The 72,089-nt window shown below is 35.8% G+C and overlaps 1 protein-coding gene across 1 annotated transcript; it reads left to right on the forward strand.

Moving 5' to 3' along the window:
- Nucleotides 1-30,828: 30,828 nt before the first annotated feature.
- Nucleotides 30,829-57,116, forward strand: LOC140164032 (demethylmenaquinone methyltransferase-like). The gene is made up of 5 exons (XM_072187306.1): nucleotides 30,829-31,065; nucleotides 44,243-44,368; nucleotides 53,020-53,158; nucleotides 54,289-54,381; nucleotides 56,759-57,116. Exons 1-5 carry the CDS (start codon nucleotides 30,943-30,945, stop codon nucleotides 56,947-56,949), a joined length of 672 nt encoding a protein of 223 aa, XP_072043407.1. The 5' UTR covers nucleotides 30,829-30,942; the 3' UTR covers nucleotides 56,950-57,116.
- Nucleotides 57,117-72,089: the final 14,973 nt, after the last annotated feature.

Below are 72,089 nucleotides of genomic sequence, written 5' to 3' on the forward strand. Positions count from 1 at the left end.
ACCAGCTATTCGTTTTAACTTAACCTCTTTAGAAACTTTCGCCAATGCCATTTCTGGATCATTTAACACAGATTTGAGGTTAGACGCTTCTCGTGCATTACGTTTCCCTAAATAACCTAATTTAAATCCATTTGTAAAACCCTCCTTCAAAACTTGGGCTGATTTTGAATCGGGGTATGATTCTAACAAAGGAATTAATGCTGCAAGTTTTATAGGCGAGGGATATTTGCAACAAATACAAGTATCAGTGCAAATTCCATTTGAAGCACCCAACCCTGACTTAATTTCCCTTCTTGCAATTTGTTGCTCCATGACCTTGTTCTTTGCACCGCGTGCAATTGTGGCTGTATGCACAATTTTTGCGCATGCACCCGTTGATGTTAAAGTCGTAGCAAATTCGTCTGGCCTGTGGTGTGCTACCCCTATATGCTTGGCCCCTGTTCCCAAATTGCTGGCGCACTCCCCCTGAGTATGATCCCCTTGTATTTGTACGAAAGGAACGAAAATTGTAGTTCCTGTTCCCTGCTGTGACCGGTGCCGCACCCGCATGTACATAAAGGGCCCACAATTCCCCATCTAATACCGCCCACGATCTTTGTGGCTGCCCTTGTTGTCTCATACGAAATTGTTGGTCGTACGACCGCCAACCCCAGCCCCGAACCTTGATGCTGCTGTCCGAATGAGATGCGCATATTTTAGCATTTCTTGGGCCCTATTTGGTTGCGCTTCCAAGTAAATGGAACTGAACATCAGAAACGCATTAGTCCATGAATGAATTGATGTAATAAACCGCTTTGGTTTATTGCTCTTCCAAACAATTTGTCCCCCTTGATTAACAGCAAGCGCCACCCGCTGTTCATCAAATTGCTTCCATTGCTGATCAGGGTCGCTTTTTTTTAACAGAGTAGCGAAATCAACATACTCCCCATTGATAATTTTTAATCTAATTTTTTGCGGTACGGTTGACCCCAAGGGACTACATACAGAAACTAGTGGTTCAAAACCCAACTGCTGTTGTGCAATAGCTTCACTACTCATGGCTGCCGCGTTTGCATCCACATGAAACGGCACAGTGTTAATACCCCCACCCCAATTCACGAATGCTGCATTTGAATTCATTGGTTGTGTACTAGAAGGCAACATATTAACAGGGGGATGACACTCTATTCACGTGGTTTCTTTTCCAACGCTAAAAGATTACGAATTTTGGTGGTTTGTAAATGAAAAGTGTCCGCACTATCGATTGATTACGTAACTGTTATGAATAATTTATTAGTTTTTCAATGCAATCGCCTCGACCCATTAATACATATTATCTGTATTTATCAAAGTACTTGGAATAGCAATCTGGTGAGTTCACTGAACTACGCCCAAATACTGATGGAGTTTTAATGGCGCTAATCCTCTCCATACACAGATGAACAAATACAATAGGAGAAGGTCAACACATATGACCTCCTATATGACATGTTATATGAGATGTACAACAACCTGAATATCATAAAGATCAGTGTTCGTTTGTGCATATGAACTGCATATTTACAATACTAAATATTACTCGTTATATATTATGTCAAATATTGGTATTATGACAACACGGTATATACATTGTATATAAAACGACTAATAGATCCTACTATCATGGCGTCAGGTCATTGGTTCATCATATCCCGTATGTTTCTTAAAATTCATTCATATTTGAGACAAATTTCTGTGCCCATTTTATAGGCGTACAGGTGGATCCGTTTTTTTTGTCATTTTCATTTCTTTTTGATGAAAGAATTAAGGTTTTCCACTGCACGGAGGCCACTAGGTGATACTAATTTAATGCTATTTGTAAATGAATGCGGATTCCCGGTTGTTGTTTTTCCACAGTGTGACAACTGTCCACCCATCCAGACAACATCATCACATAATAAAACGTCTGTATTTTTACGATGAGTAAATATTAAACTGAACTTTGCCTTGGAACATTGTGTAAGACGGTGTAAGATTTTGTGGGCGCCCTCAACATTATTATCCTCTTTGTATCCGTAAATGACATGGCATAGACTGTGTGAATTCTATGAACTTATTCATGGGGTCATATCCATGGACACAAGTAACGATAATTGACAACACGATACGCGACTGTATTTAGGGAGGCTAACCACTATGCCGGGTAGGGCCTACTCCTGGGCGACTCGTGTGGGCAAGGACGCTTAGGACGGTGACCAAATGAGTCTCAAATTTCACCGGGGAGGGGCACTCAAGTATGATAATGTAGGCCTATACGCATGTGTGGCCAACTTTTTAAACACCCCCTAAAACGAGTTTTACCCTACCAGCAAATTTAGGATCAATAGGCCTAAGCTAACTTAATACACTAAAGGAAGTTTTGGATGAGAAAACGGACATTTTGATGAGAAACGGCCAAAATGGTGAGAATTTAAATTTTCTCATTCTTTTGGATGAGAAACTTCCTGGTGTGTGTGTCAATCATTATTGTCTTATTAAAATCCGGGACTTTGGTTGACCTGTGCTAGACTCCAGCACATGTTAATGACGCAAAGACAGTTGTGGTAACACCATGGTCGCAGACCTGCAAAAAAGCTCAAAAACAGATAGTAATTCTAAAAGTAAGCATTAAAATTTGCATAATTTTGGCTAAATTTGGATTGGTAATGATTAGTAATATTAAATCCTACAAGTGTATCACAGATGGCAGATATCAAAAATTGTTTAAATGATTTTAATTAGCATTTTATAGAGAAAAACTGGCATCATTTTCAGTGATGTGCGCCCTTATGTAAATTTCCTCATACGATATCTGGCGATTTGCACGATGGTCGAATTCAGCACCTTTGAAGAGCTAGCGTTTGAACTTGAAAATCAGTGTACTGTGAAAGCCGAATAGATTTCATGATGGAATTTGAATGTCTGTGATACTAGTGATGTGAGTAATTATGATTGTGTGTTTGTGGGGGGGTATAGACCTGTATGTTAAGCTTATAGATTTCATGCACGTGAAAATGCAATGCTGTTGATAATGCACTTGTCAATAGAAACCCTGACCCTGTGATACTAGTGATGTGAGTAATTATGATTGTGTGTGTGTGCTGAGGGGGGGTACATAGGCCTGTATATTCAGTATTTAAGCTTATAGATTTCATGCACGTGAAAATGCAAGGCTGTTGATAATGCACTTGTCAATTGAAAGCCTGACCCTGTGATACTAGTGATGTGAGTAATTATGATTGTGTGTGTGTGCTGAGGGGGGGGGTACATAGGCCTGTATATTCAGTATTTAAGCTTATAGATTTCATGCACGTGAAAATGCAAGGCTGTTGATAATGCACTTGTCAATAGAAACCCTGACCATGTGATACTAGTGATGTGAGTAATTATGATTGTGTGTGTGTGGGGAGGGGGGGGTACATAGGCCTGTATATTCAGTATTTAAGCTTATAGATTTCATGCACGTGAAAATGCAAGGCTGTTGATAATGCACTTGTCAATTGAAAGCCTGACCCTGTGATACTAGTGATGTGAGTAATTATGATTGTGGGGGGGGGTGCATATAGGCCCGTATGTTCAGTAGTTAAGCTTATAGATTTCATGCACGTGAAAATGAAGACTGTTGATAATGCACTTGTCAATTGAAACCCTGAGTCCCTGACCCCCTCCAACCCCTGGCTGCACTGCAGAGTACCCGGAAAAAATAGCCGGGCAGTTTATTATAACAGACGGGCATTGACACAAAATTTGTCCCTGTAGGGCCGGCCATGTGTTGTTTCCCGTCGGTCCGGGACTTGGCCGGGAGTTTTAACATTTTGAAATTTAGCCCTGGTATAAGTCCCAGCCACCCATCCCCGTGGTACCCTGGCCATAAGGGGGGCTGGAAATTCACAGCTGCATATAGCCATATCTTTGATAACATGGACAAGTATAGTGATGATGTACATTATACAAATGATGAGATATCCTCTAAATAGGCACAATTTCACGGCTTTACCAGACGCGTAATGTTGCGAGTAAATTAAACGCCATTTTGTGTGTAGGAAGTTGCAATTAAAAAACTGCGATAATTTAAAATGACTGCAATTTGCAATGAAAAGCAAACCACCAAAAATTTCTCATTTGTAGATGTACACACATTGGTATGCATATAGCCTCTGGCATTGGCCAATTTGTCCTTGTACTATAAAAAGACCATGCACATTCTTCATATGAATCACAGGCCTATATTCACATAGCCATACATGTACCTGTACAGATGTACACACACCCACACAAACAACTGTATTTTATCCAAGGTAATTGCAGACCCCTCCTACATACGGTACCCTATAACCCTAAACCCTAAACATGGGCCATAACACTAACCGTAATTCTAATCCTAACCCTAATCCTAATCCTAATCCTAATCCTAACCCTAACCTAACCCTAATCCCAACCTTAACCCTAACATACCCTTAACAGGCAAACCCTAATCCTATATCAATTCCTAACCTTAGTCCAAATCCTAATCATATAGCCTTGGAAGGGGGTGCTCCTTTTGGAATGGATAATAAATTGGACATTCAAAATCATACTTGTTACACAAAGTGAATTTAATTTCAAGTTTAAAATTAATCTGGACTTAGTAAAGTCCAAAATGAAAATCATCTCTGTTATAATATGAAATATATAATGCAGAAATCGTCTAATATATCTATAAGGCAGCTATTACATATAGCATCTTGTATTAACCCTTCGATATGTTAATTCCGAACAATACTGGTCAAAAGAATTTACTCCTAGTAAAATTAATAGCGCACAAAGCGTTTACTTCTTGAAGTTGTCCATCTTAACTTATTGAAGTAAGAACAATGCATGTTGCATGTCCCCTACAGGTTTCCGTAAAAAAATCCTACGTGGAACAAAAGCCGCACCCAAATTTTATGCCTAAGCGCAGTTTAAATTCTTTCCAGTGAAATACGTTGTTAGTTTGCGAGATATAGAGTTGTATAACACAATATCTCTTACATCCTCGTGCTTTCTGGTAACCAAGTTGGTAAGCAAGAAAAATTTCATTATTATTAAATCGCACTTTCATAATTCTTCTTCTTTTTTTCATCTTTTTTCTTATTTCTTCTTCTTCGACAGTCTATTATCTGTTCCAACTCCAGTGACACCTCGTGCATATTGTCCTGGGTAAGATTAGGCAATGTTCAATGTCAAGAAAACTTTAGCTGTGTTCACACATGCACTTATTATCAGTAATATTTTATCTATAGGCTTATGTTTGATCGAATTAAATATTTTCTGCGAATCCCTCAGCGCGTCCACATTAGTGGGCAATAGCGCTATACGCTGGCGAAGTTACGTAATAATCGGATTAACTACCATAGCAATAGGTGAAACAATTTTTGAATATACCGCGCTGCAGTGATACGTTCACGTGGTACCTCTTCATTGAACCATATCATGCTGATTACTTGCACCTGTAAGATTAGTATCTTTGAAAAGACCAGTATTGTATTCAATCTTTGATTGCAGACATACACAGGTGATGAGTGGAACATGCTTGTAGTGCAGCGCGATATGTTCAAAATTGTTTTCACCTATTGCTATGGTAATTAATCCGATTAATTATGTAACTTCGCCAGCGTATGTCCGACGTGTTATGTCCGATAAGCCTATTACCGGTCATAAATCCCTCCTTTCTACATGAGCATAATCAGAAAATTTAACCCGATTTTAAATTTTTTCACTGAAAATTCACTTTCAATAAACGCCCCTCTTTAGAAAAAAATTACAGACAATGTGGTAGGTATGTCATGTAAGAAAAATGCAAATTCAAAAGTTCCAAAATTCAGACCAATTTTGTATTTATGTAGGTTCTATTATTATTATTATTATTGTTATTATTATTATTATTATTATTATTATTATTATTATTATTATTATTATTATTATTATTATTATTATTATTATTATTATTTTAGTTTGACAAAGTAGTCCCATTTTACAGTAGACATTTTATACATGTAGGCCCTACATGGTGGACATCTTTGATAAAATTACCTAAAAAAATTTTCAATGACTCCCATCATCATGCTATTTTTTTCATGGGGGGGGGGGTCCCAAATTTACAAAAAGTCGGCTTCAATAAAATTGCGACCTCCCCTATTTCGGCAGCAAAGATTTTATGACCCCACCGTTTGCACCCCCCCAAACAGGCATCAGTCTTTTTGAATAAAATAAACACACTATCTGTAGTCATGTTGTGTTGTGACTCCCTAGCTACATTTTGGTCATCAAAACATTTTTATGACACCCCCTATTTTTCTTTCCGTATATTTGGGACCCCCTAATCATCTTATAAAATCAAATTGCATGCCTTTCTGTTGTCATGCTTATGGCTTAATAAATTTCATCTCCATCTACATCCAGGGCCATACTGCCCTCCCACTGAACCCTCTGGAGGGTTTACATTTGCTACCCCCCCCTAGAAACTCGTGTAGGTCATCCCAATAAGGATGGTCAATTGCTCCTGCGCCTGAACTTTTCACCCAATCATGGAGGGTGCGATGGAGAGTTTTCAGTGCCTTTATCTTAGCATGTATCTACTCCCCTGACCGTATGGGGAATCCCCCCTTGTCATGTAATAGCGTGGCTATCTCCTCCCAAAGCTTTTTTTTTTTTATCCCAGAAATACTTTCCGTGTCTCTCCAAATTTTGAGGATAGCCAATGTTTACTTGTCATTCCAATTGACCCCTCTATTGCGTTTATTTATATTAATATTTGCAGCTGCAGCCATAATGATATCACTCTGCTTAAAATTTTGCGCGAGTGATATACTCACAGTTATATCCGACAGCCCAATAGTGCTGTCCACACGTAATTACTATTACCGGACGTAACGTTTCGATCGGTCTTAACAGCTCTTAACCCTGGTCATCTTCGGCTTTAAATTGTCGGATTTAAAGCACATTACGTCGGATATAGTTATATCCGACGCTCATTCACACTGCCACATATATCCGATACTATTGCCGACGTAATTTAAGTCCGGTAATAAGTGATTTAAGTCCGACTGTGTGAACGCGACTTAAGGGTCGTTTTATCTTTTCAGTTTCCGTAAGTCTATTGTTCAGATACGAACACGCAAGGGATTAAGTAAGTTTACTGTAATCTGACTTCATTGTTAACTTTGAAGTACCAATCAGCTTATTTCAATAGAGGCGGATGTCTATGTCAATAAAAGCGGGAGAGACAAGATTATGGAACACTGGTGTTAACACCGGTGTTTTTAATGGTCTAGCGCCCTCTCGTCTTTGACATTGTTAAATTGATCTACATTGATTTGACAAAATGCATGCCAATCCGAATGACAAAGTCCACTTTTTTCTGTAAAAACGTTGAAAAGCCCTTAAATCACAAAAGGTCCGCTTATGAGCCTGTCGCACCCCAATGCACTTGTGCAGGGCCACAGTGTCGCCCTTCCCTCGTATCCATGTCTATCTCCCTACTCCCTTCCCGGTCCCTATTCTCTCCTCTCGAGTTCTTCTCTTTCTAGTCTTTCCGTCTCTCCCTCTCCTTTCTTTCTTCCTCCCCCCTGCCACTCTCACTTGTTCAGTCTAAAGTATCTCCCTCCCTCCCTCCCCCTCCCTTGCGAAATTTATCAGTATGATCCATGACTGAAAATGAGCTCTGCAAAAATAAACATTTAAAATAAAACCGAATCTTGAAATTAGGCCCAACCAATTATCAGATTAGCTTGCCATTGTTACGAATGAATAGAATATAATTATTATCTTTGCTCCAATGCAATTCTTTTGTACTGCATTTCAATATAAAACATGATTACCAAATCGCCACTTGTACGCGCCTCATTGGGAGATATTTGGCTATTTCAGACGCTCGTTTCATCGCCAATATGAAAGACTTCTGCTTATAACTTGGCAACATGGTTAGTATATATTTCAATGCAAGACTATTTTTACGAGCTACTTACGCCTAGGCGTAAGTGCATATACACCAAACACAAGTCAATTGAAGCCGTACAATTTACCGCGAATTTAGAACCGTAAAATTTAGACTCTTCTTTTGTCTACATTAGCACCCAACCTCTCATCTCAAGGTTTTATGTCCAAAATTAACATAACTTACCAAAACGAAAACTGAAATTCACGAGCTTCAAATTATTAGTAACTAACAAAAGGCTAGAATAAAAGATTGGTTACACCTGGGAGGCTACCACTTCAGAATAACAATGACTTACATAAACGGATACGGATACGGAAACAGAAACTGAAAAGATAAAACGACGGTAATATTACAGCCCTGTCATGTTGATTTTTCAAAGTGAAATGCTAATACCTATTTCAATGCATCCAAAGGTCCAGGGAAATTAATGAGGTGTCCCTGGAGATGGAATGTATAATAGCTGCCGGCCACATTTACTTTGTTTTTGATGGATATTGTCTCTCAAGACCACGAAAGAATATTTGTAATTTGTAACGAAACACTTCACACAATACAAACTATATTTTTCTAAATTTTCTACTTTTCAGGTTTTGCACCCTGTGGAAGCTGCGTGTGACCTTTGACATTTCTGCAGAACCCCATAACGGTGCGCATAGGTACCAGCGATATCGGTTGAGGTTTGTAACAACATTTGAGCAAGTTTAAATCTTTGACCTATATATGTGACGTGTCATGTCAAAAGGAGGCACTTTTGGGCAGGATTGTAAATGGAGAAATAGCCCAAAATCTGCCGGGGGAGTTTTTTTTTTCACAATTTGGGTTTGTTGCGAATTTGTGATGTTATTAATGTTTAGAATATTGTCTGATAGTTTCAGAGCGGAATATAACAGGCATCTTGTATTTTTTGAGACATTTTTCGAGGTAATTCTTCTTCTCAACATTGTCAATAATATTTTTAAAGGCCAATATCTCAATTTCCAATTTTATAAGTCCATAACTTACGAACTCAATATCTATGCTTAGGAGAGCAAAATATCTCTATATTTAAGATATGTAAAAACCTCAAAATTGATAACCTGCTCAAAAGTGTCTCCTTTTGACATGACACGTCACATATGAACTTTGACACTCTGTATTTCAAAATGCCCAGTGCTGACTCAGGGCCAGTAAACATAATCCTGAAATTGGTTGTCTTTTGAAGCAAAATGCATCAAAATCAACACTTGTTAAAAAACGCCAACATTTTCTACGTAAGATTTATATTCAACAACTACGAGGTAAAACAAAAACATTTAATATACTGACATCATTATGCCAAACTTCGTATAAATAGTACATAGCTCAATTTCAAGCTACTTCCAATTGATCTATATTTTTGTGGAAGTTGCATGATAAGAGCCAATGAAATGAATTGCACGCTGGAACATTATTTATATCTCAAGTTATTACAAATAGCTTCATTTAGTCATATTCAATCGTGTTTTAAATATGATTAAATGTAGCTAGTTATATCATGGCAAAGTAGTATTAACCTTAAACGAAATTCAAACTCATATTTGTTTTTCTCGTACAAATTTAGGATTTTATCTGTTTGTATCATATACTAGGAAGATGAGTTTAATGTCTCTAATATTGATTTTGAGTCACTGTCAAAAAATTGATCAAATATTCTTTTGTTTCGTTATGTATTCAGTGCTACGTTTGGTAATAAGGCCTTTTTAAATTTCTATGTTGTTTGCATCATAACAGCATTTAAAAGAAGCGTAATTAGTGTAAACATCTTATAATTTTAATATTTTGAACATTAGACTAATTTCTCTTCATGTCACATATAAAGGACGGTTACTGAATTGGTGACTCCATTGAAAATCTACATCCCCTTGTTGGGAGATCATCTCAGTTTCTCTACTAAAGTGCTTTTATTAAGCACTATACCACCGAGTAAAATTTAAAAGTTAAGTTACTCAATGAGGTGTAGGGAAGGTTGGGTAAATGTCGGCCGTAAAAACAATTGCACTCAAAAACAAAATTTCTCAATGTTGCCCCGCAGGGCTAAAAAGAAACAATAGCACTCAAAAACAATAACGATCAAGCTTAAACTGCAAATTATCCCCCGATAGTGGGCTGGGCTTGAAGAATAAGGGATAAGTTGTAAAAAAAGTACATATGTAACGTTTAGCTTGCTTTCTTGATACTGGGTTCCAAAACATCATGGACGAAATCCCGGCAGGAGGCCAGACACTTCCATAGTCAGGGCTTACTGTTAATGGAGTTCAAAAAATACGGTATATTAACTTGATACCCTTAAAGTTAAAACATTGTATAACCGTGATGTAACTTTAACCAACAAATGACGTCAATGTAGTTATACTCAACTATTACTACACAAATGTGCTTAATATCAGCACTCTAGGACTGTTGTACAGTGTTTAATACTAGCACTTTAGTAGTAGAGGACTGGTTTGGGGAGATAAGTCATATCTTTCATAGAGAGGGTATGGATTTTTTAAATAGCATTTTAACTCATTATGTTTTTTTATTGTTTTTTTTATAGTTTGCAGATCTTGTCACCCATCCTTACTGACATTGGTCACTATAATGCCGTGATAAGCCGAAGATAAACCTGCGAAAAACGATGAGTTACTCGCATATTCGAGTTCTTTGTTATTTAGGGTTACTTTTCCTTTCGTTTCCATCCGGCATTGATTCCTCTAATGATGAAGATATTGATTCGTTTTTTCGTTATTCGTTTTGGGAGAAATGCCTATTTTATTCATATGATATAGATCATGGCTTGAATCCAACTGAAAATGCTTGTTCTAAGACATATATGTCGTTGAGTGATGTAATCATGTGGTTTCGTGCTGGTACCGAGTCAGAATGTGCTATTACCATTGAATCGGTCGTTCAATCTTGGTTTATAATCGATATACAGTACATAGAAGCAAATTACAATTACTCTACGTTTTTTGTGGAACAAATTGACGACAAATGTACAAGTTCAACAACATGTACAGAGAATATCTTCTCTTTCCCGCTCGATCCTTGTAGAACCACGCTAGTAGGGACATCCCTAGTGTTTCATTTCACACTAACGTACATCGAATTTAGTATTATTTCTCATATTGCCAACGATACAGTTGCTATTCAACAAAGCAACTGCAACCTTGATGAATTTCAAAGAGTCAAATATCTTTTAGTACATCACTGGTTGCTTAGATATTTAAGCTATAAGGACTTACTAACAGAAACGCCTGGTATTCAAAGAATGCTGACGTTTGAGTATGATATCAAATGCCCGAATAATTGCACTTGTTCGTTAAGTCACAAAATTTGGCATACAAAATGCCCAGAGGAAACGGACAAAACTCTGCTCATTTGCGATCCAAACAGAGCAGGCCTTTCATTTGCCAATCGTAAAATAAGTATGATTAAGCCAGAATCATTTTGGTGTTTTAAGTCCTTACAGAAGTTGAAATTGAACGACAATGAAATTAAAGTTTTGCCTCAACTTATTTTCCATGATCTGACCAAATTGCGGTACTTAGATTTACGAAATAATAGACTTAATACGTTGCCTGAAGATATCTTTAATAATCAGGTTAAGTTAAATTATTTACTTATAAGTGGAAATAACATAACATCACTATCAGAAAGTACCTTCAGGTCAACTTTGAACCTTTGGTTATTGTATATGGATTATAACAAACTCCCTACCTTACCGCCAGGTGTGTACAGTGGCTTACCAATCCTGACAGATCTTTACTTACATAATAATGAGCTTGTTACTTTACCAAGTGATATTTTTAAGAATCTTATACGATTAGAATATTTGGATTTGTCTGCCAATTATTTGACTCAATTACCGAATATAAACATTTCAACACTAATATGGTTAAGCGCAGAACATAATATTTTGATCTCAACGAAAGCCGACATGTTCAATCCTAGTGTATGCTTTACCATATTATATCTATCATTTAATAATCTGATTGATCTACCACCGGGGTTGTTTAGAAACAATAAATTATTGGATAGGATCAATTTAGCGTATAATCAGATAACATTACTACCAGAGGGAATTTTTAATTCTACCATTAATCTTCGAGTTCTACGATTGGAACATAATAAACTTTCGTCATTACCAGCGGGACTTTTTAATTCTACTATTAATCTTCAATTTCTAGAATTGGAACATAATAAACTTTCGTCATTACCATTGGGGATTTTTGATTATACCATTAATCTTGGTGGTCTATTTTTGGGACACAATAACCTTATTATATTAAGATCTGGTTTATTTGGGAGCCTTGCACGATTACAGGATCTCACCACATTGGTCTGGGGCGGACATTTTAAAAATGAATTTAGAAGAGCAGCAACGACATCACTTGCATTATATTCTAGATGTTAAATCTACATCATATGCAAAATTTGAGGAAATTCGCACAAGTCCGTTTTATTTTAGGGCCATTTGTCTATAACTGGTCTTTACATGTAGCCCTATGGAGAGAGTGCCCGTTGAGGGCGCTATAACCCCCATTTTTAAAAAAACGGACTCGTGCGAATTTTCTAAAATTTTCAGACTATGTAGTATGAACATGTAGAAATATAATGAAGTAGTTGCCCTACCTGCTCTTCTCCGAAAAAATAAAAAGTCCTATACCTCAATGATAATGAAACCTAGGTGTCACATTAAACTCCAACAATATACAAGATTTACCAGATCATATTTTCGAGGACCTAGAAAATTTGTATTTCCTGCATCTGTCTGACAATAAAGTAACTACATTACCATTACTTAATTCAGTATATCTGTACGTATTACTTGCAGATAGCAACAACATATTGTCAATCAATGGCCATTTTAACATGACTTTAGATCTTGTTCAATTAAATCTTGGTGGGAACAATCTTTATAATTTATCATCAGACATTTTCAATCAGCTGACACTGCTACGGCAAATTGAATTACGTGAAAATCAACTGACATCTTTGCCGGTCGATATTTTTCAAGATCTCGTTAGTTTAAGCATTTTGGACTTGCGTTACAATTTCATAGTAGAATTGCCAGAATTAATTTTTTCTTCGAATTTGCAACTAAATTATCTACTCATTGACGGAAACAATATGACCAGATTTCCAAATACTTCAGCTTTGCCAAAAATAGGTAATGTGTTGGCTAACTCAAATAGATTCACGTCCATAGAACCCGATTCATTCTTGTTATCAACTGGATTTGTAATGAAGGTGGAAATCAAAAACAATTTGTTATCTCTTGTACCCGCTAATCTGTTTCACCATCAATACAAAATGTGGGCTCTTTTCATGGATCATAATAGTATTTCTATGCTACATAACGAAACATTTCGGGATCTTACATCTTTAGAGATGTTAACCGTTAATCACAATAGGTTAAGTGAATTACCATTGGGAATATTTGATGCTCTAAATGCTCTACTAGAACTTCATCTCGGTTGGAACCACTTACGGGTATTACACAATACAAGTTTGCAAGCTTTGATAGTCTTAGAGGTGTTACTTCTGAACGTCAATGACTTAGAAATATTACCACCAGATATATTTGCATCAAATACGGCACTAGTAATACTAGACCTTGCGTCCAATAAACTATCCATTCTATCTGCTGTCATATTTGACACTCTTGTTGAGTTGGAAGCTTTAACAATTTATAATAATTACTTGACAGAAATAACAGTCGGTATTTTTGACTCGCTCAGCGATTTAGAAATGGTAAAATGTTCTTATAACCATATTGTGACCCTTTCTGAAAACATGTTTAGTTTTACAATGAACCTGCTTATCCTTGAGTTAAGTTACAATAAAATAGGTAGTTTACCTATGAAAATCTTTGCGCCATTAGTTTCGCTAAAAACGTTATCCCTAGAAAATAATGTTTTAACTACACTGCCTCCTCTTTGTCAATGTATTCATTTGCATAAATTGGAACTTCAAAATAATATATTGTCGGAATCAATTTTTGGCAGCTTTGAAAGATTTGAAAAATTTAAAAATGTTGCCTCTACAAAATAATAATCTGAGAATGGTTCCTAAAGGAGCATTTCAGGCGTTTACTCGTCTTAGAATTCTTTATATGAATTCAAACAACATTTCTAGCATTGATACAGGTGCTTTCCTATACTTAAGCAGTCTTTCAACCCTCAGCATTTCCAATAACAGCATTTCCGAACTTGACAATGATACTTTTAATGGACTGAAACGTCTCGATGTGTTGGAACTTCAAGATAACAAACTAACACAGTTGGCAATTATTACATTATTAGAGAATACCGCATATTTGAGTATCTTAAATTTATCAAATAATCTTATTCAAGATGTAATTAATCCAGTTGGGTCGAAGACCAGGCAATATAAGTCACAAGTCAATTGTGATTTAAGAGGTAATTCACTTAAGTCTTTAACTGTAAAGTCATTTTCGGGTTTGAATAACGTGACAATATTTGTAGATGATTACGCTCCATGTTGTTTTATGAACGGAAATCTTACATGCCTTCCGAGGAATGCCAGACCTTCGTATTTGACATGTAAACGACTGCTACCCAATATAATGTTAAGAGTGACGACGTGGATTGTTGGTTTAGTTGCAGTCGGTTCTAATATATGTTCTATTGGTCAAAGGCTTGTTACAAAACTGGACAACAAGGTTCAAAATGTGCTGATATTAAATCTTGCCCTTTCGGATCTTTTAATGGGAATTGATATGATTATCTTAGCTTCTGTAGATTTGTATTACGCTGGTTACTTTCCAAGTTTTTCAACTACATGGATTAACGGATATATGTGCAAGGCAGCTGCTGTTTTGTCTACACTTTCAAGTGAAGCGTCAGTTTTTCTGGTTGTGCTAATAGGTATTGATAGATACCTTGGAATTAAATATCCAGTGGGTATCCATCATGGATTAGGGTATACAAGGATGAAGATTTGTTTATCTATTTGTTGGCTGGTTTCAGTAATGCTCTCTATTGGATCGATTATGTTAGAAATATATGTTCCAAGAGGTTACGATATTTCAGAAGTATGTATTGGTTTACCGATTGTTAAAAGGGTAGTTGTCTCAGAGAAAACAGAGGTGGCTTCATTTTCTAAGCACGTGTACAACACTCGTATATACAACATATTTGCAGCCAATTTAACTGATTATTCTAGTAATGATAATTGGGAAGTAACAAGCAGTTCTTTTACAGAAAACATTATTTACAAAGTTTCCGAAATTTCAGGACATATATTGGCAAGTTACTTATCAATAATAATGTTCATTGGACTTAATCTGTTATGCTTTTTGGCAGTGGCTGTATTCTATATCCGAATATTTCAAATTGCCCGTGATTCTTCAGCTCACATCCAAAGCACAGCAAAAGGTAGGGAATTGCGGATGGCTGCTAAAATGTCTGCTGTGGTCCTAACGGATTTCTTCTGCTGGGTGCCTCTAGCCGTAGTCTGTCTGCTTGTACAGTGTGGTGTGTTTGTAGTTGGGCTAGAAATGTATGCTTGGACGGTAGCTTTAATTCTACCCATCAATTCTGCCTTAAATCCGTTTCTATACACCTTCGCAATTATCTTAGCAGACCGGTTTAGGTGAAAAACCCACCACGATGTAATCCAAAAAAAAAAGAAGAAAAAAAAGAAGGAAATTAAAGTGAATTATAATGCACTACGTATAGGCATAACCCCTAAACCTCAGCACATTAGCATTGAGCTAATAATCTCGCACTCTGCATATTACACAAAATGAACCATCGCAGCCAGATTCAGCTACCCACATTCTTGTACGTGTAATATGTTGTTGAGATCCCACATTTTGTTATCAAAACCACCATTTCGTTTAATTATCACAATTCTATCATGTATGTTCTCTGGCAAAAACCCAACTATTTTGCGGGATGACAGGATCCGTATGGGGAAGATAAAAGAGTTCAAAGATGAAAACAAAGCGAGAAAAGAAGAAACAAAAAGGCAGCCCTAAAAGAAAAGGATCAAAATGTCATTGATCAGCAACGTGTCATTGACAAGAAGGCTAAAGAAATTCAGCAGGTTAAGGCAGCCGTAAAAAGGTTCAAAAGGTCCCCGACCAGCAGCTTATGATAGCCAATAGAGAAAAGTGTATTTCAACAGAAACAAAAAAAAAGTAAGCAAGAGAAGGTAGAGGAGAGTAACAAAATGGAAGATAACATACCAGAGCAGGGTGATAACACAAGGAGAACACAGAAAAGAAGGAAGTTTAAGTCGGTTAAAAACGAGGAAGCTGCAATGAGGAAGATAAGAATATACAATTCAAATCAAGGAACACACGCTATAACGGAGAATACTGATATGCAAAGAGAAAACAAGGAAAATGTTAATATTGAGAAACAATCAGATTTGGTTGATGGAGAACTGTTCCTGTTGTTGGGAATAATGTCTAAGGAATCTCCATTAGTTGAGACTGGATGTTCTTATGGAAACTGAACATGGGCATTGTAAATTACAACTGTTACGGACACTTCAAGCTACGAAGTCCATCTTATCCTATTTCACCTGAGAGCAGAAGGTTGTAATATTATATGACCTTGAACTTGTCAAAATTTCGCAAAACATTTACCATAAGAGTTGTGCCAACCAGACTGATATTATGAAGATGTGGTAGAAAAGCAAACTTGGAATCCTGATTGTGTGAGATTTAGCACCAATGTGAAATATGTGTCTGTATGACACGGCCGTAAAATCCTATTCATCGATTCCAGTTTATAAATCGCGTAAGAGTGAAGGATAAGGCATTAAAGTTGTCATTTTTAAATATTTGGCAAAAACAACAACAACAACAACAAAAACCCTAAAAATACACAAAAAGAACAAAAAACAGCCGTATTGATAAAGTTGAATCCCCATTCTTAGTCAGTAGGAGTGGTCTAGTTCGTAGACACATTTCTGATTGGATAATCGCATGATTTCGGGTGCCGTCTATCAGGCCGTAGACGACCCCACGTCATCATGCGTCTTGATAATGCGTAACACTCTTGTAGAGGTGCGCGTATGTATCGCGCTGTATGCGTAGACTAGTGCGGAATACGCGAAAGTTTCGTTCATTTGATAATGAGGGGAGTTTTATGACGATAACTTAGTTTTGCTTTAAAAATTGTTTACAGTTATTAAAATAGTATTTAACTGACTAAGAATGAGAATAAACGATAGGAATTTTTATTTTGCCTATCCTCTACCTATGATAGACGACAGGCAGGTCCAATATTTTTAGCGTAGTGGATACCGGCTGCGCTGGCATCCACTACTCAAAATATTGGAGCTGCCTGTCGTCTATCACACGGTAGAGGATAGGCAAAATAAAATTTCCTATCGTTTATTCTCTAATTCAAATACATGTAGTTAATTTCTCTACTTAAGGGTGGTTTAAACCCTGGAATTATGGAAACATTTGGGCCTCATAACTTCTAAATTGTCGGTCTAAAGTATAAAAAAAGTATATATATTTAGAATGGTATTTGGCTTGATGAATCCATTTGTGAGGTCAAATTTGGATAAAAATGCTCAGTTTTGGAGAAAATCGCCCAAAACGGTTTTTTGGCCCAAATATTTTCGGTCACCGTAGCAAAAATTTCTTCAGGAAAATATTTTTGATTCATTTTAAAAACGACATATAAATATCTAGGACCCGTTTTTTATTTATTTGTTTTTAATTTTGACCAACTTTGACAATTAAAAAAAAAAAGCATAAAAAAGCCTGATTTTTGCCCAAATTTCAAGATATTTATGTCTAATTTTTTTAAATTTATAAATTGTGACCTGTCACGGCTAATGAGCCGTAAATTCCTCCCCCGGTCAAAATTGTTTTATTTGGTATTTTGAAAATATACATCATAAGCTTTAAAATGGTATATTATTTGACTTCAAACGATATCCAGTAGCGGGGTTATGGTTTGTTGAACATTGCTCCTTCAACAAAATGGTAGCTTTTTTCGTTTCTACGTGTGTCTCTTTTTCCACATTGCTGGCAATAAATATCAAACAGTCGTGATTGGCGGTCATATCAAGTCAACGAGGTTCAAGAAAGTTCTCTCATTGTTAATTGTTGGTTATAAATACCTATACAAAATACAATGCCTGGTAACCCACCACTTGAACAGGATTTAGCCAAAGCAAACAAAGACCAGAGCTAGTAAAAATTCTATTGCCATCTAAGGTAGAAGCTTAATATCCTTTTCAATAATAGGACTATTGATTGGTGTTGTGACTATCAAAATGAGACAGATGTCGCGCCAGCTTAAGTTACCAATGCATACGACCTTCATACACATTTTACACTGTAACTCAAAATACTATTAAGGGAATTTACGGCTCATTCGAGCTGTACGGTCACAATTTCTTGGGATTTTCTTCAAAACTGAGTCATTTCCATTGAAATGTGAGAAATATGAAATGTGAGAAATGTATGGCTGAAAAGCCCAGTTGATTAGAGCACTGGACTTGCTGCCCAGAGATCGATGGTTCGATTCCCGCGTTCAGTCACCTTTTTGTCACTTTACAAATTATGAAATATGTGTTGTTATAGATCCACTAGGGCATATTGATATTTGTATCGAAATTATAGCTAGGGAGTAGGTCAGAGCAATGGACTTCCACTCTAGAGGTCGCCGTAGTTCAAATCCCTCTCCAGCCAAATAATTTGTTTACATGTAAATATTTATGTATATGTGAATGAAGTTATTGTGATGTTGCACCCCTCTGCCCTGTTGAAGGCACACGATGAAGGAATTTGGGGTTTAGTATTAGTATCTAGAGAATATTTTGTCTTGTACTGTACTGTCTTTAAGTAATTTTACTCGTAGCACAAGTTAAGGTTGCATATCTGATATTGCTAGTCTTTTAGCAGCAAGACTTAATATCTTGTCAGTTGACATGTTATTTCTGTTTGATACTTCAGTGCATAAAAATAATAATGTGATGACATAAGTCACTTATTACCGGTAATAAGTCACTATTACCGGTAATAAGTCACTTACGTCCGACCATGTGAACACAAGTAATAGTTGATTAAGGGGTACTATACCCCTGCCAAATTTTGTGCATATTTTTGCATTTTTCTCAAAAAATTATAGCGCATTGGTGACAAGTAAGATATGTACGGTATATTATAGGGGCAAGGACTACAGCTACTGCACTGGAAATTTTATTTCAGCACAGACAACAGTTGTGGAGTTACAGTCAAAAATGAAGGAAAACCAATATTTGATCAATAAATCAATAACTGTTTGCCTTGAAATGCTGAATTTTCAGTGCAGTAGTTGTAGTCCTTGCCCCTATAATATACATATCTTACTTGTCACCAATGCGCTATAATTTTTGAGAAAAATGCAAAAATAGGCACACAATTGGCCAAGGGTGTAGTACCCCCTTAACTTCAACAGATTATGTATGTCAACCTTTGTAACACTATTGACGAAGGAGTCTGCCATTTAAAAAAAAAATTATCAGCTATGTATGGCAGCATTAGTTATCAATTGACCTTTTCGGTAAATCCAATAAGCCTTTGCGAGTACACCTGAGATGTCGTCATTTGATGTCAGTACGCGTCACGCCGATGTGCACATCGATCAGCGAATATAGTTACTGCGCATTGCAAGTTTGCGTGCACTCGCAAAGGCTTATTGGATTTACCGAACAGGTCAATTATTGTAAGCTTATTTGAAGCATGATTAACTTTTATAATGTTGTGTGGTTCAAAAATTGGTACTATGGTCCGCAAAACTTGGGACTAAAGTCGTGTTCAAACGGTCGGATATAAGTCACTTATTACCGGTAATAAGTCACTATTACCGGTAATAAGTCACTTATTACCGGTAATAAGTCACTTATGTCCGACCGTGTGAACACGACTTTATAAAGATGCCACAAAAATTTGCAAAGAGGATTATGTACACACTAAGTGATTATGAACGGTGGCTACCTTGGAACATTTCCTTTTAAATTGTGAACATTGTAAATATCAAAATATCATACTAACATTAATATTTTTAGTAATTAAGGAACACATGTGAACCAGAGTAAGCAAATTGATTACATGTAATTGTTTGAGCACATGACTGATTTTGATTGCACATATACGAATGTTACTTTTTAATAATTGTGTGTTAACTAACAATATAAATAAATTCATGTCATACATATGAAAATGTAAATAAATTTTACAATGTAAGTAATTAAGGTGAAATTGATTTTTGTCAATTTCAATTTCACTGTTTCAGGAATTTTATTGGATTCTTCTATTTCTGATTACTTAAGGTGATTTTAATAGTTATGTTGTTTAATTACCTTAAACTTTTAAACTAATTTTGGTAAACAATTATTATTTTATACATACATACATACATACATAAAGGTATTTATATAGCGCCTTTAAAATTTATCAAGGCGCTGAACAAGGAGAGAAAGGATGGGGAAAAAAGAAACACAGTGGAACAAGAAAGAAGCTAACTGAAAAGGTGAGTTTTCAGTTTCTTCCTGAAAACTGGAATTGATGGAGACTCCTGATGGCTTTAGGGAGTTTGTTCCATTCCCTCGGGCCAGAGACAGAGAAGGTATTTAAACCAGATCCTCTATGTGCCCTAGGCTGACTAAGCAGAGTCTTATCGGAAGAAGATCTCAATTCTCTTCCGGGAGCATAGGCTGAAAGAAGCTCACAAAGATAATTGGGGGCACGTCCCTGAGAGCACTTGAAAACATAAAGCAGAAGTTTAAAAAGAATTCGGTCCTGGATTTTATGCTAGTTAGTAGTTATAAGTAAGCACTACTCTTAATCTACTGAACTATTGCTCCTTTACCAACATCAAAATTCAGTTCTTGATCCTGTGTCATATACTGGGGTACCCAAAAAGGTGGTTTTGTTACATTTTGATGTGCAGCTTGGATTTCAAAACACTGTCTCTTGAGTATTCCTTCATTTAGAAGATTCAATCAGGTCTTAAATTGAGGCTAATTTATTCTGTATTACTCGTGTTTTATCCTGTTTTAAAACATTTTTTAATTATTTTTTTATGACATTTGGCATGAAATGTGCCAAGGGTGCCAAAGTATAGTCTATCATCCACATTGAATGGTGGACTGCACTTATGCCCAAATATGGCACTTGCCAATAAATAATCACCCACTTGAAATCCCCTTACTCGCTGCACTGACCAAAGTTATGGACAGATATGGGAGCTGTTTTTGCTGTTATCTGTCATTTACATATCAGGGAGGTACGAACATTTGCAGATGCTCCACATACTCAGTTTTTAGCCTAAATGTAATGTATACATTATTCTTGATTGACAGCAAGTACAAAAAAGTGGTTTAGCTTTAATGCCCTTCGGAAGAGAGCGGTCTACAAGTGAGTGATAGTCACTTGTAATTTGATGTTGATGATTGATGAAATAAAATATGAAGAAAAAAAATGAATGCCCATGGAGCTATCATATTCGTGGAGTCACAATAGATTACGTAACACATTGTTTCTTTGTGCCGATTTGATTTTCCGACAAGCTATTCATCGAGAGGTACCTTTTGTTCAGACAAAAGAGTTCCGCCATGAAATCGGTAACTAACCTGACAGCGTATTAACGCTTTACCAGGCAAGCTACTGTCAATAAGAGTGTCACGTGAAAGCGCTCACTTGAGTGAGAGGTACCTATTGTTCTCATACAACCCACAGGTGTGACTGAGTCTTCGACGGCACACAAAAGCACACTTTACACGTCTGTTTAAAGAAAATAGGTCTATTCATATAAAACCTTCGACCTTTGTGACCCAGGCTTGGACGTACATACTGCTTCCGTGCGTGTATAGTAGTCCATGAAATACACCGGTTAGTACATGTATCAAGTTTAGGACAGGTTGAATTTAGCCATAACAACCAAAGTCCCGAACATTTTCTAAAACATGGACGTAATGATAATACAATTCTTTGGATAGGCAATAAGAAGATATATTTTACAAGATAGGTACGTTTTTTACTCAAAAAACATTGCTGAGATAATTACTTTTGCCAAATGATTTTTGAGGTGCAAGTCTTGATGAAGCCGTTGATCATGACACCCGTCATGGCGATACATTAGTTTTGAGACAGAATATACCCCCAAAATGTTGCATTTTTTACCTAATGGGACATGAAGTGCATTTTTGAGCCTATCATGAAGTTTAAAGTTGCAGAGCTTGTTATGGGTTATTATTTATTTTATCATTTCATCTGACATATCGGCCGTTTTCTATCTCTGTTTGTCTTTTTGTTCATAGGCCTATAATAATATACCATGCACGTATTAATGTATAGGCTTACAAATAGACAATAGAATGATGAAAGTTTACAACACAATACAACATAACATCGATTTTTAAGCGGCTTTAATCCACCCAATTGGGCAGTCACAACACCAGTTTGGTGCGCCGGGGACCCAATCATGGCCGACTAAATTCTGACCATCACTTGGTTCGTTGGATTCGTCTATAAACGAATCCATCGAGCCAAGTTATGGTCAGAATTCAGTCAGCCATTACTGGGACCCGTCTGCACCAAACTGGTGTCGTTACTGCACAATTGGGTGGATTAAATCCGCTTACAAATCGATGTTGAATTATATTGTGTGGTACACTTTCATCTTTCTTTTGTCTACGTGTAACACGGGTGATGGAATGCAGTTTAATATCCCCGCCAAGGCCACATCATTTCACATTTTTGGGATAGACCTAAGGGGGGTCCCAGCTATGGCTGCCATTGAGGTGTAGGAATGCGTGAAAATGGATTCGTCTATAGAAAGTAAGCATATAGACGAATCCAACGAGCCAAGTCATGGTCAGGATTTGGTTGGCCATCTTTGGGTAGCCGCTAGCACCAACCTGGTGTTTTGAGCGCCCCATTGTGCAAATAAAAGCCGCCTAACACCTAGAGAAGATGCAAGGACGAGAAGGGTTAATAGAATAATATATACAATAGAGATAATTCCGCAGGTAATCCCGTCGTGGCGTCGCATCTATTCATACATAGTCCGTTTTGTTCGCAAATACATCCATTTGTAGCGTTTGATATGGTGTAGTTAATCCGATTATTATGTCACTTCAACAGCGAATAGACCATGTAGAAGCTGTGTGTTTTGCCGAAGGGAACTATAGGGTCTATTGTGTTGTAAACTTTAATCATTCTTTTGTCTACCTGTGTTTTCGCGGAAGGTGTAAAACGGGTGATGGAATGCAGTTTAAAATTTCCGCCAAGGCCGAATCATTTCACATTTTGGGTGCATTGTAGCCGACGGCTACCCAACTAAAGGCTGTAGGAATGCGTGTATTTGGATTCGTCTATAACAGCACTAGGCAGACATTCAATGATGCCAAACCTTTATGCGTTACGTAATTAAAACCCCCAGCAGATGTATTTCACACCTGCCAAACACAAGTCACTCAATTTCGATAACTGGACGTCGAATCATAATTATTCCATGGTTGAATGGACACTCTCATGAATATTGATTGGCAACATTATGTTAGCACTCAAATCGGACACAATAGAACAATAAACCCTGCAGTGCGTTGAGTAGGCCTATAATAATTTTGATTCACCGCCAGAGGCGGATTTAAAGGCCCGGTCACACTATGACGAATAGGGGTGAACGGCAAGCGACGTTAAGCTGCGAATTGCAATTTTGAATTTACCGTCACTCACCGTGTGCTGCCGTTAGTTGTCGCTGACGAATCGTTAGCGACCGCAGACGGCCGCAATTATTCGTCGCGTTCGTCGGCAAATTTTCAACATGTTGAAAATTTTGTGACGGCAAAAGAATCAGTTGTGATTCCGTTCAGATTTCGTTGGAGACCGCAACCCTCATTTCTTTGACGTTTCCATGCCGTGTGAAGCCGTGTCTAGTCGTTTTGAGGTCGTCACAATTTCGTTGGTAGTCGTGGTAAACGTCACTTCGATTTCAATAGACTACCCGGCACGATGGAATTTTAAAGTTCATATAAAAAGAAAATAATATCAATAATAATCAAAAATATTAATATTTCTGATTATTATTGATATTGTTATTGATATTGATGTTAATATTTTTGATTATTATTGATACTGATATTAACATTTATTATTATTATTGATATTGATATTAATATCTTTGATTATAATAGGCCTAATTGATATTGATATTAATATCTTTGATTATAATAATTGATATTGATGTTAATACTTTTGATTATTATTGATATAGATATTAAAAGTTTAGATTATTATTTATATTGATTTTACTATTTTTGATTATTATTGATATTTATATTGTTTTTTTATATTATTATTGATATGTGTAATATTTTTGATTATTTAATATATTGATGGTAATATTTTTGATTATTATTATTGATAAAAATATTAATAGTTTTGATTATTATTGATATGTGTAATATTTTTGAATATTATTGATATGTGTAATATTTTTTATTATTATTGATATCGATATTAATATTTTTGATTATTATTGATATAGATATTAATAGTTTAGATTATTATTGATATTGCTTTTACTATTTTTGATTATTATTGATATTTATATAATTTTTATTATTATTATTGATATGTGTAATATTTTTGATTACTATTGATATTGATGTTGACATTTTTGATTATTATTGAAATAGATATTAATAGTTTGGATTATTATTGATATTGATTTTACTATTTTTGTTTATTATTGATATGTGTAATATTTTTGATTATTATTGATATTGATGTTAATAATCCTGATTAGTATTGATATAGATATTAATAGTTTGGATTATTATTGATATTGATTTTACTATTTTTGATTATTGTTGATATTGATGTTAATATTTTTGATTATTATTGATATTGATATTTGATCAGAACGTTGTGAAGAAGTGTGAACGCCAAAGGGGACTATACGACCCGCACACACACAGGCTTTGATGTCGGCTGCTGAGTCACGTCATCATCACCGCAATCCACCGTCAGCTGCCGTTCCTTGCCGCAAGCAAATCCGCTGCCAGCCGTCTGACCTCGTTGTTTGTTGTCGGGCTCCGTCGAGACTTCGTCACTCATCGCCCAGACAACGTCCGGATTTGGTTGCTAGTCTCCGTTTCCTGCCGCAGCCTTTCGTCCCTTGCCGTCGTGTTGTCGCTAAAGGTCGTTCCCACTCGTCACCGAATCTTGTTTTTCCTCTTTTTGTCGTCGCTTTGCCGTCAACATTTTGTGATTTTCACGTTCGTCACCTTTCGTTGCTTATCGTCCGTCATAGTGTGACCGGGCCTTAAGGAAAAGGGCCCTGTCAGCAAAATATCCTGGGGCCCAATGGTAAAGAGTTGAAATCAGGAACGTACCTGAATTTTTGTCGGGAGGAGAGTAAGAACAAAATTTGATAATGATCATTAGTTCGGCCTAATGTTATGAGATACGTGCGCGTAGTGCGCCAACATGCACGCCTATATTGATGTACGCCTATATTATTTCTGTAAATTTCGCGCGAAGCGCGCGAAAATTTGCAATTTCACACTATTCTATACCCAATTCGAGGGTTTATCAGATTTATGAGTGTTTAAACGGTACTAAAGAACAAGGAATATTTCCTTTTCTGTTTTTGCTTGATAGTCAAGAAGCATGCAAAATCCCAGATTAATGGTCATATAATCTGATCTCAAGAAATACGAAGCCAATATGTTGGTACGCGTGAATTTTGACATTTGGGGGATGGGGTTGGCAAAAAATCTTAAATCTAGGACTTTTTGGCGACAAATTATGTTTATGACACAAATGCGCGCGAAATGTTGCAATTTTGAAACTAAACTGTTAAAATATGGTGCAAAAGGGGGGATTTATCCCCATCCCCACACCCCCGGATCTACGCCTATGCACCTTAGGGCCGGATTTGCCTTTTGGGGCCCTGGGCCCGGCCAAATTTGGAGGGCCCCAAACTCCCTGTAAGGAAGGCATATATGCACTCAAGTGCATGGCTTAATTTAATTTGATTACGTATAAGATTGCGGCAGAAGCATAACAATTTAGAGAGAGTCGGGCATATTTTGTTTTCGATTTTACTATGGCATTTGCGGGTAAAGCAGGGAAAAATAAGGTGAATTTTGCTATAATATAGGGCCAGTGCGCGCTTCGCGCGGGCAAAATTATGTAATTTTACCCTATTTTGGCCCAAAACATGGTGTTTTAGGTCTAAAAAGGAAGGTGTACAGGGCAATTGGGAGGGAGGTACATTTTGGGGGCCCTGGGTCTGGGCCCATTTGGGCTCTGTACCCAATAATAGTTGACATTATGAGGCTCATCTATTTATTATATCCATGTAAAGGTACACTGCCCAAGTGCTGAACCATGAACTGTTATTGCGTTAAATTACTTTTTAAAAACATTTTAGGCCCCGGGGACCTATAATATTTGACCTTTGGAACTCATGAATAGTTATTGAGAAACGACAGGCTATTTGTATTGACATTTGGGCCCCCGGTAACTCTTGATCTCACGGTCCACATACGGGGTCCTTTGTAGTTTTAGAGCCAGCTTTGATGATACGCTTATATCTAACATTTTCAGTACTATTCTACCCACCGGACCTTTGAACATTGCAGAAAACAATTAAAGCAAAAAAAAAAAAAAAAAAAAAAAAAGCAGGGGGGCCCTTTGGCCAAAATAACAAGGGGGCCTTGTCAGCACTTGCTGACTTGCTGACAGCTTAAGGGGTGTTTTGGAATGGCAGGCGAGTCAGGGGTCAAAAACAAAATTGTTACCTTTTTGACCTCAGCACATGTGTATGTATGATGTGCCATACAAAAATTAACAAAACAATACCTTAAAGTATCATTTTTTAATGTTTTTTGCCATAAACAGTATCTTTTACAAGCTGCAACTATTTGTACCGGGTGCGTGTCTGTTGTCATGTCGTTAACAGACGGCCAGACCTTGACTAATATATATTTTGACTTTACATTACGCATTGCTTAAAGCAATTATAGTAGCCTTGGCCCAAGGCTTTGGGTCTATAAGTCACAGGAAAGCACACAATATAGGCCTATTCAACAATTGCTTTATATGTCCCCCCCACGTTGTGTTGTCTCATATCTCTGGCCAAATCCAGCTTGCAATAAATATAGGTCTAAATGTGCTGATAATACCTCATGGTGGTTTCTTTAGTGTTTACATGTAAATGGCTATCATTGCACCTGGCACCACTTTCCATACTGTTAGATTACATACAAGTAGGACCAAAAATAGTGTACTCACAAGTTTTAGGAAACTGACCAAATCATAGATCCAAACTCAATATCCTACAATTGGTCTTAGATTACATGCATGCAGCTGTGGCACCAAAATAGTACCCTCGTAAGTTATAGGCCTACCTTTTATATCTTGTTTGGAAGATTTTGAACTTAATAATTTTGGTATATAGGCCTACATGAATTTTCATTTTGATAATTCATTGACACTACTTTCAAAGTAGGCCTACTATGTTAACTGTAAAGTAGAGCCTATGTTAAATACAAAATAATATGCCTATGATATCTTGATAATGATAATGTCGCACACCCATTATAACTTTAGTAATTTAGGCATAGGCCTATTATAATACAGTCTACATGAATTTTCAATTGAAAATTAAGTTTACTGTTCTAACCATGTCAAAAGACTTGGTCAAGTCTAAAGCAATAGAGGGTATACAATACAATGTCACTCATGGCACAGTCAATCTCATCATATTCATTGAAATAAAATTTTGACAGTCGTATAAGGTACCACGGGCCAATCGTATGATAATACAGATAAAAACAGGTGATAGGTATGAATGGTTTTGGAATCGAACTACACACCTGTTCTCTGTAACCTTAAAACTATTCCATGTCTATCCCTGAATGAACCAACCGTAACGGTATAACAATTGCTGAGTTCAGGCCAAAAGAAATTGATACATTTGGACACACCTCAGTGATCCGAATACATTAATGTCCAATTTTGTGGAATATAGTATTGGTGAGTTGTGATTTACTTTGCAGAGTTTTTAAACTACGTTTTAAAAATAAAATACGGCGGTATTATGTGTGTGGTAGCATGTACATATAGTGTGGCGTAGGGCCTATAAATGATGATGGGTGATGGGCGCGGGGTGCTAGTTTTAGGGCGCCCTTATCTGTATGATGTACCGTAAAATGGGTAACTTCGGTCAGCGGGAAAACTTTGGTCGGTCAAATATATTTTTTTAAATGGTCATATTTTCGTACAGCAATATTGTTTTTAGTCATATTTGGTGTCAATTTGTTAAGAAATATGTTTGGAAGAAATAATAGTCGCTCATGTGTAATTTCCTTGAAATTTACGAAAAAAGCGGGATTTTTGACCAAAAATCAGCATTTTTTACATTTTTTTCAGAAAAAATTAAAATCGATATTTGTGAGCAAGGATGTGTGTTTGATTAATTTTGCAAGGTGTCAAATGTCACAAAAAACAACAACTTGCCCATATTCAGCGAAGATCAATTTTTTTGATTTTTTTTTCCTTCATGGAATGTAATACTGTGACCAAAGTTACCCCGCCTTTGAACCCCTAGGGCACCCTTACAAAATTATTAAAAAATCTTTTTCAACTTCAAGGTGTAGAAGGAACCCTAATGTCACAAAAAGAGTTAATTAGAAATATAATTGGTTTTGTTTGGAAGCAGTGGTTTAAAAACTCTGAAAAGTGCCCAAAGTTACCCCATTTTACGGTACCCTTTGTGAAATAGCACAGGGTCTGGGCGAAGTGGATGCCTTACATTTTGTTTCTTGTTATTTTTAAGTTAAGATTAAGGCCATATTGGTAAAATACAGAGTGTATGTTCCTTCAAAACATCATCAATAAAACAATAACAAATACGTATAGCAGAAGCAGTTTTACCTTCATTTATTTCCACATGATAATTATGCATATTGACATTTAACGTCATAATGTAAAATTACTTTCAAATTTTAATTTGACCATAAATTACCCAAAATGATGAAATAATATACGTAATAACTATCACGAAAGGTTTCTGTCCATTTTAAGTCAAAATAATGAGGTATTAAAAAATGTCATCTGGCTGCTGAGACATGTGTAAGAATAATACAATGTCCAAAAATTAAGTTGGGAAATATTGTACAAGTATCACGTTAAAACGTCGTCTATTATGCATTCCGAATAATGTACATTTTCTTAATTTTTTTCCTTTGCCTTGTGGCATTACTTTCGTGGAGTGATTGAGGTTAACTGTTTGAGTGAATGAAACATTCATGAAGATTCAAGACAGTGGCAGTAAGTTATGGATGAATAATTTGTCTTGAGTCTTTGTAGGTGGCAGGGGGATCACACAAATTTTCGACCCAAGATGGGGGGTCGTAAAAACCTTTTGCCCGCGATAGATAGGGGGGTGTCATAAAATATTGACTCCGCTCACCGGGACCCCCTTCCGAAGAAAATGCCAATCCCACACACACACGTGTACACCCCATACCCCGCAGCACCCACATCAACAAATCCACAGTCCATCGACAAACACACTCCTATCCCCAAATACCCCCACTCTGCTCTAACTCTATTAATAACTCGTCACTAAAAACTCACAAAATAATTATACATGATGAAATACGGAATTTTACTGTCGTTTTAAACTAGCATCTCTGTCCTTCTCACTAACTGATTTAGATCGGGCGGTTTATACTTGAATAGATCTTCAAAGCGATACACGCTTTCCCATTGTTCCTTGGCACATATCACAATAACTGTATAGAAAACGACGGTCCCGCGCGATTAGTCGCTGTGTCAGTCGCAATGCTATAAGCAAATATTTCTAATCTTTTTTTTAGTATCACCACCAGATACTAAGTTCAGTAACATTAAGAGTACATCGACAACCTACAATGAGAACCCTTGAAATGATGAAATTGAGATTGAATAACTTGTTATACTGACAGTTGGTGCCATTTACGAAGTATTACGAGGAACGTTTGCCAGCAAAATATGGAATATATCTAACAGAAGATACCAATCGGAAATATGAATATAACCATAGTGCAAGGCTTGTGTTGGGCTTCTTACGTGTCCAATTTTGTGAGGAGAAGTTGAAAACGTAAGGGTTTAATGAATGAATTCATGCTCAAAATTTCCGTTACGCGAATTCTGTAGATATGACATATATCAGCAGAACTCGCCACTTAATTGAAAGATTTGAGCATGAAGTAGGTTATGAATGCACGCAAATTTGATTTTCCTCGCTGTGACCATTACCAGAGAAGTCTTTTTCGTTTTAAAAGTGGGGAAATTCGCGAATTTTGATTGACAAAATAGCATGTAGACATTGTCGTTTCTGACCCTGCAAAATCACATGACATTGTCTGCCTAGACAAAATATATTAAGGCATATGTTGAGGTCCGAAGACCCAAATAAGTATCATAATTCTTTCTAGGGAGTGTACAACATATTCTAGCCAAATGACACGGAGATCGGCCCGAAGAAAGGTTATGAAATCTCGACTGAGTGAACAAAGTGCGTGAGCCGATGTGGAACATTATATATACAGGCCTATTTACATAATTTCCTAAGACCTTACACAAGTGATCGGGCTCAAATATAAAACTAGAGAGTTTGGTCATTGATATGCACCATCAATTTTGAACCTATGATCAATATTGCTAGGCAAAAATTCACAGCAAACATGGCAAATTTCTCTCGTTTCTGGACAATTTTTAAAAACATTTACACACCCCTTAAATCCGCCACTGTTCACCGCCACGTCTTTCACTACGATGTTCATCCAACCGCATAATATTACATAAATAATTTGTACATATTTTTAACAGAATAGACAAACAGATGCACGTAGCACCTGCCCAAATCGAGTGTCAGTGGTCATTAGTGTTCACAGTGCTATAACAAAAACAGTGATACCAAGCATAGCCCGGACTGAGTAAAGAAATGGAAAGCGTCAAAGGAATTTCGTCAGAAAAAGAATTTGCCATTCGCAAAGGTCTATATTTAGCCGGTCTTGAAGGTGTTGTTTGTGACTACTACAATAATCATGCACAAGATTACGAAGAGGTAGGTTCCCACATTTAGACTATTTACAATATTGCAGAGCAATTTCAACGTATAGAGTCCAAATTCCCCGTTTATTTATTTTCAGCCCGTTTTGGGGGCTTTTTGGCCGGTACTTATTAGTTGCTTTGAGTTTGTTGTTGTTTCTAACTTTCTATTAGACAATTAAATGAACAAAACAGAAAATATTGTCAAAAAATTATCAAGTTCTCATAGCAAATAGAAGTACCAAAATTGGTGTGTGAAGTCAGCAGAGGTTCTGTGTTGATTTTGCATTACTAAGGTAAAATAATGCACATATCAAATGCAACCCCGGCCCCTGGGGACCCGGGGATGGTCCGGGACTTGACATCATGTGACCCGGGATTTGACTCAAAATGTGTCCCGGGGGGAGCCGGGTGTTGACCGGGACTGGTATAAGACATGACGTCGGCCAAACCCCCGGGAAATTGGGCCGGGACTTTACCCGGGCGAGGGCCGGGATTATGTCGTAACTTACCCGGGGTTTTCCAACCAGTAAAATGGGCCGTGAACATGGCCGTGGTTTACTAGTAAGGATGCCCGCATTTATGAGCCGGGGAATCCTATCACTTGGCCGTACTTGAGCCGTGGATGTATATTAATAATCCACTGAGTCGTCACATTAATGTTACTGTTCATATAAATCCATTCCAAAAACAAAATCTTGGCTGTTGTTTCCAAATTTTGCAGTAGGCCTAGGTCATGTATCTGCTATTTAGCGGGGCTCTAAAGTTAGCATGTTTAACCAGACCACACTGGCTTCTTGACATGCACGTGCAAACGAGAGCCTGCTATACGCTTATTTATGCCAAATGTATTGGTTTTTATTTTTTACGTTATATTTTTTAAAGTTTTACCCACGCGCCGAGAGTAAAGTTTCAAAGATCGAACACGCGCCATTCCCGTATCCTGGACAGATGTAAATGCAGTGATCCAGGGGCCGGGGATGCATTTGATATGTGCACAAGTATGCCTATATATTTTAGGAACTTTCTTTCTGAATTGAAAATTTCGCAAATTCGCTGGTCCTCATACCATGCACACCTTGTTAGAGTATAAAGCACAGGGTACAATGTAATACTCTTTACATGCACAGTGGTACATGTGTCATTGCACAGATTCTGTGTTGAGAATCTGTTGTTAGTCATGTTAGTGTGTGGTCATACATGTTGTTATTTTCAAGCAGGGTCAATGCTATGTCGAATAAACTCAAGCGGAACGGTATAACAATTGAAATGGCAGCCACGTTGGTTCTAAGTTTTAAGTGACAGAGGGACATGTGTCTAGTTCGATTCCGAAACCATTCATACCTTTCACATGTTATATTGTATTAACGTGCGAATTGCCCTGTGGTACCTTATGGGGGACAGAATTTTATTTAAATGAGGACGAGTGACGTAGTATTCGATAGGGTCTATACACGATCAATTTGTTTGATCAATATCAAAGACCCTAGCAGCTATGTCACGATTTAGGGGGGAATTTAGTATGAGGTTTTCATTTCTAATATTTTTCCTCATAATACAATGAAAACAAAAGCAATAGCATTACAAACCCTAATAAAACAAAGTCAAACATAAGAATAATTAAAAAAGAATAAAAATATATTTCTTTTGTTTTTAATTGTATTATGAGGCAAATTATTAGAATTGAAAATAAGCATCTAAAAAGTCATTCTTATGTTTGACTTTGTTTTATTAGGATATATAAATATATTTCTTTTGTTTTTCATTGTATTATGAGGAAAATTATGAGAATTGAAAATGAGCATCTAGAAAAAGGTATTCTTATGTTTGACTTTGTTTTATTAGGGTTTGAAAATATATTTCTTTTGTTTTACATAGTATTATGAGGAAAATTATGAGAATTGAAAATAAGCATCTAGAAAATAGTCATTCTTATGTTTGACTTTATTTTATTAGGATCTGTAAATCCATTTCTTTTGTTTTTTATTGTATTATGAGGAAAATTAGGAGAATTCAAAATAAGCATCTAGAAAAAAAGTCATTCTTATGTTTGACTTTGTTTTATTAGGATATGCAAATATATTTCTTTTGTTTTTAATTGTATTATGAGAAAATTTATTAGAATTGAAAATGAGCATCTAGAAAAAGTTATTCTTATGTTTGACTTTGTTTTATTAGGAACTGTAAATCCATTTCTTTTGTTTTTTATTGTATTATGAGGAAAATTATGAGAATTGAAAATAAGCATCTAGAAAAAAGTCATTCTTATGTTTGACTTTGTTTTATTAGGATCTGTAAATCCATTTCTTTTGTTTATTGTATTATGAGGAAAATTATGAGAATTGAAAATAAGTATCTAGAAAAAAGTCATTCTTATGTTTGACTTTGTTTTATTAGGATATGTAAATATTTTTCTTTTGTTTTTCATTGTATTATGAGGAAAATTATGAGAATTGAAAATAAGCATCTAGAAAAAAGTAATTCTTATGTTTGACTTTGTTTTATTAGGATCTGTAAGTATATTTCTTTTGTTTTCATTGTATTATGAGGAAAATTATGAGAATTGAAAATAAGCATCTAGAAAAAGTAATTCTTATGTTTGACTTTGTTTTATTAGGATCTGTAAATCCATTTCTTTTGTTTTTCATTGTATTATGAGGAAAATTATGAGAATTGAAAATAAGTATCTAGAAAAAAGTCATTCTTATGTTTGACTTTGTTTTATTAGGATATGTAAATATTTTTCTTTTGTTTTTCATTGTATTATGAGGAAAATTATGAGATTTGAAAATAAGCATCTAGAAAAAAAGTCATTCTTATGTTTGACTTTGATCCAATCCTGCATCTAGGGTCCCCAATATATTCCAGAAAACTTACACATCAAAATTGGTGGGATAGTATAATTCGCAGGATAATAATGGTTATACATTTAAGAGTTTCACAGGATAATAAATAGCCTGGATGTTAGGATAGAAGAGGGTGTATGTTATGCCCTTACAGATGGGTGACCTGATCGACAGTCTCATCCCCCCACTTTTTCCTATCAAAATAGAGATTTTGGCATCAGAAGAAAGCTCAAAATATAGCCTATTCCGTTTAGATGTTATAAACGAAAAAATGTGGTATACCACACATACCGTTCTATGGGACATTGTGAAACACGTTTTTCATCGCCAGATGACTGAGGCCGTTTGAAAAACATGCCCAGTGCGTAAATAACACTCACTGTTTACCGTCATGTTATACCGGTAGTGATGTTTCATCATCTGTTATAGAGTCTGGTCTTTTCGAGTAATTGTCTCATGCATAGAAATCGTGATTCAGATTAGCAATGACCCATCGTGTAGCTTCGTGTGTGACAGTGTGCTTAGACTTCACGATGAGGCGAATAACAAGTCGCCACTGAATTTTGATGCCGGTAACTATCGACGGCTGTGATTGGTCGATTTGTCATGAGTTAATGACATTATTTCTTCTTGAAACGTAAATTTTCCATCATATGTTATAAAATATTATTTATTTTGAATTACTATGCATAGTTGTCTGTTAATATGTAGAATTATATGTATTTTTCATGTTCGCACGGCCACAATTTCTCATGGGTGGTCAGAGGTCGGCAATATAACTTACCCGGATGTGAACTATTTTTAGTAAATGTCGCTTGAACAAGTTTGTAAGTTGAAATATTATGTTCTGAAATTTGTTATAAACAAGGATATTATCATTGAGTGCTAAAAACGTAAATATTTGTTCATGTTTTTTTAATTTTATTATTTTACATATTTAAAACTTGTGTGATTAAGTTCCTTTGGCGTAGTAACATGTTGTTAATTTCATAAGTAATTTGCCGCATCTTTTACGTGTAGCGCACTATGTGAACAGGCAGTTAGCGTGGCTGGTGGTTTCCCTTTGTTCTTTATTTTACGTGACGGCTTCTGCATCAGCAGTTGGGATTTCGATCAGCTCTCCATCATTGTAAGAAAATCAACATTCGTTCATTTATATATAAGCTAGTATTATTAATAAGCTTACTATCGTAGAAGTAATATTATGATTTCGGCATGGGTAGTTGTAAATTTAGTAACGTATCGAAACGTATGGAAATGGATGGAAAAGGATGGAATTGGATGGGAAAAGGATAGGAACGGATCGAAAAGGATGAAAATGGGTCGGAATGAATCAAAATATGACTCAAATATCTCGAAATGAGTACAATAAGAGCTAAAATTCGTCAAAATGTGTTTCACCCGTCGGTCAAATGCTCAAATCACAGGACAAGTCGCCACAGCAGCATAGTATTATATTCCAATATCTGTGATGAAACATTGGCAGATCTCAATAGGTCAAGGCCATAATGTAATATTACTACATAATACACATTTTCAACACAATTTGTGTAATTAAATGTTCATGTATCATACATACACCAGTTGTAAACTTTTCAAGATAATTATTGAAATATAAATCTTTGACAATCCTTTTTTGAGATAGTTCATCAGCTATAAATAGAAAGTAACAATCCTGGAGAAGAACTGCATCATAAAAAAGTTTGATGAAAATTGTCTTTATAAAAATTGGGTATTTTTCCACAATTCATTCACCAAATTGGTCTATAGACATGATATCTAAATAATATTAAATCAAATTTTAGAATTTTATGCTCAGATTAAATTTAAACACATTTTAAGGTCTATTTGATAGGGGAATTGGAAACTACATGCAGGAATAGGCCTATAAAAATGTACATAAATCAAAAGTTAAAGCCGTAATGTACGATCTTTTAAAATGAGTTTGGTCAATTTTTTTCAAACCTGATTTTTTGGCATATTAATTTTGGTAATGCTTGTCAAGTCATATGTCCCAACTTACACCTATAAATTGGGATCATGAAGTTTTTATTTAATGCTAATAAATAATGTCATTGAGAAAAATAAAGTACTATTTATTTCATTAATTAAGTATTAATCTAAAATTAAAGAAGAATATTGTGCTTTCTTTCTTTCCTTCTTGCGTTAATTGATTGATTAAAAGAAAATCGAGGCCTAATTGTTCTTTCTTCCTTCCATTACCATGATTACTAGTACAGGGTGTCCCAAAAAAAGAGGCCCCTCATTGCGCCCTCTTTTTCTCATATTTCTGAAAAGTTGATCAAATATATTTTGGTATGTAAAGAAACCTTGAGTCGTTAGCTAAAATAAACCAAAACAATTATATCAATCGGCAAACAACTTTTGAAGATATGCTCTTTCACATAAAATTACCCGTTTTTCACTCTGTCCACGGAGAAGGTTTACCTACGTCGTACTTCAAAGATTGAAAAGGAGTACACATACCATGCATGAATATCAAACATTCCTCACTGATAACTTTATTTATGAAATGGGCTTTACCGGTGGGTTCATGGGTAATAGATTTTGTTAATAGTGCCATTAATTTGTGGGTAAAATGGATGCCGCATGGGAATTCCTTTGCTTTACTTGCAATTACTTACTTTTTTCTTGGTTATTTATGCCATTTGGTTTATTATGTTTCTTACTTTCTTACTTTGTTGTTTCTTGCTTTCTTTTTTTATTATTTACAACATTAGTCATTTCTCTTATTAGGATAAAGGGTAGCCCTAAAAGGCTGTTTGGTTTGTCTTTGGTTCTTCTGAAGTGAGTTTACTGTGCTGCTCTGCCCTCTACCTGTTGCCTCCTTGGTAAATACAGGTTTCAGTACTGGTCCTCATTGCATCAATTGCATTGCATACCATCCTTGTGCGCCAGATACGTGCGAGTGCATTCAGTAATACGTTTGCGAAGATCTTGGATTTGCCACAAAGGGAAAAATCAAGTGGTGTGAGGTCTGGCGATCGTGCAGGCCACTTCGCAGCATGAGCCATCCCAACCACTCTGTTTGCTATCCGTGGACAGAGTGAAAAACGGGTACTTTTATTCAAAAGGGCATATCTTCAAAAGTTGTGAGCCGATTGAAATAATTGTTTTGGTTTATTAAAGCTAACGGTTAAAGGTTTATTTACATACCAAAATCAATTTAACCAACTTTTCAGAAATAGGAGAAAAAGAGGGCGCAATGAGGGGCCTCTTTTTTGGGGGGGACACCCTGTATTTGAATTTTATTTGCATGAAAAGAAAATGCAAGAAAGAAAGAAATGCAAAAATAGGGAAGACAGGAAAACAAATGAAGGCACAGGATAAGAAAATACATTTTGATGAATTTTAGCTCTTATTGTACTCATTTCGAGATGTTCGAGTCATATTTTGATTCATTCCGACCCATTTTCATCCTTTTCGATCTGTTCCTATCCTTTTTCCGTCCATTTCCATCCATTTCCACCCATTTCCATCCTTTTCCATCCTTTTCCATCCATTTCCATACGTTTCGATACGTTACTAAATTTACAACTACCCATTTCGGCATAGGCCTAGTATTCCATGGACCTGTAGCAGTGCGTATTTTTAGCGAGAAAGTGTATTTGAAAATCACTCATGACTTTGCATGGTGCCGGTCGCTTGCCTACTGAGTACTGATTGAGTGAAATTTTTCGTTTCTTGGATTTTATTCAACCGTCCCGCAGTAGTGCATATTTTTTAGCGAGAATGTGAATTTGAAAATTCACTCTTGACTTCGAATTTCTGTTGTATTTGAAAATCACTCTACTTTGCATGGTGCAGATCGCTTTCCTACTCATGTAGGCCTACTGATTTAGTGAAGAATTTCGTTCATGCGTTTTTATTTCGGATTTTATTAAACGGTGCCGCAGTGCGTGTTTTTAGCGACAATATCACATGATGCAATGTGTATTTGAAATTCACTCTTGACTTCGAATTAATGTTATCCGAGCAATTCATGATCTAATGATTTTGGTTTGTTTCAACTTGTGCACTATGATATTCGACGATATTTGTTTGTTTCAAGTCGTGCACTACATTAATTTCTACTATCGACTTGTGCACTTGGACTGTGAATTTACGATATTCTTTTGTTTGTTTTTGTTTGCTGAAATCATACTATTAACTTCTACGATAGTAAGCTTATTAATTACTAGCTAAATGAAATGTTGATTTTCTTACCATGATTGAGAGCTGATCGAAATCCCAACTTACGCTGAAGCCGTCAAGAAAGAACAAAGGAATGTAAAGCGAAGCCACGCAAACTGCCTGTTCACATAGTTTCTATTAATGTGCAACACGTAAAAGATGCCGCCAACAAAACCAATATATAAAATAAAAGTACCCCGGGGGCCACTCACATAAATGGTATGTACGCATGCGTGACCAAAAAAAACAAACAAGGAAAAAGGGGTGTTTCTTAACATGTTACAAATATGTCAAATAGTACAAAACATAAACATCTATTTACGTTGTTAGCACTCAATGATAATCCTTGTTTAGCCGTCAAGAAAGAACAAAGGAATGAAAATCGAAGCCACACAAACTACCTGTTCACATAGTTTCTATTAGGCCTAATGTGCTACACGTGATAGATGCCGCCAAGAAAACCAACATAATAAAAGTACCCCAGGGGGCCACTCACATAAATGGTCTGTACGCATGCGTGACCAAAAAAAAAACAAGGAAAAAGGGGTGTTTTTTTAACATGTTACAAATATGTCAAATAATACAAAACATAAACATCTATTTACGTTGTTAGCACTCAATGATAATATCCTTGTTTATAACAAATTTTACAACATAATATTTCAACTTACAAACTTGTTCAAGCGACTTTAACTAACGTATAGTCCACATCCGGGAGCTTCCGGGTAAGTTATATTGCCGACCTCTGACCACCCATTAGAAAATGTGGCCGTGCGAACATGTACTGTGATTCTACATATTAACACAACTGTGCATAATTAACTTCATAATAAGCCTACATAATGTATTTCACAATTTCTACTCATTCCAAATTGCAATTTCCACTCACTTGAACAATGCATTTAAATAACATTCCAATTTAACCCCTTATTATGTTTTGATGAATCCAAGTGTGTGAAAATATTGGATCCAACACATAATAATGATAAAATTGGATGCTTTACGCCCAAATATTGGACTCGACTATGTCTCGTCCAATATTATAAAACTCAGCTCGACCAATAAATATGGGCTCAATCGATCCAATTTTATATCAAAGGTGATTTTATTAAACCATCCCTTTTTAATTCCAACAACCTTTCTTGTATAAACCTATGTGAACTCTTACTCCACTTCACATTACAACTGCCTCAGCGATGTTTGTCTTTTTTAAAGACTATTCTTGTTACTTCTAATATCAAAACGGCTAATGCTATTCACCTCAAAACTTGGGAATTGGATTATTTTGGCACAGGCCTCAGTGTAATAATTTAAAGACCATGAAACATACAAATACAATGTGGAATCCAAATGACGTCAAGAAATCCAATTAAGTTATCAGAATTCAGAATATTTTGCAACTTGAAAGTGACCGATTTTGAGAGAATTGCAACAAATGGAATTTGGCTCAAAATGTTCAAACAACTATAATCTTTACACTTAAAAATTATTTTTACCATATATTTATATTTTTAAAAAGAAATCTGATGTTATTCATTGTAATTCATCCTTTTGCCGGTTTATCCCTTTTAAAGGGATTTTTATTCTCACTAGTTTGAGGTCTTTATCTCTGTATATATTATTAACGTATATGGCAACGTAAACAGACAGGTTGGGCAACAATAAAGCCATGATTTTTCCGTGTTACAAAATTTAAATTCCGCGTTACAAATTGGACGATTCCGTGATTTTCCGTTTTACATTATAAAACACTGAAAAGTGCATACATTCCCATACAAGCATGTTTTTAAAAGTGGAATTTGTCTTATATAATTATGTGTACCTTTTTACTGTAATCTCCCCTCAACATCCCCATTATATTAAGTATCATCAATCTGTCTTGTGTGTACTTCCGATAGCTGTATCGGACAGAATCTTGCATCGTAGGCCTAGAATAAATGCTAGAATGGATTGTTTAATGGTTTCTTACTGCTAAATTATCACTTTTCTTTGTTTTCTTTTGCAAATCAACACAAACGTTAGACATATTACACAGTTTTTCACTATTTTGTGGCATTTTCAAATTTCCGTGAGCAAACCCGAATTCCGTGAATTTGTCCGTTTTCCGTATCACGGAGAAATCATGGCTTTAGGCAACAAGCACTTTGTTATTCACCATGCATGCACAAGCAGTACACTTAAATTATAATTGTCAAATGTTGACCCCAATTTTTTTTTGTTACGCTGCTCGGGCCCCCGATCCTTTGACTTTTTTTGGACTTGGTTTCATGGCTGTGTGGTTGGAGTGGAAAATCCAATCAATCACATGCACTGTAAAAATTACTTTTACGCAAACTTTTACTTAATGAGCACCAGTCTGGTTTTCGTCCTGGGCATTCAACAGAATCAGCCCTTGTTGATATGGTGGACGACTGGCTCTCTAATATCAATTCTGGTAAAATGACGGGCATGGCCCTTCTTGATTTAAGGAAGGCGTTCGATACCGTGAATCATGATATCCTGATTAATAAACTTCACGATATTGGAGCATCAAACAACACCCTCAATTGGTTTAAATCCTATCTGAGTGGCAGAATACAAAGAGTGTCGTTTAACGGAGTTGTTTCAGATACATTACCCATTAATACAGGTGTTCCACAAGGTAGTATCCTTGGCCCACTTTTGTTTATAATTTTTTATCAATGATATGCCTAAAGTAATAAAACATGGTAAGATTTCTATGTATGCTGATGACACTACATTGTATGTCAATGAAAGTGATGTTAACATTATGTCAAAGAAGCTTACGGAGGATCTTGAGGCGATAACTAAATGGCTGCATAAAAACAAGCTTTTCCTCAAAACAAGCTTTTCCTGTGGCACAAGCAAGTAAATTGTGTTATTCAGAAATTGTTCTGTAAAATATCTCTTTTAAGACGTCTGAGCACATTTCTTGATAGTAACACCCTTAATATCTTGTACAAGTCATTGATTCAACCCTGTTTTGACTATTGCTGTGTTGTATGGTTTGGTCGATATGATAATGATGTGCACAAACTCAATGTCTTACAAAAAACGATGTGCTAGAATTATTTTGAGCGTTAATTCCCAAACCTCGTCTAATGTTATGTTTCCAGTATTAGGATGGAATTCACTTTATGATCGTTGCAATTATTTTAAAGCACTGCTGATGTTTAAATCTTTAAATGGCCTGGCGCCATCATATCTTTCTTTCAAATGTAAATATGTATCTGATAATCATGGCATTCATACAAGACAAGCTGCAGCTGGTCTGCTAGCGTTGCCACCTTGCTCTAATGGTAATGATACTGAATATTTTAAATTTTCTTTCTCGTACAGTGGTGTTGAGGTATGGAACAAAATTGATTATGATGTAAGGAACGCCTCAAATTTACAATGTTTTAGGAATATGTATAAGTTTAAGCAAGGAAGCACTAGAAGTACTTCCATGGTTTAAGCTATAATATGATGTTATTAGTGGTTTCGTATGTATATTTAACAGTGTATTTATATATAGAGATGTTCATTTGTTTGGGTTTTTTGGTCAAACAATTGTTCCTCTAGTTGGTGCTATATTATTTTGTCATGCTGGTTTGATTTGATATGTGTTAATAATTTTTGTTGTATTCTAATGTAATTTTAAATTTCTGTTGTGCAATTGTTATATGATGCAGGGCCCCGTGTAAGAACAGCATTTTTGCTGATCGGGTTACCCTGGGTAAATATGATGTAATAAATAAATAAATAAATAAAAAACTGCACTAAATCCGATTCTGACGCTTTTGGCGCACCATACTTTAGCTATAAAATTTCAATCAACATAACAAAATAGCTTCAAATCTCTAATTACACAAAGTTCAACTTTCTCTACACAAAATGTCATGACAATTTGCAATCATCTGTGCTGCTTGTTCTGCAAAAACATTGCATTTAATTTAACCTACTTAACTTTCTTACCAGATTTGTGTTCCAATCCCTGCCACACAATGACCTGAACTTGAACACTGACCCAATTTCAGACTTGTTTGACTCTAAACAATGTCCAAAACAAGGAAGTACAAACTCAAAAAACATCCCAATTTGACAAACATTTATCTTACTCCTCCCCCACAAGAAGCACAAATTGTTTACATTTAGATGCACATTAAAGTCACTAACTCACAGTAAAATTATAGGGCCTACACATATAGTCCAATGTCATATGTCGTTGCCTGTCGATGCTGCCGTCGATCTTGCTTGTCCTGTGGCCGTGGTCATGCGCGTATTTTTTTGGGGGGCTTTGGGGGCGCCAGCCCTCGGGGTAAAAGCAGGGGGCGGCAAAAACGAAGGGGCGGCGGAAGAAGAAGGGGCGGCAAACGAAGGGGCGGCGGAAGAAGAAGGGGTGGCAAAAAGAATTAGTAAAGAAAAAAGGGCGGAAAAATGTGAAAAGTATAAAAATTTTTGAAAAAATGTTACTATACATCAAAATGTGTTGCTTTTAGGGCGCTAGCGCTTATAATCCTTTTGCCCCCCGGGGTAGGAGCGGCTACGGTACGCCACTGGTGGTTGTCACGAAGTGCACTTATCGAAGAAATTTAAACCGATATTTTGGCTGGCCAGCGTTTAATCTAAATTGCAAAATGTCCACTGTTGACCCACATGCGATGCAGAAACATTGGCGTCTTCGCTGATCACTCACCGTCAATACGTTATCATGTCCTTTGCGTTGTATTAAAGCTCCCAAAACTTCATCGGAGGCTGCATACCAATCTGGGGGATAATATCCACTCACATACGGACAGGAATGTGAATCTTTCTACATATCTCGGCATATTATGAAGCAAAATGTAATCACAATCAAAACTTGTCGAACTTGGTTTAAAACTTTAAATTTGCATTGTCCATTTACTGCTGTTCCATCTTCCTCGGTTTTCTACCCACAAAAATATTGTCCAAGTCAAAGTAAATGAATCTTCCATTGCTCCCAACATCCCGTCTGACTCTTCCATGAAAGCATATGAACGGCTCTTTTCAGAACCACCGGATCTTCAAAAAGACTTTTCCGTCTCTAGGTAATCGTTTTAAGCAGCCCGCACCCTATATATATATCTTTAAAAAGATCAAAACATTGCACAAAGAGACGCCACAACGTGAGCAGGTGAGAGTACTAAATTAAGAAAGGACAGTGTGAGCTCGGGACTTCGCGGCCATTCCGAAAGGTGACTCTTGACCATATTTGGAGAATGATGTCATTCACTCTTAAGCTGCCTTTAGTTAGCAGACGACACCGCATAAAAACGCCTTTTCTCATTTTTTCGGAAGTTCTAAGTAATTATCTCGTATTTCTTATTTCGTAGATTATTTAATTACCCTTTAAAACAAAATGTGTGGTAGAGTTACCTATTTAGATTTGTTTTCATAATTTATTTCCAATTTGACCAAGCAATTCTGCTCGTTGTTCTTGATGATTGACAGCTGCATATCGATGGTACAAAAATGTGATTATTAAGGCCTGTTTCCTAGAGGGCGTAGCACAGTTCACTGACCTCCGACCCTGACTGACCTGCACTTTTTGTCACGTAGACAGATTGTGACCTGACCGCTGCGTACAAAGCAGGTGATCGCGACTGTTGGAACGCTCACTGTCCATTTTGTCGCCCCCTCCGACAAAAAGTCCAGGCACGCCACTGATTTGCCATCCTTAATATTGGCCCCTGTGCTATTTTGCTGACAGGGCTCTTGGGGTTGTTGAAATACTCATATTATCTGTGGTTTATTTGAGCGAAAACTGGAGCAAATGTTATCGTCTTTTCGATGTAACTGAACCAGTTTGGTGTGAATATTCATGAATAAGGGTTTCCCCGAAGACCATAGTTCCTAATTTGGGTAAAGGAATGAAACGTCAGCTAAAATTAGAACCAAAATACTACGTCATTCTTATTACATCGTCGATTCCTAGTTGGTGATTGGCCGCTTTAATTTAAGCGATTGTACTCGTAGACAAAATTTGATTTTAATATTAAATGAATATTTCTATAATAGATTATAATTCAATTTAATAATTGTTTTGTTTTTTTAATCTGAGGAAATTAAACAAAATATGCTGTTAAGGATGATTATGATGATCATGACGAAAATGGTAATTGTTGTAATTGTAATTTTTTTCTTTTAAAGTATTCTACCATAACTGGTAGAACCGTTGGTGCTCTTGAGTTGGCTAAGGCCGTGGCTCGAACGAATCCAGATAAAGATGCCACCATATTAGACGTGTGTGCTGGGACAGGACTTGCCGGGGAGCAGGTAAGAGACTGCGTTTTTGTTGAATGAATGCGTTATAAGTTTTTGTGTTGAGATAATAATAAATGATGATAATGATAATAATAATGATGATAAAATACGGTATTCCAGTTAAAATACCGTAAAATTACGTAGGTCGTAGAAAAACCGTTAAGAATGAATTTTGTACAACGTTTATCCACTCTCTTAAATTAAGATTGAGAAATCAGTCTTAAAGATTGAAAATTCAAACTAAATTCCATTGCATTTTCAATCTAATTTTAGACTTTTCCCTCAACACAATCTTTAAGATTGATTTTTCAATTTTTTAATCTTTGGTTTTAAGGGGTTGTTTGGAATGACAGGTGAGTCAGGGGTCAAAAACAAAATTTTTACCTTTTTGACCTCAGCACATGTGTATGTATGATCTGCCATACAAAAATTTAAAAAACAATACCTCAAAGTATCATTTTTAATGTTTTTGTCATAATCACGCTTTTCTACAAATTTCATCTGTTTGTACCGGGGGCGTGTCTGTTGCCAGGTAGGCCTACATGACAGCATAGACACACGTTACAACCTTGAATAATAATACAGAATGACGTTATATTCTTCTTAACCTATCTTAGAACTGCCTATTATTTCAATTGTTATACTGTTCTGGTTGGTTTATTGCATATACTGTATAGAAATTATGCAATATGACGTCGAGCATGACAGAGTCATCTTCATTCAAATAAAATTCAGGTACCCGTAAGGTACCACGGAGCAATTCGCACGATAATACAATAAAACAGATGAAAGGTATGAATGGTTGTGGAATCGAATTGCAGACCTGTCCCTCTGTCACCTTAGAACTGCATCTCGTAGGCAATGGTAGGTAATAAACCAACCGGAACGATATAACAATTGAAATAACAGCATGTCTTGGTCTCAATTCAAGATGTGCAATTTGGACACACCTACTCGTTGGCTGATTTATACTTCAACAGTTCCTCAAAGTGATATCAGAAAAGCCACTATCTCATTGTTCATTGGCCCGCAGTATGCGCTCGCCCTGGGGCACTCAACTTTAGAATTGATGGGTATATGTGCCTACATTTTGTACAAGCGTCGCGAAGTAGGCGCATATCAGTACAAAACGTTGGGGTTTTTTTATAAAAAAGGGTCAATTATGTACAATCAAAATGAAAAAGGGGTCATTGGGTATAATATTTTGAAAACTGAAGGTGCCTGGTCATCAGGTATAGTCGGCTTCCAAAGAGGGGCATATATTGACAGGCACATACCGTCACCTCTAAAGTTGATGCCCCCCGGGTGCTCGCATTATGTAGTAGATAAAGGGTGAGAAACAGACCATTACCATAGATAATCGGTGTCTTGTTGAGGTATGGTGAGCATGTTAGTCGCTCGGAAGGCGAGACCCCGAAGGGGTCGAGCCTTCCGAGCGACTAACATGCGAACCATACCTCAACATGACACCGATTATCTATGGTAATGGTCTGTTTTGAACCGTTTATCTTACATATACGGTGAGCCAAAATAAACGAATTTATTGTTATGGTTAATTCATTTTCCAAAAGACAAACTGGAAATGCTGATATGATTATCTTGTGTAAGTTTAGGGTTTTCCAAAAATAAAAACACACCGGGACAGTGTAATATTCTCCCCGTGTGTCCTGCGTTTGAGTCTACGAGTCTTATCTAGTGTCAATTGAAAGTGATTTAATCAAATCAATACAGCATTGATTTTAACCGGAGATTCTATTCAATTCACTTGTGGTCATGTCCCACTCGATTATACATATTCGTAATATTAATAATGAATATGTAAATAGTTCAAATGTCAAAGTGGGTGTGTTTTACCTAGACATGGCGGTAACTCATTTAACACCATAGAATTTATATTTATCTTTAATATACTTATAGAACAAATGTCCTGAACCAAATCAATGCATATTCCTGGGTACCTTCCTCGACCTTTTTTGGTTGGGGTTAGGCCGCAGATTGTTGTAGCTTTTCTACATCTAGTCTTGTGGCCTGTAATGTACTGCATTTTAGGTGCAAAATATCCTTGGTTGAACTTAATTTGTAAGACTTCATGGCTCTTGTTTTGTTACCTACTTTGTCGGAATCTGCGTTAGTTGGGAGAGGGGGGACAAAGGTAGATTGACATCCTCGTCCTAATTATACAGGCTTTAAGACATAATACAAACTAATTTGCATTATTCAATAAAGGTGTTCTTGGTGTCATTCAATACACACAAGTATTGTTTACCATCTTCATTTAAATCTAATATGCATAAACTTGCATAATAATTTATGCTGATCGTGTAAAATATATTAAACTTTGATGCATTTTAAGTTTGTTGAAATGTCCAAAAAGTCAAATAATGTGGCCAGTGTTTCTAAATATGAACATGTAGTTCTCTTGTTCAAAATTTATTGACCTGACCAAGATTATCTTGACCTGACCAAGATTATCTTGACCTGTCCAGATTATCTTGACCTGTCCACATTACTTGATATAATCGACAGTTGACCAGACTTTGAACAAAAGAAATACAATAGATAATGGAACAAAAGAAGAGGGCTAGACGTATATATTTTGTTCATGGCTCGGCTTTTAAAACTCCCACACATCACAATAAGGCTATTGAAAAGTGTATAGAATAGCTAATGATAGACTGGTCCCTGCGATTAGTCGCGGACCCGAGCGACAATATAGTAAACACATCGAGTTTATAACACAAGTGACAGTAGTCGTGAATTATGGAGGGTTTCATTGAACTTCTACCAGCAAAATATGGAATAATACTAACACAAGACACCAATCGAGATGATGATACCAGCCATAATGGAAGGCTTGTATTTGACCTTCTTATGAATCAATTTCGTGGCGAGAAGTTAAAAAGGTAATGTATATTTCAAGAAATTTGGGTTCAAAAATTCCGTATCAGCTCGTATCATCAATTCCGTAAATGTGACCGTACAGCACGAATGAGCCGTAAATGTCCTCAATTGTATTCTGACTTATAGTGTAAAATGGGCATGAAGGTCATATTCATAGGTATTTCAATTTGGTGCTACGTGTATCTCATTAAATGAGGTACACGTAGCACCAAATTGAGGTACCTATGAATACGACCTTCATGCCCATTTTACACTGTAACTCAGAATACAATTGAGGACATTTACGGCTCATTCGTGCTAATACGGTCACAAATATAACGTATAGAGGCACAACTTGACAATAAACTGAACTATTTAAACGTAAAGGACGCACTGGATACACATAAATTTGTGTTTCCTTGCTGGCGGAATAGTTGTAAAACTCTTTTTGTCAAAAAGTTGGACAATTTATGAATTATGATTGGCAAAATAGCGAAAGGAAATAGACTTTTCCAACCATGTAAAACTACACTGGGTTGTTGACATGGTCGACATACATAAAGACATACGCATGTTCCTAAAGTAGGAGGTAAGTACTATAATTAATTGTTTAAAGTGCTCAACATACCAGCAAAAGGTCATAGGGTCATCAGAGTACAGGGACTTTGTGAAATACTGGGTACAAAAATAAAGTGCGTGAGCCGATATGCAACATCAAATATAAAAGCCGATTTACATAATTTCCCATGACCTTACAGAAGTGATCGTGCTCAAATATAAAACTATAGAGTTTGGTCCTTGATATGCACCATCAATTGTGTACTTGTGATCAATATTGCTAGGCAAACAATCACAGCAAACATGCCAAAATCCTCCCATTTCTCCTCCATTTACACACATATAAACCCATCCCTTAACAGAGCACGGTGAACGGGGAAGAACGGGCATAGACATGACTCCAGTTATAATACCGTAAAATAACCGTTGGGCCAATTATTGTCCAACCATTCGCAAATAAGCCCAAATGAGACAAAAAGCACGAAAAAACAAAAAAAACAAAAAAACAAAAACAAATTAGCTAGTGATGCAATGTATGTAATCATTAACCTTTATATACATATCTACCCAAATACACTCGAACCACAATTGCCTATGTTATTTATACAAGTCATTTACCTTAATCAGAGAAGATGTAAAAGAAGGAGATAGATCCAGCTATCCTCAAACAAAATATGTGTGTTGCCGCTCATTCAAAAGCAATCACGCTATTTAGGTTTAACAATAAAATACAACAAAAGGGTTCGAACCCATGACGGGTGTGATGCACAAGTTGCTGCTTACTGGTTTTAGGGAAAGGTCAGTGTCTGTATACCATCAATACCATGCATACCATGCATGCAGATCCTAACATCCAGTTTATTTCAAATAAAATATGATCGAAGTAAATAATGGCAAATAATAATTTTGCACGCTTGGTTACGCTTTCAACCTCTACGATTTATGATACAGACTATTTTCAATTATCAAAATATCTTTATTAGGTTTGCAGGAAATGACAGGAAAATACATTAAAACAATAAAATATAGATGATCAAAAATCATCCCGTTTCTAACAAAATCCTAAAACACTCTCCTAAATAATTAATATATATTCCAAAATGGGCGGATTTTTTTGGAATTTTTACAAAACTACATTTCTTTCTTATAGTATCCACGTGCGGTATCCCTGCAGAGCAACATCAGGTACTTAACACACACGTGTCATACTTTCAAGGAATTATCTATAGAAACATTGGATATGGTTTCAATTCTGGAGTGAAAATTAATCAACCGTAGTCGGCAAGGCACATCACATCAAAGGCTACTTTCAAGTAGATGTGTAACTACTTGAGAATAAAGGACTATGAATAGGTGCGACAGGATAACCTACGGGATTATCTCAAGGATATAATTCCGTTCTTCCTCCTTCTTTTTCAACTTTCCTGCCTTAATACACTTACCGGGAAGAAGAAGAAGAAGAAGCAGAATAATAAAAATAAAAATAATAATACCAATTTTAAATATGAAATAGGTCCTGGACAGTACCTGCCTCCAATCGGAAATTGTCATAGGCGATGATAGTTAAAATTAAAAATCGAATAAAATAAAATAAAATCCCAAACTATGGGATATTATAATATATTAATTATATAAATATAATTTCCAACTTGGAAATTCCTTGGTAATTACTAACTTGTAATACCTTATTTTATTACAAGTATAACTTGTATACTAATTGACATGTCAATCAATAACCTGTCAATCATCCTTTGTGCTTTGATCTAATTGACGGTACCCGCGGAGCCGTGGATTATATTGATTGATCAACTATGAAAAGATTGTCGGTTCATGTCATGTTGGCTTTTAATATGTAATTGCATTTTTAATTAACGTGGCGAAATATCATGACTTTCTAGGCTGTATCTGAATTCTCTAACTTATATGCTATGCTGATATAATAGATTAAACTAAACTTCTGAGAAAATGTATAACTAAATTCCAAACTCTAATGCAATTTCTTGCCTGCAGAGTCCGATTAAAATTACAAATAAAATGAACTAGAAAACTCTAATGCAATTTCTTGCCTTAAGAGTCAAATATAAAAGATTAGATTAATTAGCTGAAAATCTCCAATGCAATTTCTTGCCGAAGGAGTCATTTCAACATGTTTAACTAGTATAAAACTCTAATGCAATTTCTTGCCTAAAGAGTCTGAAAATTTCATTGAATAAATTTAAGGTAAAAGAACTCTGGTGCAATTTCTTGCCTTTAGAGTAATGAAATTCGAAAGATATACACACGGTTATTTTATTATATTTAATAAATGAAAGCGACACAGGACACATGGGAACAAAGTCATTTCTCTTATTGGAAGGTAGGGTGGCCCTGAAAAGGGCCTTTGGGTTTATTAAACAGAACTACTGTTTTCTGGCCTTGGAAGGCTTCCAGGCCGGGCGGAACGATGGGTCCCGCTGATGATGCCACCACTGCTGTTGTTGCGGTGGAGGACCCCATCCCCACTGGGGCGGGGGAGCGTGATACTGCCGTGGAGAGTAGCGTGCCCTTTTATTAGGCTGTTGACTAAGTTGCTTCTTGTTCTTCTGCTTGTTGCTTGAGGGCTTTCTTCTTTGGTCGAGGATTTCTACCCTCTTCCCTTTCTTGGTCTCAAGGCTCTCCTCGAATCGCCGTCTAGCTTTGTGAAGTTCAAAAGCTGGAACTTTACTGTCTAGCTTTCTCCTAGCCGAGGCTTCTGCCTCTTCTAAATCCGACTCACTTTCTGGGATGACTACATTTTCCACGTCATCTCTCAGTAATTTGATAAATGCCAAGTCCTGTGCCTTGTTCATGGCTTCAATTTCAATTCTCGCTTTGGCCGAAAATTTGCACCCAGGTGCGAGGCCGGGGAGTTTTCTTGCGACACGGTACTCCGCCGGAATTTTTGAGGGGTCCAAAATCCAATTGTCAAATTTTGCCAACTTCTCTTCGTTGATGGCCAGATGTACAATTTTGGTCTCCACCACCTGAATTTGATCGTTAACTAACGTATGGGCGACTTTCGAGATCTCCGTATCAATTAACTTAGGTGGTGGAGGGGGGACATCTTGTCGAGCAATTTGACCTGGGGCAATTAGTTCTGGGTCCTGAGTAGGCCCGATCGGATCATCATCATGTACCTGGTTTTTCAACCCTTGCACTACCAAAACTGTCTCTTTTGGACATGTTGAAGAAATTGCCACCTGCTCTTTCGAGCCTTGCGACATGCTGCTAGACGACGACCCCGATTCTTGACTTGCTGACTTCTTCTGGTGGCTTCTGCTAAGCTTGTTATTCTTGCTGCTTCCTTCCATTGTGGAAAGGGTATCACGAATGATGCTCCTGACTAGAAGACATCCTCTTTTAAGTCCTACCCGGAAATGGCGCATTGCGTTGATTGGTTGGTAAAGGGAGAGATATGATTGGATCGTAAATACTGGCCAATCGGATGTGAGGGAATAAGAGCCAATCAAAAACGTTTCGTTTCAGCGCCTGCTGGCGCTGTTATGAATCATGTTTGGTGAACTTTGATCATGAAAAATCATACATGAAAATAAGGAAATGTATCTTATCTGAAAAGTGACAAAATGGCGGATGAAAATTACACATTAAATACCAAAGACATAAGCGTATACTTGCTTATGTAAAATCGTTTTGTCAGCTAACTTGCTTCCCAGTATTTTATAGTAAAAGCGGCCCAACCTTGTGCCGGGGAATGATAACATTAAAACAGACAAATCCCACTCATATCGGTGTTTAACTACAAATTGTCCCACAAATCAAACTGTTGGAACAAGTTAACACCGTTGCTACTAAACATACAGCTAGCAAGACGTGTTTTGCAAGCTGTATGCATGCTTATATACAAAATCACGTTTCTAGAGTTAAACTCTGTCATCAGTTGCGCTGTGAAGGTCTATAATGGTTATAAACTGACCTATGTTTTAGATTTAAAACATATATATATTATAATATATGTAAAATAAATATCTGGTTTTAGCTTACCAGGAAATATCAAAGCGCTATGACTATGTCATACTGAGCCTTAATATTTATTTAATTCCAGACACTCAATAGGCCTACTACTTTAACCTTTTGGTTCTTTGTAGTAAGGTCTAAAACGAAATGTCCTTAGTAGAATTAAATCGTCGATCTGTTACCAGGTATTTAGTATAAATACATGATAAATGATACATACAATGAAGACTGTAAAGATGCCCCACTTGGATCCTTACAATTACATGCACGAATATTTGTGTATAATATAACGTGCGAAATAAGAAATTATTATACTTAATAATATTCCAATTCTAAAGAAACTTTCTGATCTTAAAACACGAATATATATTTCTGATCTCTCGTGCTTAGATATCACCCTAGTAGGCCTAAATATATTATAGGCCTATGTTGGAGATATTATAATCAGTATGGCTCGAGCTTGAGCTATATAATTAAGGACACAAAAAAAAAAAAAATGGTCAAAGTTTTGTGTCATAAATACTAAAAGGGCAACTTTAACATGACTAATAATAATAATAATAATAATAATAATAATAATAATAATAATAATAATAATAATAATAATAATAATAACACTAATAATAATAATAATAATAATAATAATAATAATAATAATAATAATAATACTAATAATAATAAATCGCAATTATTTTAAACTGTTGCGATTTGGTAGTTCACAGCATCTTACGAATGGTAGTGAGCTTTGAGCTTTGGCAAAAATTGCATTGATCATTAATTCATAGCGAGTGTGTAGAATAATTCAAATACCACTGATATACTTTTGTAGGTCCTGTGGTTCTAGAGTTAGGTTGTAAAGAGGGCTGAAACAACACTTTTGTAAAACGTACATAACTTATTCACAACAATAAATCAAATTTTCAAAGTATATGATTTGTAGAATAAACTTTTTCAAAATATCAAAGTGTTACTTTTCAATAATATATTGATTTAGATAATGAAAATCGATTTTTTGGCTGCTTCGACCAACAATACCAACAATTAATGTCTGATGACAAAATACATAACTTTTAATCAATATTATGGCACATAACACCAAAATTCTGAACATCAATCAGATGGGGTAATCAATGTTAACACTGATCACTCACATAGACATATTTGGGACATCTCCGAAAAAAATGACAGCCCTTGTTAACTATTATATTGTTTACGTAACTTTATCAATCCAGCTCAAGAAACTCGGTTACACCAAGGTTGATGCATTGGATTTCTCTCAGGCAATGCTAGACTTGGCTAAATCCAAGAATATTTATCGCAACTACATATGTGATAGCGTTCAACTGCACAAGAATAATCAAATAGACGACGGTGAGTATTGTTTAGGCACAACATCCTTTTTGGTCCTATAGCGCTATCGGTCCCTGAAGTGTACCGATAGCATTTTTTATCGTACCCTGAACATATGTACAATGCATTCGTTTTTTTATTTAAATGAAAAGTAATAACACTATGCAACTGTTAATTATTATGCTTGATACAATTTATTATATCTCCAGGGAGCGATGTTGAGAGTCATCGGTACATAACCGGGCACCGATAGTTCAATTGGACCAAATTCGATGTGGTGCCTTATTTGTTTGTTTGTCCATTGTGGTCTTTGTGGGGTTTAGGTTTTTTTGCTACCTCAATCCCAAAAGAAAAATTCTCCTCCTTAAGTTAAGTAAGTTGAGCCACCGGATAAGCTGGACGACACGGGCGACATCATTATTTTAAGTAAACAATTACGAGGCGAAGCCGATTTATTTTACGTTAGAAATAATGATGTCGTCCGTGTTATATGAGACGATAGATGCACGACAGCGGCTAAGAACATTACCTTTATTCTCATTCTTAAATACTTCAATTCAAATAAAAAAATATTAATCATACTAAATTGTAATCAAATTAAATCCTACATTTACAAGGAATTAAAACAAGGGGCCTACCTAGGGCTTAGAATTGATCAATCACGTTGTTGCTATGCACATTATTTAGATTGGTTCAAATAGGATAGGAAATGCTCTTTATGAAATCAATTAGGCAAATTGAGGACATATTCTTAGGCCAATTGGTTATCAAGTTATGAATAAAATATTTTTAAAAATACCATGTTTCATTTATATTTGTTTTATTGCTCAAACAAATCGCCATTTTTCTTACGTACACGTTCAGCATTTCTATACCTCTCCCCTCGGACGCTTTGTACGTAAGTGAAAATGGCGAAAATTATGGATGGCCCCTAAAGTTGTGAAAAAAGTATTTGTCATTTTTCCCCAGTAGGTAAACACTATAATGGTGCTATTTTGTGGACATAAAAATTACTTGTGGACATATTATAAATAATGTGTTGTCCATTATAATTATGGGGAATTTTTATGAATGAAATCTTTCATTTTTATGAATGAAATCTTTCATTTTGCAAAACAAGATCATAATTGTTAAATTCTACTTTTGTACAGGTGCTTATAACATCTTGTGCATGAATGGAGGTATGTTACCCGGGCACATTACACCTGATATGTTGCCTGAGTTTACCAGGATAACAAAACATGGTAAGCATTTCGGGAAAAACAGCTAATTTTCAAATGACACGCTAGGTGACGTCAATACCGGTAGATTGAGGGGGTAAATCATGCTGGCCGTATACGCCAATGTCACGTGTCATGAATTTTTTGAGCAAATCGGTTAAATTCTGGTGTCATAAATATAATGTGTTGGTAAGAACATAGATAAAAGAGAGATTGCGATGTCCAACGCGGTACGTCATACGTACGTTTATACGTGCGTTTATACATGCGTTCAAAAATAGCATGAGGCTTGTTTCAGATTTGTTTCGTCAGAAAGAAATGACTTTTATTAATATAACTAAGGAGATAATTTCTAAAATGTGTGGTGCTAGAGGTTGTAACATGCCTAGAAAATATAAAGCAATAAAGCTAATTATATCCATTGTTTTCCTCCATGGCGCCAGCCAATGTGCGTTCCGTATAATGTGTACCTGCTCGTTAAACATGCGCGCATATAAATGATTATAGGTACTTTTCATTAAAGTGGATAATGCCCTAATTATAAAGTACTAGATTTCGCGGTTCTCGGGTTGGGTGGTTCTTGTGACTATCTCTAATTACCCAACACCCGTTACCCATATAGGCCTACTTGCCCTGACCTTTTAAACTACTATGATATACGTCTCTCAATGATTAAGACCCAATTTGACACAATAATCAACTTAGTAGTTTTGTAGCTGTGATGCTTACTTGGCTGTAACCTGGAAACCCATCGTTCGCCTCTTCTCCTGCTACCACATATATGAGGGCCCCCAAATACCCCGAAATTAGTATCTGGATGTAGGTTGTTACAAAAGATGATAAAGTAATAAAATCAATCGGGATAAATGTGAACGCAATTAGGCCTAATATAACGGGTTACAGGTTAGGGTTTAACTACGGAAAAAAATATTGCACCCCGGAAATAGTCATGTTCTGCTACTAATAGGCCTCTGCACGTGTGCCGTTTTGAAATATGTGTTGAAAATAGGCCTATTGATCAGATGAGATCTGAACGATTAACCACACTGTAATGCTTTCCGATGCTCGCACTGCGCCCGTCGGTACTCCGCGCACTACGCGATAGCGCACCGCCCGCACACGATAGCGCGCGGACAGAGGGACGGACGGACGGACGGACACGCCATGATTAGTATTATGATAAAAACATCACAACATGGGTTATTACATTTTTCCAACAGGTCTTTGAGATAATATATTTAACATTAAGGTTAACAGATGATAACTGTGAAAATAATTGCCTAGATGAATGTTCTCATAAATTATGTGATGGATCAAGCATACTCCAGAGTTATATTATTTGTGTGGTACATAAAACAATGGTTTTAAAGTTTAAAAAAATTTCGTTCATGTTGTCACAAATACGTTACCTAAATTCTACTCCCCTCGGAAAAAACGCTGTGATAAATGAAGCCAAATATCATACTAGACTTTAGTACATTTGGTGATGACTGATCAAGTATGGGTATTAGGTCGGTAAGTTTTTAAACTTATCGATTAAGACAATGGTGGGAAAGGGCTTAACAGATACGTTACCACAGATACGTTACCCCTAATACATACATTGTTTCGTGTTCTGAAACTATTAAAGTTTACGATTCTGAATGATTTTCATGAATTCTTCGTGGTTGGCATTTTGTCATTCCTGAGACCAAACTTGAACACTTTATCGGAGAATGTACCAGTAAATACTCAACCAACGAGTTCTGTATACGGCGTTCGGCCCTCTTGTGACTCCAAATGATTGTGACTAAAACCAACATTAACACAAGAGGGCGCCTATACAGGTTCTTAACTTAATTTAAAAATGGAACTAACATGGCGCTTAAACGTACGCTCCAAATCATAATACAGATTCAATTAAAACCATCTTCCAGGATTGATGATACATTAATGTAAGAAAACTGTACGTTTTGGTGTAATGTTTGGTTGCAGTTCGATAAACACGTTCCTATACGTCGCTTTAATAGTTGGGAAGTTTATGACACCTAATTTTGTTTTCATTAAATTCCCCAATGGCCGTAGTGATGAGAATCACGTGGTGGGCGTACCTACCCCGAGGGCGTAGAATCCTCGCTCTCCCCCATACACTGCAAAAAATATTTTACTCAACATTGAGTAAAAAGGTTACAAGTCAGCAGTGGAGTAAAAAATTACTCAACATTGAGCTCATAGGTCACAACTTTACAAATGAGTAAAATATTACTGTCAACATTGAGCTCATGTAAAATATTTTTTGCAGTATACCCTATAAAAGTGCATTACCATATCTTTCCCAAATAAAGTTATCATTGCGTGGGTTCTGACCAGGTTCCTCCATTTCGCTTTTGCTTCTTTGTTTAAATTTGACTTTTCTTTTCAGGTGGATCAATTGTTTTCAATATTACCGAAGCATCTTTGAAATGTTATCCAGGGTTTTCTGAAGAAGTTGTCGAAAACGCATTGAACTCCTTCGTTGCTGATGGAAGTTGGACATCCTGGACCAAAGTGACAGCAAATTACTTCGGCAAAACCGGTGAACAGTGTATTATATACACTGCCATCGTGTCATAAGAAACCTGAACTGTTACGGTGCATGTGTATAGAAATACAAAATCAATTTCTTAAGGGAAGGGGTATGAACGTTTGGACAGTATTTATTGTGGGACATTAGAGCACATCAGACATATCGAATAGCATTCTGAATACGAAGAATGTCATTCTGATATCAAATAATTTTGATTTTTGAAATTCGCAATTTAATACACATTTTATGGCAAATCATTAAAAATTGATATTTTGATATTTAACAGTACTTGAAGTAAACTTTATAAATCTGATGATTTATACTTAAAGTGTATAAAAAAACCGACGATCAATTGAAAAATTTGACCTTTCGTATTGAAGATATGGATTTTTTTTTCCCAAAACACCAAAAAAAAATTAGGGCTTTTGGGGAAAAAATCCATATCTTCAATATGAAAGGTCAAAAAAGGTCAACATACACTTTAAGAATATATCATTAGATTTATAAAATTTACTTCGAGGACTGTTATATATCAAAATTTTGAAAAATATCAATTTTTTATAATTTGTCATAAAATTTGTATTATATCGTGATTTTCAAAAATGAAAATTAGTTGATATCAGATATACATGCTTCGTATTCAGAATGCAATTCGATACGTCTGAGGTGCTCTCATGTCCCCTAAAAAATACTGTCGAAACGCAATAAACGCTCATTCCAGATCCCTTAATGAAAGAGAGAAAAAGAACAAAACAATGATACAAAATCAATTTGTTAATGAAAAAGAGTAAAAGAACAAAATAATGATATTGTTAACAAAAATCATGTAATCATTTGATACCATATTATATTAAGAACTGAATCTAAGGGATTGGTAGCAACGCTTGCACAGTATTTTTGTGGAACATGAGAGCACATCAGACATATCGAATTGCATTATGAATACGATGAATGTCCTTCTGATATCAAATAATTTTTTATTTTCTTGAAATTCGCGAATTTATGGCAAATTATTAAAAATTGATATTTTTAATATTTGATATTTATAGCAGTCCTCGAAGTAAGTTTATAAATCCAATGATATGTACTCAAACTGTATGTAGCTGGGAGGAAAAGCCACCCATCATGTGAAAATTTTGATATTTCGTATTGAAGATATACAATTAATACATTTTGGCTCCCCACCCGCCCCCCCCCCCCAATTTTTTTTTAAATATCAATTTTTAACAATTCGCCATAACATTTGTATTATATCGCGAATTTCAAAACAAAAATCAAAATTATTTGATATCAGACGGACAATTTGATATGTCTGATGTGTCTGATGTACCCACAAAAATACTGTACGTTCCCTAAAAAGAAAACATTAAAAACGCTCGGTAGATAATAAGTATCGAGCTATGAGTACATTGACCTTTGAGGTCAATGTGAGTTCTAATTTTGTTTTGTGATGTGCTCTGAGTAATTTAATTTGATTATTTATCTTTGTATACAATTAAAATCTATTTCATGAGACATTTGGAGAAATCCCTCTCATTCATCAAGTTGATCAAAACAAATTAAATCATTTCTAATTTTGTATATTTGAGCATAGGACTTCCCAAGAATATAAAGTGGATATGACATCATGGGAATACCCACAGGAAGTGTTGTAATGTGACAGAATGGTATTAATAGATTATGGGTTTTTGGGACCAAAAAATGTGAATGCTTTAATTTGCTCGATTGAACAGATTCATCAGGATCGGTATAGTAAACTGGCTAACAAAGTTCTTTGTATCTGATCCAGAATGTTCACCCCTGATGTTCACTTACTTGTGTACGTTTTTAACAACACCTGTTGTCTTTATCAACACTTGATGGGTAGTGACTGCTACTGACAACCGACGCTAGAAGTAGTTCCAGCGTTGATCTTGGAGTTGCCAGTTGATTTTCCTCCCAAGGGATTTTTTAGATCCCTGTTTCAGAGAGTCATCATAAATGTGAGATAGTTGGTACTGTCCTTCATCTATGTCTATGCTAGCGGTCCCCCGTCTTTCGCGGTTCGCAAATAAATGCAATTTTACAAATGCATCATCACCATGTTATAGTAGTGCTCGGTGATCACCACCCTCCGAGTTTTTATTGCGAACAATTTTACCAACTCCCTAATAATTTATTACCGATTGATCAGTCGTTTCATTTAATTCATTTGTGTTGTCCCCTATTCTCCCGTTCTTCCCACATCCCTCTTCTCCCTCTTATCCGCTCTGCCTCTTATCTGTCCCTAGTATCATGGTTTTAGTACTTCTTCCGATTTGTGAATGTGAAACATAAAATGTACACAGTAAGAAATATTTTAAACAACTGTTTAAAAATTTTAAACAACACCCAGTAAACACAAAAACGTTTTTAAAACGTTTTAAATAAGTTATATTTTGGGTTTGGGTTTAGGTAAAAACGTTTTAATAACATTAAAATGTCGGGTTATATAAAGGTCATGAAATCGTTTTAAAACGTTTTGTATGAAACCACACTACAACAATATTTTTAAATGTTTTCGAAATGTAAACTATTTTGCAGACCCATTCCATGTCAACTCCAGGGATGTGCACCGCAGCACCTCTTCAATTTTGTTCTTTTTCTGTGTGGTGGTAGATATTGATGAGAAAGTAAAATCCGAAAATTTGAGCTTCATACTCCATTTGTTTTCCCGTGGCATCAATTTGAAATTTAGGGGGTCAGCATAAAAAATGTGTCGCAACGCGAAAGACGACGTTTCGAGGTCCATAAATGTATAAAGGGAACCCTTGACAACTTAAAAGTATGTATCATGGGGTACTTGTTTGTGTAGAATTCAAATCTGGCATCAGAAAACTTGTAACTCCTTTACTTTCAAAGATATAGGGCCCTCAAAATGCAACTTCGTCCATCCAGGACCAACTTTGGGGGGTCAGAACTCCAAAAGTAAAAATAATTTTATTGTCCATTTTTTTGCCAGTAGAGCCCTTTGGTAGGACATTACTCTTATCAATATTGAGCCTATTAGAATACTTTTAGCTGAGATATTACCCATGCAAAACCCCAATTTTTGACCCCCTGAAAACCAATGTCAGACATTTTGATCCATCATCAACTTCAGGTATGTTGAAAATATGTCCTTGGACAACATTTCTGAGAGATATTGGCTAGGGGTCTCGATGGCTTCAACACATTAGTTAGGTTTGCATTCTCCATAGAGTTGTACACAAGTCATTATACATGCGAAATTACAAATGTACAACTCTGGGGTTTTGTAGGTAATATCTCAGCTAAGTATTCTAATCAAGCCAATATTGATAAGAGTAATGTCCTACCAAAGGGCTTCTACTGGCAAAAAAATGACAATAAAATACAATTTTTGCTTTTGGAGTTCTGACAATGGAACAAAATATTTCAAAGGGCTCTGACTGGCAAAAAATGGACAATAAAGTTATTTTTACTTTTGGGAGTTTTGACCCCCCAAAGTCGGTTCTGGATGGACGAAGTTGCATTTTGAGGGCCCTATATCTTTTAAAGTAAATAAGTACCCCAGGATACATACTTTTCAAAGTTGTAAAGGGTTCCCTTTATACATTTATGGACCTCCAAATGTTGTCTTTCGCGTTGCAACACATTTTTTACGCTGACCCCTAAATTTCAAATTGATGCCACGGGAAAACGAAATGGAGTATGAAGCTCAAATTTTCGGGATTTTACTTTCTCATCAATATCTACCACCACACAGAAAAAAAAAAAAATTGAAGAGGTGCTGCGGTGCACATCCCTGGAGTTGACATGGAATGGGTCTGCAAACATTTTTGGCCAAATATTTTGTCAACACTTAAATGACATTATGTTAAAATATTTGCACCCAGCAAACACAGAAATGTTCTTAAAATATTTTTTACAAAACGTTTTACTAACATTTAAATGTCGGGTTATATAAAGTTCGTGAAAACATTTTTAAAACGTTATTGTAAATATTTTGGGCAAACATTTTTTGCAAAATATTTTTCAACCCCAAAATAACATTCTGTTTAGAATGATTTGTACCAAGTTTTCAAAAATGTTTTTGGAATGTTATTAAAACGTTTTTATACCTTTATATAACCCGAAATTTAAATGTTTTCTGTAAAACAATTCTGTTTACCGTGCAGTAAATTACCAACAAATGTTATTTAATGTTATGAAAACGTTTTCTACCATTAATGTACCCTTTATATAACCCGACATTTAAACGTTTTCTGACAACCTTTTATAACCTTTTGCGAATGATGTCAAAAACGTTTTGTGTTTGCTGGGACTGTTTACGCCGGTCACTCTAACAACTTCTGTTCAAAATTTAAACAACCTTGGGTTGTTTAAACTTTAAACATCCAATTGTTTAAAATTTTAAACAATTTTTAAACAACAGTTTTTAAACATCTGGGTTGTTTAACATTAGTTGTTTAAATGTACACAGTTGTTTAAAGTATTTTAAACAACAAATGTTTAAAAGAAACAGTTGTTTAAAGCTGTTGTTAAAACAATTGTTTAAAATATACATAGTTGTTTAAAATTGTTGTTTAAAAGTTTTAAACATTTTTGTTTGTTGAAATCAATTTACTTGGGAGAATGGGCAAGAAGAACTGACTGTAAAACATGCACATCAGCCCCATGCATCTGTGCATGAGCAGTGTGAATGTGATACACTCAGAGGTAAGTGTTTGGTTTAAATATTGTTTGACGTGGTTAAGCTTACACTCACACTGTACGAGTCACGGCTGCATACTACTGCACAGCTTGCATCATTTAGCATGTACAACACACAACTGTGTGTTCATATAATACTCTATCACATCAAACAATATTTAAACCAAACACTCACCTCTGAATGTATCAATTAGGTCTAGCATTTCCCATGTATCAATTAGGTCTAGCATTTCCCACCTTTGGAGCAAGTCAATCACATAGTCATCCGCCATGATGATGAATCTGACCCTGATTTCAAGGAAGGAAACCCCTCTTTTGCAAATTCGATCTTTTTTAAACAACGTTGTTTAAAAGTTCCTTTTTTGGTATTGTTCATGAATTAAACACACACTGTTTAACTATTTTGAGTCCCTGGATATTTTTAACGGTATCTTTGCTCATTTTTAGACTAAGATTGAAAAAAATGAGGTGAATATGGAGCGTAACTCGGTGAATGATTAGGTTTGCAAAAGTGAAATTTGCAGTTGCATCACCACCGTTCGAGTTTTTATCACGAAAAGTTTTGCAACTCGGTAATTTATTATAGATGGGTGTCGCTTCTAACATAAATACAGTTTGTAATAGTTTTTTTTGGGGGGGGGGGGGGGTGATTTAAAAAATTAAGTGGAAGAAAAATAATTTTTATATGAGTTCAATGGAAGGAATATTTCCAATCTATGAACTGTTTCATATTTCATCTCATGGAAATACTCCTATCATTGAACTCATAAACATTCAATATTTGTATACTATTTATTTACTACTATTGTTATAAAGCAACTTAATCGAGCCGTGTAGTTATACGTTCTTTACAGCATTTATAAAGATTTACAATTCAAAAAATATTAACAACAGAGCGAATAGAAGAATCACTACTAAAATAGTCGCGATTATCACGATTGACGAACTTTAGTGAAACTTTACATAGGCTATTTATATGCATTTATCGTAAACAGTTCAATGTAGTGGAAATTTGCGTCAACATGACAAATCAATTGAAAATAAGCAGCAAGCTTCCGTCTTGTATTTTTGTTTGTATTTCCAGACTATGGGTAAGGAATAAAATGCTGATAATATTAAGATGTAAATAATGATATCAATTTTGAAACAATAAATTGAAATGTCAAGTTACTTGGGTTTGTTAACATTATTTTTATTATAGCAAAAAATGCAATATTCAAGTCATGATGTAAATAGATTTATAACTTAAAGTGCAGATTTTATCAGAGAGATATAAACTGGCCTCAAAAAGAAACTTATAATTTTTCACAAGGTCATATCTTAAAATCCTGTCCATAAAAATGAACAAAAATTGCACACAGGATTACTTCAATACTCTACGCTTAACATTGGTCAGTAATTAAACAGTTGTCCAACTGACACTACAGCAAAATGCACTGACATGGAACAGTTTCCTGGACCACATTTACAGCTCAATAATCGGCAACGTTGAAGTGTGATATGATAGGTTATGTAATAAAATTACATATGATATGATATTAAAAATCGTAACATATAATGTAATATGATATTTTAAGTGATAATATAAGCTAATAACATATTATGATGTAATGTGTTTAAAATAAAATAAAACAAAACAACGGAAGGATATTAGGGACATGCACGCATGGAACATATTTGATTACCTGGCGCAGAAACGTACCAGAAAATAAGGAAAAATCTCGTTGGCACACCGGTGTCATTTGTTGGTCTTCAATATATTATATGTTTAATTACAGAAGCCCTTCTGCCATCTAAAAGATGCAGCGATACTTCTGCGTCAAATCACGCGTAAAATACACATCGAGATTTAAGTACAACCCTTTGTTATAATAGCTCCAAAGTGTCATAAATATAGATTGAAGAAACTGTCAAATAACTATAAGGCAGCTATTATATATATAGGATCTTGCATTAATCTTAATTCGAAACGATACTGGTCAAAAGAAGTTACTCTTAGTAAAATTAATACTGCATAAAGTGTTTACTTCTTAGAAAGTACTATGTAAGAGTCGTCTATCTTAACTTATTGAAGTAAGAAACAAGCATATTGCATGTCCCCTACAGGTTTCCGTAAAAACTCCTATGTGGAATAAAAAACCCACCCAAATTATTACGCCTAAGCGCAGTTTAAATTCTGAGAGTGAAATACGTTGTTATTTTGGGAGTTATAGAGTCGTAGCATGTGATAAGAAACACACTATCTCTTACTTCCTCATCATTGAGAGAGCAAGTGTTTTCGAAGGAAGTTGGTAAGCAAGAAATATTTTATCATTACTGAATCGCACTTTCATCTTCTTCTCACTTTTTTTCCTTCCTCTTCTTCCTCTTATTCTTCTTCTTCTTTATATGCCAATAATGAATTTTTGTCTAAAAAATCGTACAAGCATGCGATGTTAATTATATTATTATTTGGTTGTGAATTTGAAAGAAATATCAATACTGGTCTAAATAATGATGTTTTACTCAATATTTCTTACTATTTTTAGGTTTTCCCAGAGTATTTCGCACTTGTGTCATTGATTTTCGTACAAAAGACATTTCAATTTCGTCCCGAAAAATCTGCAAACCAGAAACTCCAGTTCAATTTCACTATTGTGCCATTAGATTTCAACTTTGTAGCATTATATTTCGTGTTTGTGTCATTGATTTTCGTCAAATTGCAGCTCAAATTCGTCTGAAAATACGTAGCGATCCCTACCGCCAAAGCAAATTCGTCATTTGTCATTGAAATTCATTATCGTTTCATTTAATTTAGTCTCATCATATAGGCCTATATACAATGTATACATGTTAATCGTGCGTTCATTCTTGTGGTTTCTTTTTGGTCTGTTTTGTTTTAAATATTTTTAAATATATTTTATCTTTTACTTATGCTTATGAGCTCACTAGGCTTTAATTTCTTTTCACCCTTTTTAATCCAATAATTTTTTACAAATATATACAATCATTTTAAAGATTATTCTTGAAATTGATATAAGTCCAAACATTTTTAAGCAACTTTATTTTTCTTGCGGGGGGGATTATTCTGGATTATTTTTATTGTATGTAATTCTGCTCTGTCGTTCTTTCTTTCTTTGGTATGGGCATATCATACAAGGCCTTTAAGGCAATTGCATTATAACTCGTGCTACAGTTTAGACATCCTTTTACATACTAAATTTATGTTCCAGCTTTAAAACTCATTTTTTTTAAAATTTCAATACCCAACATTTCACTACGAGCAGAGGACATTTTTATTTTGATGGTGTCCTAAAACAATATACATAAAAAGCAATAAAACAAAACAACAACAACAACAAAAACCATGTAATAAAAACATAATGAGTATGTGCAAAAGAGGTCAATATTTATAGAGCAAAACAATATCACCGTGTCTCACCAAACCCACCTCACCCCCGGTTTGATCGACCACCCTACCCCCCGGAGAAGGTGGCATGTCAATTTGTTATTTTCATTTGAGCGCTTAATTGAACGTTTTAGTGCACCGGGGAAAATCTGCTAGGTGGGGCTATAGACAATTTCCCTCTTTCCCATCATGCACTATTCCAGGGGGTATGACGTAGTCCATCAACCTCATAAATCGTGTGCACCCGATGGTCTTGGCAATTATTTTGTCTTGATATGGGCATACTGATTCCATATAATGGATTTTTGTAAAGCCCATCGATGTTACTAATTATGTAATCTATATAAATTAAAGGAAGGTTACCCAATCTTGTGCGCGAGTGTTCTCCGAATTGCGTTGACTTTCGACTTTGATTTAGTGGTATATTGATCGGAGACATTTGCGATTTTTCCATCGGACATTCTTCTAAGAGAAGTTAACATAAAAAACTGCTGTGTTGCTATGCAAAATCGCAGGGGCATTGTGGGTAATAAGGACAGTGTGAACCGCGTTGTACTAATATTTACATTCAAAAACCATACACAGAGCAACATTGCCCCGTTTTCTGCTGGCCAAGTGATGGCCAAGAAATGATTCAGGCTATCTAGATGCACAACATCGCATAATTTAATAATGATCTTATGAGCTTTTTGCCCCTACGAAGAACTACTCACCCCATTTTTTCTTCTACATTTCATGTAGAAGAAACTGAAAAGAAAGAAAAAAGCTAAATGGAACTGCCAGAAGGGACAGGTTTAGAAAAATACAATTTACCTTTCCCGCTAGTTAATAAATATACGAGTATTGCAGTTATAGTGCGATGTAAAGCATCTGTGTAAGAGATGTTGTTTACGGTGTTTTTTTCATCTCTTAAAAAAAATGAAACGGAAGCCGCTAGCCGGCAGACTGCGTGTCCTGTCATTAGTTTTTCGCCTCTAGGTCTTTAAAACGTACACAAAGTTAGGTCTCAATAACAGGAAACTTTTTTCCTGACGACCCCATGTCAATAACGCATAGAAATGATTTTTTTGCCCCGGAAAGGTATGAGTCATCGGCGCCATTATATGCGATTCCTTTTTTCGATGACGGCACCAGCTGAAATGTCCGTATTCCAGAATGCAATGAACAGAACTCTGTACACCCGACAGGCGGAAGTACCCCCCTGGAATAGTGCATGATGGGAAAGAGGGAAAAAGGTCTATACACCCCCCCATTGGAAGACATGTTCTTAATCTTCCACACAGGGAGTGTGAATTTCACAGGGGGTTACCTGATTGTGTGGCTCCATTTAAAATCTACACCCACTGTTTGAGAGATAAAGGTGATACATCATGCAGTTATTGTTAACTACATGTATGCACACAACACAGGGGCACTCACAATACGCAGTTGAACCCTACTGGTAGCGCTGTGTTATAATTATACGAGATGAACTAGTTAACGTCATATATGAAAAAGTATAAAAGCTATGATTTTAGTACTTTCTCTATGTTTCAATTACTTATTCTTTTCAAAATATCTGAATTTTCAACCCGGTACAAGCTTTAATAACGGGGGAGCATACATTTTTATGAGAAAGAAATATACCATCTATTATCCAAACTCCCGTGTTATTCCAATGCACATTTTGCTTCACCGGGCCGCCCTGGCATGGTCACATTTGCAAGAGGCGTGTCACGAAACCGTAATAGGTACAAATTTAGTACTTTCTCTCAATCAAGAATGGTTTATTCTCTACATGTCGATCTTTAAATCATTAGCATAGTCTTTATAATAACGGTGGAGCGCCTTGATGAGTAAATGACAGCAAACTAGTGAAAAATCTCCAAAACTCAGTCAGTGGAGCTCCGCCCGTACATGTCAATAGCGTCATTATCAATTGGATTAGTCGACCGTAGCGAACAATTCGATCGCTCATTGGATTAATATTATCACGTGGTAATAAATTTGCGTTGGACAATCGATTACTATAATGGTTTAGTACTGCATATCTCGGTTTAATCTTAACTAAGCGGGTTTATGGCTGGAAAGGTCATGTTGAATTTGTCGTGGACATAAGTGCACTATGATCTTCCATAGAGAGTGTATGGATTTCAACTTAAATAGTACAATAGCATTTTTAACTCATTATGGTTTTGTTTGTTTGTTTTTTATCGTTTGCAGATCTCGTCACCCATCCTTAATTACATTATAAATAATACACTATAATGCCGTGACAAGCCGAAGATAAACCTGCGGAAAACGATGAGTTACCCACATATTCGTGGTCTTTATTATTTAGGGTTACTTTTACTTTCCTTTTCATCAGGCATTGATTCCCGTAATGATGAAGAGATTGATTCGTTTTTTCGTTATTCATTTTGGGAGAAATGCCTATTTTATTCATATGATATAAATCATGGCTTGAATCCAACTGAAAATGCTTGTTATAAGACATATTTGTCGTTGAGTGATGTAATCATGTGGTTTCGTGCTGGTACCGAGACAGGATGTACTATTACCATTGAATCAGTCGTTCAATCTTGGTTCATAATCGATATACAGCACATAGAAGCAAATTACAATTACTCCACGTTTTTTATGGAACAAATTGACGACAAGTGTACAAGTTCAACAACATGTACAGAGAATATCTTCTCTTTCCCGCTCGATCCATGTAGAACCACGCTAGTAGGGACATCCCTAGTGTTTCATTTGACATGGACGTACGTCGAATTTACTATTATTTCTCATATTGCCAACGATACAGTTGCTATTCAACAAAGCAATTGCAACCTAACTGAATTTCAAAGAGTCAAATATCTTTTAGCACAGCGCTGGGTGCTCCGAATATCCTTAAAGGACTCCTTTGAAGGTACAGATATTAAAATGTTGACGTTCGAGTATGATATCAAATGCCCGAATAATTGCACTTGTTCATTAGGTCACAAAATGTGGCTTACAAAATGCTCAGAAGAAACGGACAGAGCTCTGCTCATTTGCGATCCAAACAGAGCAGGCCTTTCTTTTCGCTATCGTAAAATAAGTACGATTGGGCTGGAATCATTTTGGTGTTTTAAGTCCTTACAGAAGTTAATGTTGACCGGCAATGAAATTCAAGTTCTGCCGCAACATATTTTCTATGATCTGACCAAATTGCGGTACTTAGATTTAAGCAATAATAGACTGAATACGTTGCCTGAACATGTCTTTGATAATCAGGTTAAATTAAATTATTTACTTATAAGTGGTAATAACATAACATCACTATCAGAAAGTACATTCAAGTCAACTTTGAACCTTTGGTTATTGGATATGAATAATAACAAATTTCACACCTTACCACCAGGTATGTTTAGTGGCTTAACAATCCTGACTGAACTTTGCCTACGTTACAATGAACTCGTTACTTTGCCAAGTGATATTTTTAAGAATCTTATACGATTAGAATATTTGGAGTTATCTGACAATCATTTGACTCAGTTGCCGAATATAAACATTTCAACACTAATATGGTTCACCGCAGATCATAATATTTTGATCTCAACGAAAGCCAACATGTTCAGTCCTAGTGTATGTTTAACCTTGCTATCTTTATCGTTTAATAGCCTGATTGATCTACCACCGGGGTTGTTTAGAAACAATAAACAATTGTTATTTCTCGATTTAGCGTATAATCAGATTACTTCACTACCAGAGGGCATTTTTAATTCTACCATTAATCTTGTAATTTTAGGATTGGAACATAATAAACTGTCTTCACTACCAGCTGGAATTTTTAATTATACCATTAATCTTGACTTTCTAACATTGAAACATAATAAACTTTCGTCATTGTCAGTGGGAATGTTTGATTATACCATTAAACTTAGATCGCTAGAAGTGGAGCAAAATTATCTTATTATGTTACCATCTCGTTTATTTGAGAACCTTGCACGATTAGAAGATCTCACATTAAACTCTAACAATATAAGAAATTTACCAGATCAAATTTTTGAGGGCCTAGAAAATTTACATTTCCTGAAGCTGTCGGACAATAAACTAACTACATTACCATTACTTAATTTAGTAAACCTATACGTATTACTTGCAGATAGCAACAACATATTGTCAATCGCTAGTGGTGGCCATTTTAACATGACTTTAGATCTTATTCAATTAAATCTTGGAAGGAACAATCTTGATAATTTATCATCAAACATTTTCAGTCAGCTGACACTGCTACGGCAAATTATTTTATATAAAAATCAACTGACATCTTTGCCGGTCGATATTTTTCAAGATCTCGTTAGTTTAAGCATGTTGGACATACGTTACAATTTCATAGTAGAATTGCCAGAATTAATTTTTTCTTCGAATTTGCAATTACATTATCTACTCATTGACGGAAATAATATGACCAGATTTCCCAATACTTCAGCTTTGCCACAAATAGTTACTCTGTTGGCTAACTCAAATAGATTCACGTCCATAGAACCTAATTCTTTCTGGTTGTCGTCCGAATCGTTAATAAGGGTGGAAATCAAAAACAATTTGTTATCTCTTGTACCCTCTAATCTTTTTCACAATCAATACAGACTTTTTTCTCTTTTCATGGATGCTAATAGTATTGCTATGCTAGATAACGAAACATTTAGGAATCTTACATCATTAGAGTTACTATCCGTTAATCACAATAGGTTAAGTGAATTACCATTGGGAATATTTGACGCTGTAAATGCTCTACTAGAACTTCATCTCGGTTGGAACCACTTACGGGTTTTACACAATACAAGTTTTCAATCTTTGACAGTCTTAGAAGTGTTACTTTTGAACGATAATGACTTAGAAATATTACCACCAGATATATTAACATCAAATACGGCACTAATATTACTATTCCTTTCGTCCAATAAACTGTCCGTTCTACCTGCTGTCATATTTGACACTCTTGTTGAGTTAAAAGTTTTAACAGTTTACAGTAATTACTTGAAAGAAGTTACAGTGGGTATTTTTAACTCACTCAGTGATTTAGAAATTGTAAACTCTTCAAATAACCATATTGTATACCTTTTTGAAAACACGTTTAGTTTTACAACGAAGTTGGTTATCCTTGAGTTATCTTATAATGAAATAGGTAGTTTACCTATGGAAATCTTTACGCCATTACTTTCCTTAAAAGCGTTATTCCTAAAAAACAACGTTTTAACCACACTGTCCCCTCTTTGTCAATGTATCCATTTGGATAAATTGGAACTTCAAAATAACATCCTGTCGGAATCAATTTTTGGCAAGTTTAAAAGATTTGACAATTTAAAAATGTTGCCTCTACAGCATAATAATCTAAGAATGCTTCCTAAAGGAGCATTTCAGGGTTTTACTCGTCTTAGAATTCTTTATCTAAATTCAAACAACATATCTAACATTGGTATAGGTGTTTTCTTATATTTAAGCGATCTTTTATTCCTCAGCATGTCCAATAATAACATTTCCGAACTTGACAATGATACTTTTAATGGACTGAAACATCTCGATGTATTGGAACTTCAAGATAACAAACTAACACAAATGACAATCACTACATTATTAAAGAATACCGCATATTTGAGTATTTTAAATTTATCAAATAATCTTATTCAAGATGTAATTAATCCAACTGGGTCGAAGACCTCGCAATATAAGTCACAAGTCAATTGTGATTTAAGAGGTAATTCACTTAAGTCTTTAACTATAAAGTCATTTTCTGGTTTGAATAACATGACAATATTTGTAGATGAATACGCTCCATGTTGTTTTATGAACGGAAATCTTACATGCCTTCCGAGGAATGCCAGACCTTCGTATTTGACATGTAAACGAATGCTACCCAATGTAATGTTAAGATTGATGACGTGGATTATGGGTTTAGTTGCAGTCGGTTCCAATATATGTTCTATTGGCCAAAGGCTTGTTACAAAACTGGACAATAAGGTTCAAAATGTACTGATATTAAATCTGGCTTTTTCGGACCTTTTAATGGGAATTGATATGATTATCCTAGCTTCTGTAGATTTATATTACGCTGATTACTTTCCAAGTTTTTCAGTTGCATGGATTAACGGATATCTTTGCAAGACAGCTGCTGTTTTGTCTACACTTTCAAGTGAAGCGTCAGTTTTCTGGTTGTACTAATAGGTACAGATCGATACTTTGAGTCAGATATCCAATGGGTATCCATCATGGATTAGGGTATACAAGGATGAAGATTTGTTTATCTATTTGCTGGATGGTTTCATTAATGCTTTCTATTGGATCGATTATGTTAGAAATATATGTTCCAAAAGGTTACGATATCTCAGAAGTATGTATTGGTTTACCGATTGTTAAAAGGGTAGTTGTCTCAGAGAAAACAGAGGTGGCTTCATTTAGTAAGCTTTTGTACAACACTTATCCCTACGGCGTATTGATCAAGCATATTGATCAGGCTACTGAGTGGAAAGTAGTGAACAGCTCCTTTACAGAAAACATTATTTACAAAGTTTCCAACATTTCTGGACATGTTTTGGCAAGTTACGTGTCAATTATTATGTTTATTGGACTCAATATATTATGCTTTTTAACATTAGCGGTGTTTTATATCCGAATATTTCAAATTGCCCGTGCTTCGTCAGCTAAAGTTCGAAGCACAGCAGAAAGTAAAGAATTACGGATGGCTTTAAAAATGTCTGCTGTTGTCCTAACGGATTTCTTTTGTTGGGTGCCTTTAGCTTTCGTTTGTCTGCTTGTACAGTGTGGTGTGCTTGTGGTTGGCCTAGAAATGTATGCTTGGACGGTAGCTTTAATTCTACCCATAAATTCAGCCTTAAATCCGTTTCTTTATACCTTCGCAATGGTCATAGCCGACCGGTTTGGGTGATAAATTTTCCAAAACCTTTTCACATATAGAGATTTCACGATGAAATATATACTGCCATGTTGTGACACGGTGAATAAAAGAAAAAAACTCAGTACACTACGCCCAGGCTTAAACCCAACACCCCAGAACACTTTACAGGAATTTCATGTGCACTGCTGCCCAAGACACATCATGTATTAGTAAACCATTTAGCAACCAATAGGGACTTGCAGCTA

This window comes from Amphiura filiformis, chromosome 11 (assembly GCF_039555335.1).
Source record: "Amphiura filiformis chromosome 11, Afil_fr2py, whole genome shotgun sequence".
NCBI lineage: Eukaryota > Metazoa > Echinodermata > Ophiuroidea > Amphilepidida > Amphiuridae > Amphiura > Amphiura filiformis.

What these genes read in the sequence shown, in the direction of transcription:
- LOC140164032 (XM_072187306.1), top strand. Translation starts at nt 30,943, where the DNA reads ATGGAAAGCGTCAAAGGAATTTCGTCAGAAAAAGAATTTGCCATTCGC. An exon ending in CAGGACTTGCCGGGGAGCAG is followed by an intron (nt 44,369 to 53,019) that starts GTAAGAGACTGC and finishes TTATCAATCCAG; the next exon opens with CTCAAGAAACTCGGTTACAC. An exon ending in TACCAGGATAACAAAACATG is followed by an intron (nt 54,382 to 56,758) that starts GTAAGCATTTCG and finishes TTTTCTTTTCAG; the next exon opens with GTGGATCAATTGTTTTCAAT.